The sequence below is a fragment of the Anopheles gambiae genome, chromosome X, assembly GCF_943734735.2.
Source record: "Anopheles gambiae chromosome X, idAnoGambNW_F1_1, whole genome shotgun sequence".
In the NCBI taxonomy this organism is placed as follows: Eukaryota; Metazoa; Arthropoda; class Insecta; order Diptera; family Culicidae; genus Anopheles; species Anopheles gambiae.
The window spans coordinates 13,379,403-13,451,491 of NC_064600.1; the positions used below are offsets into that span (position 1 = coordinate 13,379,403).

Genomic DNA, 72,089 nt, shown 5'->3' on the forward strand with positions numbered 1-72,089 from the left:
TTTTACTCTAGCCATGTGTTGTGTTTTTCCTCTTTTCGCGGACTTGCATTTGCACTCCATTTACGTTTCCGCTGCAATACGGCCCAATTGCACCATTGCATCGGAGCGTGTGTATGTTTGTGTTGTATGTGAGTAAGTTAAAGGGGTTGTGTGCTGGAGTGTATATGTGTTAGTGCACCAATTTCGCCTAAAGCCCGTGCGGAACGCGCCGAGAATGATAATAAATCGGTGTCGCTTATGGTTTTAATTGCGCTTTATTTTCCCGCACCGTATACGTGTGTGTGTGTGTGTGTGTGTGTGTGACTGTTTGTGTGAGTGAGCCTGTATGGTAAAGCGGCTTTTCCGCGTGGATAATAACACTTCCGCAACGGCTTCGGCGAGGGATAGGCTGGGGGGGAGGGAATGGATAGAGTTGAACGTAAATTCCATCTGACGGCCGGTGCGCCATCATCGCGGGTCGCCTTTCCGCCGAGTTTATGATGACGCCGCTTCCAACGGTAGCTGGCACGTATGCAGTGGGCACGCATGCCTGGCAAAAGGTGGGGCGCACACTGGTAGGTTGACGGGCTTGAAAACACTAATTTTAATATGATTAATGAGCAACATGTTGACAATAAATTGGTGTCGAATGCATGCGCTTCCTTTTTGCACTTCCCGTTTTGCGTTCGTGCCGCACCATCCTCCTCCCGGTCTTTTATGTTGTATGACAGCTGAAGCATGCTCTCGGCACGGATGCACTTCCCATACCCGCACCCATACTTAGAGTCTCCTCCGAGTGTGTGAGCGTGTTTGGAAAGTCGCGTGGAAACTAATTACCAATCCGTTCCGGACGGAACCTTATGTCCTGTCTTTATGCAAAACAAGGTGCCGAATGCGCACAGAAGCAGAAGTAGAACGCGTTGGCTCATTGATTTCCGGTTCCGGTTGGGCAGAGGACCTTTTTGGGGCTTTTGGTTTGGGTGGACTAAGCTTTGCCTCCCAAGCGCGCTGAAGGTTGGGTGTGTTGCTCCATATCCTCTCGCGTGGAGCGGAATCGGGTGTTGGAAGGGGAGTGAGCAAAGTAAGCACCGCAGAAGATCGGCTGGCAGAGTAAGTGCAGCGAGGGGATGCAAAACGGGAAATAAATCATCACTTAATACTTAAAACTCTGTTACACCATATGGTGACAAACGCTCTCTCACTCGCTCTTCACCTTCACACTCTTCATTATCCCCTCTTCGGTGCCGATGAAGGTGGTTTGGCACAGGGACGGACGGAAACTATCTCTCTGTCGCGAGAGCGAGAAGGAGAGATTGAGATGTGGAGAGCGAAAAAGACTTCCGAGCTTGGAAACGGTCAGTTTGTTTGTGAAGCTGAGGTAATGTTGAATGGTCGGTCATTTACATGCGAGACTGTTTCCTATCTCCATAGCTTTTTGGGAGCGGGGGTCAAAGGGGTCCGTGCTAAAGGGGTCTCTCGTCCTGCTTCCATCAACATTGAATAGGAAGTAGGGTGGGGCGAAATTACGCCAACATTAAACTTTGTATCAATAGTCAATAGAAACCATCTTTCAAGTGACATTTAAATGCTTAATACCAATGCCTTTTATTAAGTTTAAGATTTATTAAAATTTATTAAGTTGAATTGTACCGTCCAATGAAATCCTGGTAAAAGTTTCATCACGAGGCATATATGTTTAAGTGATAAATTAATGCTATAATAGACGAGAGATTTTCGAGCAGTTTTCGAGTAGTTTTAAAATTGCTCAAAAACATGGAAAAACGTTGAAATCAGTGAAGGCACTTAGACTTTGATTATTTTGCAACCTTTGCAAAAATCGAGCAGTTTTCGAGCAGTTTATAAATTTGTACGTATAATATCGGCTAAAATTTTGGGACATTGTAAGCAGTTTCAATTTTAGTTATTCTGTTTCTCGATTATTTGGTGTAATCGAGTAGTTTTCGTGCAGCTTTCGAGCAGTGCAAAAGCATGTATGCTTGTAGCTACCATTTATAGCTTCTTCCGATAATCGAGAACCATTGTTTGCCATTTTAATGCTACATGAATCAAACTTCATTCATCCAAAATCAAACTTTTCATTTGCCCCTTCATACACTATGCAGCTTGCTGGAATCGTAACGTCACAACTTGTTTTCTTTACCCCGCTCCCGGCCACTATTGTAAGCACGAATTAACCGTTGATCGTTGATTGTGCACCGAGCATATCCCGGGATCCTTTGCATCGGTTGTTGACTCCTTTTTTGCTCCCGATGGAAACTCCCAGCAAGGCTCGAAGGATGGGAAACACAAATGCTAATAGTGATACGTCTACGGGGACGCATTAGCCGGGCTGGCCGCTCTTGGCGACCACCCCTTCGGTCCGGTGCCCGTGCGTGTGTGCTGATTTGTTGTTTATTCTGGTTGGAAGCGAGCGGTCGATATGATCACCGGACATCGCTTCACTTGTTTGCTTTAGCCCGGCGTACCATGGCCCGCGCTCCATCGGTGACAAATCCGGTGAAAAACGACTGCACTTCGAGCGCTTCAACTGGGCAGGGAAATTTCTTCAGAACCGAGAACACGAGCGAAACATGCCAGAAAGGATATGGCGCGTTGTCGATGAGTCGGTGGAAAGCGGAGGTGGTTGACACTGACAGTTCGGGTAGCCATGCTCCCGATTGAACTGTCCTTTGAGGATCAAGGATCAGCTGAAGGGTCATAAATTGTTTCACACACCATCACCAGTGCACGGTACATGCTCGATTGAAGCGGAAAGAAAAAGAGTTCCACTTTTACATCTGAACGTTATTTTGCACACATCGTTCACATCGATGAAAGTGCCTGAAAGATATGCAATGTTCGTAGCAAAACTCGCTCATTAGGGATTTTTTTGTATCGTCTATAAGCCGCACCGGTATCACTGTTAACTTTTGGCTTCTTCTTTTGACGTTCTGTGTATTTCAAACTGTCCTGTAAAACGGGGAAAACATCCCTCCCCATCCTTTTTATCCTTTTAACAAGCGCAACACTCACACACAGCCAAACAATGGAAGGAGCTCTGTTATGTCCAGACCAAATGGTTTATTTTTCCATTCTTTTGAGTGTGGAGATAAGACAAAATAAGTAATAAAAAATACACGAAATCCCTTTTTTTACTGTACATTGTACGTAAAACAAACGAAAGCCTGTTGGCAAACAGTGTCATGCTCGAACAGTATGTTTGTCCTGTGTGTCCCTGCGTTTGCGTCGAGTCGAGTGAAATCAGAAAAAAGACCCCATTTTTCCAAGCCGCCGAATCGGGAAAGAGCACAACCAAATATTTATGAGATGGATTGGGAATGCATCGCGGGTTGTCGTTGCAACTTTTTCTGCTACTGTGTGACGTTCCACTTGAACGAGAAGGAAAAAAAAACTCCACGTTTAAATGTGTTGAAACGGTTTCGATTCCTGGTTTTGTTTGCGATCGGGTTATGTGTGTTTACCCGCATGTTGGCTTGTTGATGCAATCGTAAATCAAGCCGGCTTTGCAATTGACACGGTCACACTAGCAGAACGAGGATCGAAGCAGAACGAGGACCACATCCGGTGTGATGAAGCAATTTTTGGCGTTAGTTGTACACCCAGATTGATGGAATTGATTTCATCATTTTCGTCACAATTTTGCTTTGTCTTGAAATTAAGCGCCTAAAGTTATGCAAATTTAATACTTTTTTCATTTAGGACTAAAAAGCTAACCAAAAATCGGTAATATTGTGCCTAATAAATTAGGAGTAAATAAATGATCAAATGTCCATATCTAAACGCCTAAATGTATGCAACTTACGAGTCAAAATTATCTTAATGCCATTTTATAAAAGCTTATTGATATTATCAGGCGTAATGTAACGTCATCAGCTCTATTCGTAATGGCGCTGAAGGAAACAGCTTAACGTTGAGCTTCCAGTACAACTCAAACACATTCAAAGAGGATTTGAACATCCCGAAGTAGGTTAATTATGCCGTTCTGCCATACGCTCCGATTGCATCGGAATGCGGCAGCTAGTGCTTCCGTATTGCACCAGAAGTCGGTGTGCATAAGACCGGTGTCCACATTCCGGAGTGCAATCTTCTTAAGGTATGTAGCATCTTTACTCACCCCCCGCATGCCCTCGCACATCGCTTCAAACCCATCCCGAGATGCACCGAAGGCGTTTGATCTTGACACTACGGTGCGATGATGTGCCGGCTACGCCTGTGCCCGCTGCTGTGCTCCTGCTAGCGTGCGTTGCCTGCGGTTGATGTCTGTGTTGATTGGTTTTTGCGGTCTGTTGCACCGAGCCGACCGTCGTGCCTTGTTTGGACACTTTGTAAGCTGTGAAGGTTCGCTGTGAAGTCAAAGCCATAACACATTTCGGCCAGCACTGAAGCAGCAACAGTTATCGTAGCCCCGGACCCGGACGGTACTCTATTCGGTCGCTGAGCATCATTAGTTTTGACATTTATGCTTCACTTCACTTCATTTCAAGACACGGCAGCTCACCTTTTCAAACAATAGGAAGCCGGGACGAGTCGGGCAGAGCAGGCAAAAAAAAAAACGACGTCCCGCTTGCCGAACAATGTTCGCTCAAGCACGTACCGGAGCTATCAGAGCAGTGTAAGGTAAATCCGGCTCGAAGGACCAAACAGCGTGCTCAGCGCAGAGCCATGGACGGTGGCGGGAAAGGTGCAACTGTTCCGTTTAACTTAAACAGCCTCAAGTGGCAATCGTTTTTCAAATGTCACTGGTTCACATTTCTGGCCTCCTCACTCTCTCCACCAGCTCCAGTCCTCTTATTCGAACACGTGCACTAGCAAATGTCAAAACATTGACATCGGAGCGTGTGCGGTGCAGAATTCGAAACATCGTGTCGTGTTGTGTTGCTAGCAATACTGGCAATCCGATGCTCGGAATGTTCGCGTGCGCAAACGCGTGTTTTTCACTTTTTCCCAATAGTAGCCACCCACTTCTCTCCCTCCCGCTCATGTCCACTTTTCGATGGAGGGGAAATTCGGTGGCTTTTCGGTTTCGGCGTGAGCGAGTACACTGCAGTTCGGAGCGGTGTGCGCTGCTCTACGGCCAACCCGATGGGCAGCTGTGGCAACAAAGTGCCCCACAGCAACCAAAACATTATCACCGCTCCCTCGTTCCGACGGCTTGCTTCTGCCCGTGGGTGGGAAATCGTTCGAGCATCTCCACCATTGGGCTGCGTTGGAGCGAATCGTCCCGGCGCAATGCTGTTTGCTCTTTCGCGGACCGGACCAGCAGCACCGACGGAAAGAAAAGGCACACCAACAACTGCTTCCGATCTTCTTCTGCCAAACCACCGGCCACAGTCCCACGCAGGTTCGCCGAAAAGGGCGGAAAAAATGTCACGCATCGTCGTCCAAGACAGTGGCTCTCGGGCTTGGAAAGGATGGAACAAAACAACTAACAAAAAAAAGCACAACAACAAATATTTGAGCTCGCAAAAGGAGGAGCCTCGGTTGGGTTCGTGGTCCTGCTCGGAAGGTCTTGAAATGCAGCACGCGCGGTAACGTTTATTAAGTTGGTGTGTGTGTGCAGTGGCGGGTGGTGGGATATACGAAAAAATGGACGATGTCATTGCTTTAGGTTCATCGTTTTTGGTTTGGAGCTAACGTTGGCATAAAGTGCCGAAACGAGCCGGATAAGGTCTGTAACGCCCTCTGGCTAGTTTAAAAGGCTTCGGTAATGTTGGGCGAGCTTTTTTTGCTGTTCAAGCGTTAGCCATACTTATTTCATACTTTGTTGATGCATTATTAAAGAATATGGCTCCTATGTATAGCATCACCGACCGATGCGAATATGTGTGTTGACATATTCCTGGAATTATTGTTCAAGTTATGATTTCTATGCATTTTTGTTTCATGTAGGAATTATACATTCAATGAACGAACTAAAGTATCTTTATAAATGTCTGTTCCAAAAGTGTGATTTTACTATGGGGTTGTTACAATGGACAAACCTATATTTTTTATCTGTTTTAAATTACCTAAAACTTTAATTTTCATGTAACAAACGAAATACAAAAAACAAGTTTGATTTTTCTGTTTCTGCAACAGTTGTGTTTTCACAGATCTGTTACTATTAATTTCGATACTTGTTGCTACGGATGTAGCTATCTATTTATTATGAGTAGCTTGGTAGACGTTTTAAGAACTGGCTTTGTGTTTATATTTATTTGCGCAGTTTAAAAACTCGTCTGTCCTTTCTAGCTTAATATTTGCTACTAACCGCGTTTCGCGATGGCGCCCTGTTCCTCGATCAGCTGTGCTACTTGACCCTGTTTGACCTGCTCCCGAATTGGCCCTAATTACGGAGATCTGGTTGTCGCACAATCTAATCGTGTTATCTCTCTTTGTGAATCTTGTACGCCATCTGCCGGATTTTTTGGGTATTTGATCGAGTTGTCAAGTCAGCTTAATGTTTGTAAACATTACTGTTCCCTGTCCGATCACACGCGGTCGATATCGTGCCAACAATACTCTTTTATGAACTTCTTTGCCTCACAGGATGTATGTTAAGCGTATACAGCAGAGACGTCAAACTGGTGGCCCGCGTGGTCTTTCGGTGTGGCCTGCGGCTGCTGGAGCCAACATTTATTTGTAGAAGCATTTCTGTTTCTACAGTATATGTCTGTCAATTCCGGACTCCTGAAATATGAAGAGATTTTAAAATTTCATTTCAAGAAATAAAAAAAAAAACACAGGTGATGAAGCGTAGAGACTATCATAAACTCAGAGAAAAAAGAGTAAAAGAAAACTAAGAAGAATAATTAAAGGAAATTATAAGAAAGAAGACGGTTACGAAAAGAGTTAAGAGAGGAGTCGAAATCAAAGAGATAGTAAAAGTGGTTAAATAACCACTTAATGGACAGGATAGAAGAGAATCATTGAAAGTATAAAGTCTTAGTAGTTTCGAAGATGTCTTAGTAGTAGTCAGATCATGTTGGAGTGCACTCAGACCAGTCATAATACCATCTCGATGTTTTTATATATCTTCTCTCTATGCACGTATACACAAAATAGATAAGAGTTCCAAAAACTGTCAGAGTTGTAGAAGAAAAACCAAAAATGTTTATTTTGATGAAAACTATTTATTTTGGCCCGGTTACATTCGCAACAGAACCTCAGATGTGTATACTGAATGCAGGGCACATTTAAATGTTTTCATGTAAACACGTCGATAAGAAATTCTGCTCTCTTTTGATGTTCTTTTTTCTATCAAATCAAAGGTTTCTATCAAATTCTTATCTCGCTTTATAGCCTTTCCATCTTTTTGTCTTAATAACATTTATTAATCGTATTTCTATGTTATCATATATATTATATTATCGTATTATCAGTATGTATATTTGTAAATTTATTAAATTGGGGCCGGTCCGGTGGTACAGACTTCAACTCGTACGACTAAACCACATGCTCGTCGTGGGTTTAAGCCCCGAAGGGAACGACTGAATATCCTGCTATGGTAATAAATAAGCCACTGAAAGCCGAGCTCACTAGTGGTACAGATAAGCCTTGACCGGCCACGTTTGTTGTGCCAAAGAAGAAAAAGATAATTTATAATATTATAAATGTTTCCATAAAATTAGCAATCGTGGTCCAATTGCTTTCTCAGTATTTTAGGCTATTTCGCATTCATTGACCGTTTTCAAAAACAGTTACGACGTACGAAATTTAACTTTAGTCGTTCTGGAGTTTTGGAATAGCTTCTATTACACTTCACGACATATAATATATGTGGTCGAGTCTGCCATCTACTAAACTGTCACGGATGATTATTGACCCGAGCCTCACCTTCTGCAAGACTGGATGGATGTCCAGGTCATGGATGTCCAAGGCGTTTAGTGTCTTAGGCAGGGTCATATCGGTTCAAGTTATAGTGCGTGACGTGAGTATAACACGTCAGTTCTCACTTTGTTTTCTAAAGGGAGATGAGCATTCAAGCATTAGTAAAATGGTAAAAAATCAATGAAAATTCTGTAATAACCTTTCCAATGAAAAAAATCAACTCAAACAAAATTGTTGATGTTAGGAAATATCTACCCATCTTTATGTGGAATATTAAAGACACTTAAAAGAACATTTTAAACAATCAAACAAGGTACTTGGTGACTAAAAAAGCAATTCTTTTAAGAAAAAGTCTTAGGAAAATTAACAAAATTACTTTACCAACTGGAATTAAAAACACAAGCTCTCAAACTTTTTTTTTTGCCAATTGTTTTGGGAAAAGTTGAGCACCTTTTTAGGCATGGTTGCAGCTTAGAACATTATACTTCTGCAAAACTTTTAGATATCAGCAGAAATCAGATGTCACCACAATCACGTTATCATGTGAGCACAAGCATCCAGGAGATAGCACCAAGGTGACTAGATACTACACTACAGGTGTGCTTATAGCTGTGAATTTATTTGCCATATCAAGGAAATGGCTACGTAAATGCTGTTCATCAGCTAAATCATATTGATAATCATGATCACACCAATATCATCATAAAATTGAATATTCTGCCATGAATAAACCAACGCACTTAGTCATTCTCAGTTGTTGCCATTATATTTGCGTACTAAATATTGTCACTTATATGAGATCTTCTGAAATATGCCATCGTTTAGTCTCCAGTTTTCTCGTTATCATGGGACAAAAACAAGTTTCATAGTACTGTATTTTATAGTTTGTAACAACCCCCCAAAGTATGATTCGAATATTTTAGAACACATATTTTTTATACTTTTATACTTTATTTTAACAAAATTCAAAAAACAACTTTGTCACTATTTCCAATTTTATTTCATTAAGAAGGAATGGCTTCAGTCATAATGTTTATGTTTCGAATTTAAACACAATATATTAAGGCTCTTGAGTCGATCGTGATTGTTTCATACAGTTTAGCCTGCTTGATGCCTCTTAAATTACTACGCAGCTTACTGATATAGGGGCCCTTCACGATTCTAGTCAACTTTTTGTATGGAGTTTGACAGTTGGAGGCTGAAATCATGTAAACACTCCATACAAAACAACTCATAAAACTAGCCTGCAATTTTCAGGCTAGATTATTCTAGCCTCAAAGCTAGAATTAGAATTAGATTCGAGTACCTGCTCGAAAAGATGGTAAAACAAGGTGGTGTTTACACTTATCCCAAGGTGCATTAAAGAGATCAGATGATGGAAGCTAGAATCAAAGTGTATGTAGTGCAGGTGGTCTCATAGTTTTTTTTATAACCAAATTTGAACATCACTTTTTGACAGGACGGGTGAAAACTTTTGCTCAAACAAGCTTTCTGGAGGCTTGGTGAATGCACAAAACACTCTTTAAACCTTCATTCAGAAACAGAAGCGATGAAAATCAGCCTCCTAAATCCATACACCTTGGGATAAGTCCACCTGTATATTATACCCACTTCGAAAACAGCTATACAATGCAAACAGCTGACAGGCTGAAATTGAGCCTACGAACTTAAAACGGAAAGGGCCCCATATTTGGAATAGTTTTTTTTCCAATCTCAATGTAAGTATTCGTTAGTGCCTTTTCAGCAAACTAATTAATGAACAAGTGAAGTCCATTTAAAAAAAAAGAATCGTAAGAATAGCCGAGAAACATAACAAAAAAATCCTCATTTCTTACCCGTAATCCCATGCTCATCATTCTTCATAATCTCTCCCCGAGGTACTGGCAACTTTTCTTACCCAAAAAAGAGGTGCAGCATTGCGTAATGTTTTTTTCTTCTTCTTAAATTTAATTCATCGTCCCTTGGAAAGAAGCTGCAAAAAAGGGGTTAAAAATGTCATTAATTTAAATATTCGACACAGCAAATGAAGCCGTGGGTCAACCGGATAGTGCCGTTAAGAAAATTGTGGGAATATGCTTCTTTACTTTACCCGCCTCTTTAGTGGCTAACGAATAAAACGTAGGAATTCTGATGGGAATGAACCCAAAACAAAAAAAAACACATCCTTAATGTCTACGGTCATTAAAGTGGATGATTTTTCGCTCCAGCTGGCAGCGGTAATGAAGTAACAACAAGCAATTTTAATGCAAATGAATTACGCACGTAAATTAATCACCTGAATGTGGTAGTTTAAGGCGTACGAGAGAGAATAAAAAAAACACATTTCTTTTTTGATGCATAAACAACCAAACCAAAGAAATAACTTTTACTGAAATATCACAATCGATTGTTTTATCACAATTTCCCCCAGAAAACAGAGCGCAGCATCCTATCCTTTGGGTGGAAAGAATAGTGGCCCCCTGAACGTTAAGCACTCCGCCTGACAAAATATGCAAACCACCCGGGAGCGGGGGTTGCAAAAAGAGTTAAACAAAAGCAAAAATGCAAAAACCAAACTACGCCAAACTTTGGCCGGTGGTTTGGCGCTGGCAGTGCCCGTTTAAAGTGCCGAAAGTTTGCTCAAGTAGCCCGCCCCGCAGTGCTGGGCACATTCCAGCACAAAACCCAATGCTCTTGCCTTAAAGCGCACCCAGATCCGTGAGGAGTGTGCAGTAGAATTTGCCAAACCGTTCGTTCCGCTTGCTGCGCGCTCGGTTCGAGATTGCCCAAGTGCTGCTTTTGTGGTTAGGATTTTTTGTTTGTTTGTTTTTGTGTTGGTATTGTGTGGTATTGCCGCATTGTTCCAATCCCGGCACAGAGGAAGTAACGATTTTCCGCCAGCTTTTCACCGTACACACCGTGGAGGGGGCTGGCTAGCTGGAAGAAAAACTGTAAATTTCTCAAACAAAAAATAAAACCAGCTGCTCGAAAACCTTACCATGGGTTTGAGATTGAATAGTGCAACGGAGGAGAAAAAAAAACATGAAATAGAAAAGGAGCAAAAACCAAAAAAAAAAATCAAAAGCAAACATCCCCACATACTGCTGTAAATGGCTGAGTAAGGGTGGGGTTTGGGAGGCGGAATGAATGAAAAGGCAAAGTCAGCAAACAACGCAACACAATCGAGACAACCGCCGGTGCCGATTGTTTGATTTCAATCGTACAAACTCTCGAAAACTCTCTTCCCCCCAACCCCTCGCTAGTCGCCGCATGCAAACTGTTAAACGGTGGAAATGGGTTGGAAAAGTATGAATCGGTATGGAACCTTCCGCAAACAGCGAAACCCGCTAAACAATCGCAATGGCTGCTGCTGCAAAATGCGGAGGGGGTTTTGTGCAGCGCAAGTGCAGTTTCCAAGGAGTAAAAAGACAGCATCGCCCTCGCGAGTTGAGCGACAAGTACACAGGCGAAGTTTTTGCTGCGATTTAGTTTTCCTATTTTGTGTTTGCGCATGTGTTTGTGTGTATTTTACACTTTACCAACGAGGAATGCGCGAATCTGCGCGCTTGTTGATTCACTGTGAAGCATGCTAATTTCATCCCCATGTCTACCCTGTAACTGTTCAAGTCTGTGCGACCGTAACGCAGAGCGTAACGCAACCGTAACGGGCGCAGCCCGCGTTATCCGGCGATCCGCTTTTGATCTTACGCAAATGTTACGCTGCTGCTGCCGAGTGGAGGGAAAATGGAAAATTAGCCCCTTTCTACACGCACACACACACACACACAGGGTCGTTTATTTATTAAATTATACGTCTTAGTTGCAGCGGCATCATGCACGAGCGGAGCAAATCAACTAGTTAGTGGACGTTTAAACACCGGCGGCTAGTCTATTGAGCGCTAATCGAGCGTGAAGCTTTCATTTTCACCTCACCGTTCCGCTATTTTCCAGACTACAAACAACACACACACATCGGCACAAGTGCCGGTCACTTGCACAATGTAGACGGGTTGACACACAAGGCCCCCCTGCATTCGATTGCAGCCAAGTGCATCGATGCATTCGAAGAGATGCACCCAGGCCGGGCGCGGTTCCCTTGCTCGTGTGCAACGTGCATTGCCCGTCCAGGCATCACACGGTCGTCCTTACCGAAAGGATGTCCGTTTGCGTCGGCTTTTTGCCGATGGCTCGGGTGCACGAGTGGGCTTTTCGCCTTTTCTGCCCAATTTTCTGGCCGACCATGGTGTGGCCCAGACGGTACACCACTTGCCTGGCTGCCAAACATACAGCAAGAAGAAGAAGAAACACACACACACGCCCACACACTGTGATCACTCGCACGTTCATAATTCAATAATATCAAAGCGAAAGGCTTAACTTACTTAGCCATCCGTGGTTCGGTTCGCCCGCTCTCCGAGCTGCGGATGGAGTGTCTCTATACACGGTGGAAGAAAAGGACGGGGCCCTTAACGAGAGCCCACATCCTTCCTCTACTGTGCATGTGGCATACCACTCTTCACACACACACACACACAAGCCCTTCGCCTTGAAATCCACTCCACCGGCGTAATGAGTTTGAAGTTAGCCTTCAGTGGCAACGCCTTTCGTCAACGTTACGAAGGACCGCCACCGTTGGCTGGCGCTGGCAGCCTAGGGCTTGGGCCAGGTTGAGATGTTGGAAATTAAATGGAGTGAAAACATGGTGTACCCCTGGCCCACCCCGTTTCCTGCACTGGTGCGACGCCCGGTCGAACGAAGCGCGGCGGTAACGCTTTGCGTGCGTGCAGGATGCAGGATTTCATGCAGATAAATTTCATTCACCCATTAAGATGAAACGGCTTAGAGGGGAAGGCAAGGGGGAAGGAGCAGGAGGGGGAGGAAAAGGTAAAGGAGTGGAATTAACAATAGATTAACCCAACCGACAACGGACTAGAGTGGTTTTCCTGGGTGGGTGGAAAAAAACGTACCATCGAGTGGGCTAAAAAGTCTGTCTTGTTTGGCGTGTAGCATACATTTGGGCGCTATTTTAGGTTTTTTTGTTTATTGTTTCAATTTCGAACACAGTTACATAATTTGTGCAGTGACTTTTGTTATGTGGCTTTAATGAGATTTGTTTTATTGGCCTTAAAAACTACGCGGAGCCGAGTAGTCAGTCTTTCCTCCGGGGAGTCGGCCCATTATTGCCTTGAACCCACGACGGGCATGTATTTTTGTTATTTATATAGCACGTGAAGCGTCTGAATACGATATAAACACATACTTTGGTTATCTTCTGGTCAAACCAAACCAAAGTAATCCAATATTACAGTCGTAGCCAATAATTTTTGTTCCTAACTCGCCTATTTTTGTCTCCAAGGCACCAATATTTGAAACTATGTCACAATTTTCGACTCTAAGGCATCAATGTTTGACAGTTTGCTTCAATTTTTCGACTTCCATTCCGACTCAAAGACTTCCATTTTCGGCTGATTTATAAAATTTCAACGTTATGTCTGAAACTGTGTGTTTCAAAATTATAGAATTTAAATTAAGCAGTTAATAAAAAAAAATCACCGAAATAATTTACAAAAATAGCAGTTTTGGTTGTTTTAAAGCAATGAAAAAAGTTGGCATGTATAATTTCCAGGTGTGAGCAATGTCTTGATTATTTTTTTAAATTCGATTAGTTTTGCAGAAACAAAAACATACAAATCGCATGTTTTTTGTATTGTTTTTAAAATGTCAAACGAGGCAAAATTTTATAGGCAAAAATTGATGCACACTGTCAAACATTGATGCCTTAGAGTCGAAGTCTGGCGGCGTCGACTGTAAGTTTCAAACGGCATCTTAACTCGCCTAAAAGTATGCAAAATAAGTTGTTTGTTGTATGTGTTTATTCGAGTTGAGCATGAAATGTTCATACCTTCAGGCTTTAAAAGCTAACCTAGAAATTAATCAACATTATTGCATGTTCTTCATCAAAAACAAGTTCATAAGCTTTCTTGAATCAAAATAAACATATTAAACGATCTGCAAATACTATGCAACCTGCATGGCATAAGTAGCTCTCTAACGGCTTAATACACCCCTGTTAACAAGCACCATCAGCTGGGTAGTGATTCGTTTCGTTTCTCTTGTCTCTTTCTCGCTGGCGTACGAAAGCAGGAGTGTCAAGTTGCACTCGAGCTGCAACGAACACACGCCTGGCTGTTGCTTCCCTACTGGGGGGACAACCTCAAACCCTTCCAACACTAGTGATTAGTGTGTGTGTGCTTGAGCGTGTCCTTTAATCTTGCGGCATCCTTTTCCTACTCTACCACCCTCCCATCCCATCGCCGCCAACACCCAAACCAATGTGTGTCGCAAGGATGGAAAATAAACATACCGTTTAGATAATGATTTAATCGATTGAATTTCAAAATAATGATGCTCGTAAAAATAGCGCACCAAAGCATAGGCTGACGAGGCTTCGCTGTACCATTCGTCCCGCGGCAGCTTTGAAGCGTATGCCACGGTGAAGGATACGGGGAAGAGAGAAAAAAAAAATAATGAAAGGAGAAACAGACTAACGACTCCCGGAGACTGTGGTGCTGGTGTAAAATATGCTAATGTGATAATCAATAAATAATCAGCGATCAGTGGAGGGGGAGGAGACATTAAAAAACATAAAACTAAGCAAACCCCACACACACACACACATACGCTGTATAAACCCTTGTTTTCTTTTTCCTTTTGTGATCTTATTTTAGTTATCTCGCCCTGGCTGGATTAAAATGTTTGTCGAGGTTTTCGATCGCGATAGAGCGGTTGCGGGTGCAGCAGCCTCATCAATTCTCATCCCGTGCCTTTTCCTACCCCATTTACTTGCTAATAAAAGGGAAGAGAAAAGAGAAAAGGAAGAAAGCACTACCACCCGATCGGGGGGGGGGGGGGGGAGCATGCCAGTGTCATCATCATTCCCGCCACAAACATTAGCACGGGGCACATTTGACACAAGCCAGACGGGAACAGGGCGCCGGAGAAGGAGTTGTTTATTTTTCTATCAACTTATCTTCCACCGGGGGTGTGCGCGCTAATGGTGCAAGAAAATATACATAAAAAAGGGCAACCATTTACCTCAAATGAACGGAGTACGGAAAAATCGAAGAAAAAAAAGCAGCAGCAACCGGAAACAGAACATCAAACTGTAAGTGTGTGTGTGTGTGGGTGAGAGGGAGAGTTTGGTTGTGGTTAGCAAGAGTACCAGGCAAGGTACCAGCAAGAGTGAAAGAGAGGCAGACAGCAAAAAAAAAATATGGCAACATTAGTTGCCGGTGGCGGTTTTTTTTCAATTTTTATTTTCGCCTTATCTGGAAAACATTAACGCAAAAGAAGCAGCAACCGGAGGGCCATAATTTCCTTTCGCGATTTTTCCCATATCGACACTTCATCATTGCCTCCGCCGTGGCGGGTTGGCTACATCTCGCGGTGCAACCACAACCTGTGGGAAACACGGCGGCTCAGGGAAATGGAGGAGCGCGCAAAAATGGCTACACACTAATTTCCTATTCTACCGAACCGTAATATCGTTTATTTCCTTCGCGCATCAAAAGGTCATCGAGAGGAGGGAAGTAGATGGGCGGGCAAGGAGCAAGCGTTTCCACATTCAGGAGAGGTGTTTGCTTTTATTGTGAGTCTCTTTTCAGTGGAAAAAAATATAGTTTACGTTTACTTCTCCAGCGTGGATTGAAAAGGTTGATACATTTCTATTCCCACACCACCGAGTGCCCCGTGCCCAAGTGGGGATGCAAACCACACATTTAGTTTGGCTCATTTTTCACGGGGAAGATGTTGTGGTATTTATACACTCGCCTCAAAACTAATCACAACTTCTTACTGCAAACGAAAAGACTTGGTACCAGTGCTGCAAAATGTCGTGAGCATCACGAGATTTTCACCAACGAAAACAATTAACATATCCGTGGTAGCTTGATGCTCATTGATCATAGTCAATAAAAGTGCGTCAAGACACGCTGAACACGACATGTGAGTTCTTGAGTCCAACGCAATACTCTGACTGACAAGCTTAGCTTAATGCCGACGCAAGCATAATCATGATTTTTTTCTGGCTGTGAACAGTGCTGCCAAATGCCACTGTTTCAGTCACCAACACTCATGACTGAAACGAAGCTCAAATCAGATCACGTACACAACTGAGGTGATCAGTGACGATACTCAAACAGTTGGAGAATCAATCACATGCTTGGTGACATTTTGATTAGCATCCAACTCTTGATCACTCACTTGGTCACGACATTGTTGTCGGCGATAATCACGACATTCTTGGAATATACTTGGCGCGTGGGCTCTAGCAGCAAAATGAGCATGCTTTCTCCCTCTATCTGTTTTGATTATCTGTCGGGTCAAACAGAGCGAGAAAACATGCTCATTTTGTTTCTTGGATCCACTCGCAAGTACCGTATTGTTGCGACCAAGTGACTGACCAACAATTGGTGGATCAATCACATGCTTGGTGACATTGTGTGCTACCAACTGTTTGAGTCTCACCTCTGATCATCACAGTGACGCTGACATGATTTTGTTTCAGCCGGAATGTGTCTTCGCTATGTCAGTGACACTTTGCAGAACTGATCACAGTAAAAAAGTCATGACATAGTGACTGACCAAGCGATGATCACAAAAATGTCATTAAGGATGTATTGGTCATACCAATCGTTTTGAGTATCACCTCTGATTATCACAATTGAGTACGTGACGCTGATATGGTTTTTGTTTCAGTCAGTTTTTTTATGACATGGACAGTACAGACATTGACCTACAATTTGCAGCACTGCTTTGTACCCTTTACCATCAGGGAAAAATGTGATTTACAGTCATATGTTACCGGTGGAACAGGTTTCACACTTCCCTCCCCCTCGTTTTCTGTCAGTATCCTGTGGACGGTCACAAAGATGGTTCGAATCAAAATGCCTCCTTGCCTTTTTGCATCTCCTTTCCTTCGCGATAACTTCCCTAATCTTGATTTATTGCTCGCTTACTTCGGAACGATCAAGATGCGCAGCACCAAAGCACATCAAATTGCGGCAGTTTTCCTAAGCCCAGGCAGCGTGAACAGCATGGCAAGGAGGGGAGCGTTTTGCACCGCCTCATTCCTTTGCTGGCTTCCAATTATAAAATTATGATAATGCGCTTTCCTGCGTTCTGCGGGCGTTGCGGGTCGGTTAAACCCTTTTTCTTTTGCCTGAACTATCAGCGCGTGATTTGGAGAAGCAGTAAAAGATAGAAGCAAAAAACAGGAAGCAAAGGAAGCTGATGGAAATTTTCTTTTTCCAACTGCTCAGGGGATTATTTTTTAACTGGCGGCGAAGTATTGCGCACGGAGCGCGATGAAGCTATGAGCCGAGTGGCATGTTTTAGGCTGTTTTTAACGGCAAACACCAATTTCGGAGGTCGGGTGAACGACCCCCACGGAAAATGCCTTGCGAGATAGCAAAAGGGGTACTATTAATCGTGGCTTACAAACTAATTTGCATTGCTAATTGTAGCGAGTACCATCCGCGGACGCGTATCACCTTAAAAACACACACACACACATACAGGCTCCCAAACATACATTCTTGTTTTAGGAGAAGCACCTTCTCACAGCCACCCAATGCCATTCAGGCAGACCTTTTATGCGGCTTAAGACGCTTGTTCCGCATCGCACATTGCATACCTTTAGGCGCCCGCTTAGAAACCAATTTCCCTTTTTTTCTTGCTGCACCATCGGGTAAAACTAATAACTTCCGTGTAAGTGTCCGCCTACCGGATTGGAATAAAATATGTATCATTCTTCTTTTTCTCCTCCTCCCCGCTCCCCCTCAAACCGGGATGGCAATATTTGAATGTGTAATAAAATTGCAAGACATACCACTCGGATCCGCATGATCCGTTTTCCGGTCAGAGCCCGGTGTCGGAAACGAGATAAAAAAAAACAAGATGCCAGCCTCTGTCTTCTCTCCCCAGGGCCAGCGGGGTTGGGAAAATAAAATCCCAAAATGTCTAAATCCCAGTGTCCGGTCGGGGGGGAGGGTTGCGCAATGAGGGGCGGGCACAGGAAGCGACAAATTGAGGACGGTTAATATTTAATTTGATTGAGTCCATTTCGGGCTGTCACCGGGACAATAAACATACATAATTCCGTTGCCATTGTCCCATTCCTTCGGGCGGCCGGCTGGCAGATATCGCAAAGACGCTCTCGCATTGCAAGGGACGCAAGGGACACGTGTCTCGCTGCATGTGTATGTCTATACGCTCGATTACATTGGTGTCACTATGGTCAAGAAGGGCTTGTGGCATCGTGTGTGTGTGTGTGTCCATTTCCACTCAATATCTGTCCTTCAAACGCAAAACTCCAAGACGTGCACAACAAGCAACAGCTTCTTTTTTCTTCATCTTGAAGAAATCATTCCAAGAATGCCAGCTTAAACCATTCCAATCCTCCCCGTTCCCGTTCTGACCGTGGCCGGTCACGATGAAAGATTTACCTGAATCACTTCATCCCCCTCCCCCTCACACAGGGGCAAGTTCTTTGGGAAAAGTTCAAATTGTTGGTGAAATTCTCTCTTGTGCAGTCCATAGCAACGGCGGTGAGGGTAGGATAAGAAACCGATGCACCTCACTGGGCATAACACACACACACACACGTACACACAAAAACCTTACCGGAGCACACCTTTCCAAGCAGTGCCACGTGAAAAAGGGGTTTTCGGAAAGTTTTTTAATTAAAATCGTAAATTTCACCTCTACCGAAGTTCGTCGCTTAGCCGGGGCGCCCTCAGAGGTTTCCTTTCTTCTTGGCTAAGTTTCAGCCCGCTCGCAGTGAAGCGGGAGAGCTGTGTTGCGGGTGACGCTCACGTGTTATAAAATGGACCAGATCCCTTACACTATTGCCTATCGTATTAGCCTAGCCATCTTACCCAGCCGTCTCTTAAACACCCTCGATCGAACTGCTCGTTGCCAAGGAGGGCATGATGGAGGGAAGGAATGTACGCACATACACACACACACAAAAAAGCACCCAGTTGTCCCTGATTTGCGATCGATTTGCTGAAGCCTTTTACCGGAAAATAAATCCTACCCCCTACCTCCCGCTGCACACTGTGTGTGTGTGTGTGTGTGCCTGTCCCGAGCGGCAGTAAAATAATGCGCGCCTAAATGTCAGCATCCAGCATTGCAGCACGCAGCGCTAGTGCTGATGCAAATGGGCACTTACTGGCCCCGAACCAGTGTTGTGGCCCGGTTCGCTGGACAAATATTTACTCATCACTCCGCTCCGCAACCTCTCTCTCTCTCTCCGTGCCGCAACCGGCGGTCCGATGCGTTTAAACTGTTTCAATGAAATCAAATTGTATTTTGCAACTGCGGCAACCCAGCCCGGTCACTTTCCCACCGAGGGCGAAGCTTCGCATTGCCAATTCGGAACTCGCAATCTGCCGCAACCAGTGCAACATGGTATCGAACAGCGCACATACATCGCTTTATGCACACATTCACACACACACACGGTGTGTATGTTTCGAAATTGTGCAATCCGTTCGGCAATGAATTTACCGCCTCGCTTCTAAGACCGAAGGGAACGGCAAAGGGTGCGGCAAGCGGACGAGAAAAGGGGTGGCAGTAAATCGTGCAATCGATTATCTTTAATTATCGCAAACGAAATCTTCTCACAGCAGCAGCAGCAACGGTGGTACTCGAAATGGCCCATGTTGCGCCTAGAGTTAGGCAATTGCAACGACATCGTTACAACGGAGTTTAAACGGGCGAGGCTGTAAAATTGCCTTCGATGGTGTGCAATTTATAGGCTTAGAATCCGATCTCTCTCGTCTCTCTCTCTCTCTCTCTATCTCTCTCTCTCTCTCTCCCACTCACACGAGCGATCTTGAGCGATGCGGGAAAGCCGTGCAACGGGGTAGTACAAATTGGGAAAATGATGACCCATCCGCTTTTCCGCAGCAAATCGCTCTCCCCTCTCTCTCTCTCTCTCTCTCTCTCTCTCTCTCTCTCTCTCTCTCTGCGTGTGCATGTGTTTACTTTGCTGGCGGGTGCAAAACCGTGCACGGGCCAGTGCGGATAAGCGATAGCTAGATTTTCCGACACTCCGCACTCCCTACGCTCTGCGCCGTTCGCTCCGCAGCAAGCACGTTCTTTTTCCCTGCACACCTTTTCGCTCGGGTGGATGCGCTGCGACGGAAGAGAGCGTCGGTCCTGCTTTGTGGTGGAAATTTATCACCGTAATTAGTGTAATTTATGTTGTGTGCTTAAGCAGGCAGCGCCCCACACGCTCTCTGCTATCCTAGCTGCTATCCACTGCGCCTTCCGGCCAAACCTAGGAGCACCACGGCCTTGTTGGACCGAAAGCGTTTAGTATCCGTGTGTTTGTGTGTGTGTGTGTTTCTGCTCGTGAGACGATTTTGGATGACCTCTGGACACCCTCTCCAACCCCCCCCCTCCCCCCTCTTCATCAATCCAACGCACGGGTTCAGAGGAATTTCTCCAGCTTTCCACCGTTTTGGAAAGGGAAAGGGTTTCCTTGGTGGCAAACGCACAGCGTACGGCGATAGCGCACAGGGTGACATTCCTTTCGGTGCTCAAACATTCCTCCATTTCGTGCCTGCAAACACACACGCGCACTCGTTTCGCTTTCATGTGGAGTGAAGCTGCAGGATTTTGCAGTGGCGTGATTTAATTACGTCCTCTTCACCTTTCCCAACCAAAGCAGCGGAGGGGTAGAGCAAAGCGAGTGAAAATAAAACTACACGGAGCCACACACCGAGCGTCACATCAAACGAGCGAGAAAGTATACGTGTGTGTGTTTGTGTACGGGTGGAAAAATGAGCAATTGCTTAATGCACGTCATGCGATCGTGAGTGTCACGTAGCGCGCTGAACGCAGCAGCAACAGCAGATAGGGAAAGGCAAAGTAAAACCGACATTCGACGACAGAGGAATTTGGCAACTAGAGGAGGACTGGGAGTCGGGGGAGTGTGGCCAACAAAAAAAAAAAAAAAAAAAAAAAAAAAAAAAAAAAAAAAACAAAAAAAACAAGGAATGCTGGGAAAGAATAACCCAGATAAAAGGTTTACCGAAAGCCTCTGGCAAAATCCGTGTTTGTTTTTTTTTATATTTGTTTGCGTTACGTGATGCTCCTTTCTTCATTTCCGTTACATTTATAATGTTGTTTAGAGCCTAAATGTAGGCAAACCCCGTGCCATATGGGAACTAACGATGTTTTTAACATGGCCTTAATAAATGTGTTCTTTTTATTTCTTTATTTTTTAGCAGCTGCACCACTTTGAATCTCATAATATAGTTGGATTTGGATTTTATTATTTTCTAATAAGGTGTTTATTTTTTTTTTTTTTTCATCAGACTCATCCAACTACACGTATCAGCAGTGTTGTTCGTTGGTGTACATTTCTACCCGTTATTTATTATTTTGGGTTTTTATCGGATCTTTACCTTCTTCGCTTTTACTCTGGAAAATATTGGGTATTTTCGAATGATTGAAATCTTTAATGCTTTTTTATCACTTATATTTCAAATATTTCTCCAAAGTTTATATATAAAAGACTACAATATACTATATTATCAAATGCAGTAAATGCATGATCTCTTTTCCTAAATATTTAACTAATGTTATGCCATTTATAACGATACTATCATTCAATACCTTTTTTCCTTTGAAGATGTCCTGAAATTAGATCTTAGTTTGTAAACGATTTATTCAATGGTTTCAAAAGGATGATCTGATTCTTCATAAAGATTTTAACATCTTCAATCATCAAGAGAAAATACTTTTTCCTCCAATGGAGAACTAATTTTCAACAATAAGTTGAAATGAGATAAATCATAACGCTTTAGCCGATACATTTGGCATCCTCCAAATTACATCTAATAGAAGGTAGACAACTAGGCTCTGATAAAAAGTGGACATGAACTAGTTTATACTTAACATGGCCCCTAAAAAAGGAATTGACAACTGTTTAAAGATCAGTTGGTGCGAGTTCGGGTCGAGTATTGAACCTACTTTGACCCGACCCGACCAGAACTCACTTTCTCGCATCTGCTGATCATTCGGATCGACCCGAACTCGCTACAACCACGTGTCGGACTGATCCTACCTTGGCCCGACCCGATCGGAACTCGCCAACGGGCTGGAGTGGTTTATGGTGTCTTGTACCTACCGGAATCGTTGCACTAACTGAACCTACTTGTACCTTTCGGGTCGGCAGGTACGACTGCGGGTCGCTTACGGATGGCTGCGGTACGGGAGGTTTGAAATGACCCGACCAACACTAGTGTAGGGAATGAGATAGGACAGCGAAATAATAATAATAATAATAATAATAAAAAGTAAAAAAATAATAATAAAAGAAAAAAGGCTAATAATAATATTCAAAACGTAAAATTGAATTACACTTGCAAGAAAATATTAATTAATCAAGCAATTTGCTTGAAAGGGCGAAAGAGCGTCAAGCGCAAGACAGGCCAGGCGAAACAGGAACGAATAGGAAGTTGCAAGAGGACGGACGTCAGTCTTGTGGTTGAGCGATTGTAGCAAATTTGTAGGGAGCATCAAAATCGAACAAATAAAGTAAAAAAAAGAACAAATTGGAATAAAGGTGAAGTAAATTAGATAGTGAAATAATGAATGCAATGTCCATCGATCACGACAACTAGTACAAGTTCTTAAGCGCGTTCTGTTAGGAGTGCTAGCACTGATGTTTTTGTATGTTCTACTTTTAATATGTATTCTACAGCAATCACTTAAACTTGACAACTGTCACATGGATACAACCCGAATGATGAATACTGTTCCACTGACAAATGTCATCTTTCTGGCTTAACATATAAAAGGTGCCATTAATGGTTTCCTGAACATGCTTACTTGAATCATTTCAAGAATATTGTGCCAAATCCGATAAAAAAATGTTACTCTCTAAATGCGACGAAAGGCCGAGCATTACATTTTTATATCCAAAACGTCAAAAGCGACTTCAATAAAAAAAAGCGTGTTAGAAGGTCTTAGGCCTTATAATAAAATCGAGTGTACCTAATTTGTGTCCTATAAATTGCATAGCTTTTAGTCGTTTTAGAATCAAATACACATATCTTTAGGTTCAAAATAAGAATCTTAATAATGAGAGAGCATATCAGAGATTGTCAATTCAACTGACTCCAAAAGCCCTAACTGTCGTTGTACTGACAGATTGCCTTCCCACATTTACACCGTTCGAACGTTGTTTGATAGTCTCTTGCGGAATTTGTGTGATGAGTTTTCGACGACACACGAATCACGCATAATTGCATTATGCACATGCAAATTTAATTGAGTGCTAAAACTAAAAAACGAAAATCCCCGGCAGAGCATTTCGCAACGCTACGCAACCAGGCAGGTTGAAAAAAAACCGCAACGCTTAACTTGCTACCATCAGCAAATGTCTACCAATCGTTGCACCTTTTGCTTCCTCCACCAAACTCAATTCCAAGCTGCAATGCAAGGCAAAATAAAATAAAAGTAACCACTTACAACAAAAAAAGCACGACAAACCGGCATGACAGGTGAGAGGAGTGAACCGGCGTAATAAAGAGTGGCAAAAATCACCGACCAGTAGCGTAAAGTCATTAGCGCTGACCGGGGTTGGGGCCAGTGTTCGGGCGGTCAGCGCAAGGTTGGGAAATTCAATCCTCCAAGCCCGCTGGTTGCGGCGGCGAACCTGCAGGACATGACATCTCAGGTGCACACGGCACCGCCAGGAAGCTCCGGAACGGATCATTTAAATTTTAAATATACTTTTCCCTAGCCGAAGCGTGGCCATTGCCCGGTAGCGAAAATAAATTAAAGCACCCGCGCGCACGCACCATCCACCGAGCCCCGGCAGAGTCGGATACGTAAAATGACCGGTGGCCACAGCGCCCGGTGAAGATATATGGCCGGCTGGTCCTCCTCTGCCCCTGCTCGCCCCATTCGTCCGGTTGGCAGGCACACCGGGGGGATGTTGTGTAATCGAAATTGACAACAAATTTACGGTAAAAATTGAATCAAATAGGGTTCCGGTCGGGTACCCGCACACGGATGCGGGTACAAGTGACCGGCTGGGATGATATATGCCCGTTTTACCGGACAGCGAGCAACACCGAGACCGAAGGGAGATAAACAAACAGCAAGCGGGCGGCGAGTGAGAGATGAAACGTACTGGCCGGGGGTACAGAGGGAATAAAAAGGGGAAAACGAGTCACACATACGTTAACGGAGGTGAGCAAGAAAAAAATGGGAAAACGGTGCGACGAGCGAACCGTACCGAAGCAACCGTACCGCGATAATGTTCTAACGGATGGGTCCTGGTGCGAGGTTGGCCGTTTGCCGATAAGGATGAGGCTGGTGGCGTTGGTGTGAGGAATTCCGTCCAGGCCGGGGCCTCCCGAGCCGAAGCAACGCGGGGAACGCCCGCAGGGTTAGCTCGTGAAAAGGATTAACGTTGTAATTAAAAATCTCCAGATTAGCAATCTCGGCACATACAACAGCCCGTGGTTCGTCCACGCCGCCCTGTGCGGCTTTCTGTTTGTGTTTGTGGATGTTGTTGTTGGTTCGTTTGCAGTTTGTTTGCTTTTGGGGACGTTTGATTCTTCTTCTTCTTCTTCTTAAATTTAAATGGCTTCAAATGATCAGAGTTATTTGAGAAAAAAAGGAAAACACTTGCATTGAATGTATTGGCAAAGCTGCACGGAAGCTCAGTTTTCATCTGTCATGTTGGCAATTGTTTGTTTGTCTGATTTTTTTTTTGATAACGTTAGTTTACCACGTACCACGCGAAATTGCTGGTATTGCTTGTATAGGTAGGTACTAAAATTCAAGATATTCAATGACATGTGACGTTTTTCATTTTTGTAAACCAACTATTCCTGAGCTTAGGAAAGCAAAAAATTTTAAACAATTTTGCTGTACTATTTTTTGAGTAAATCTGTAACTGTCAAATTATACGCTAATAAAACGCTTACAGATGGCTCCTGGCAATTAGATATTTGACAGATGGGGATAGTATTACAGGTAACGCATTGTCAATACTTCTCGATTAGCGCAATTGCAATCTCATTGTTTTATCTTACTAGAATTAAAGAGCACAATTTTTCATGTTATGTTGTACACGATTTTTGCCAAACTACGTTTTAAATTTAATAAAGTTAATACTTCATTCAACTATCGAAAAGTAGCAAGAGCACAATACGCGAAATTAAAATACAAATCACATGTGTACACTTTACACACACCTGCCCCGAGTGAGGATCGAACTCACGACCTTAAGATTATGAGACTTACGCGCTACCTACTGCGCTATCGAGGCGATGTTTAATGTAGCAGCTATGTTGCATCGACTCCCAAGATAATACGTCACGCATCATTTCCACTGCGCTAATTAACTTTAAAACGCACGAGGTGGTCTGTTTATTAATTCGTTTGTATAAATAGAATGCGTTACATGATGGTGATCAAGATCTCCTACTCGTCGACCAATATTTCAAATGCATATAGCTAAAGTCTAAAGTATATGTAGGCAAAACTTACTACTCACTGTTCTGATTTACTATAATAATAGCTTCTAAAGACGTTAAATTAAACGATTCAAATAAGTTCCATTAATACTATTAGTAACATCCCGTATTGTCTAGTGGTTAGGATATCCGGCTCTCACCCGGAAGGCCCGGGTTCGAGTCCCGGTACGGGAAGCATACGTTTTTTAAGAAGAAATTAAGAAGAATTCAAGAATTAATTTCAGTTTCTCTAGACCTTAGCTATGTAAGATAGCTTACTTACAGTACAACTTTTTTTATATCCCATACCAAATAGTAATCATCTACTATATTAATACCTGTAATTTACTCATGACTTTGAGTATAACTTCAGGGTCATGTCTACAAACTTGCTGACTTCATTCCTAATTCTTTATTATTTTCTAATTCTACTGGCTTTCATTATACAGGATCTCTATACTTTTCATTCAATTTCAATTATTAATTTCAATATGTCTGTCTCTGGGGTTGAACATATAATTGCTTAAAACCTACTTGGCCCTATTGGTACTAAACTAATAGTAACTTAACTAAACTAAGGAGAAATAGAAATGGATGTAACAGAATGGAAATCCATAGTGAAAGGAAAATAAGCAGCATATACTGGTTACTAGCAAGGGACTGGATTGTCAGTCCTGAGTCCTACTGGATGATGTTACATTTCTGTATCGTTTCAATTTCAAACATAGTTGATCAATATTTGCGGTTAAGCAAGTTAGAGGTTTTTCTTCACGTTTTACCGTGTTGAATTGAATTTGTTTGTTACGCAGTAGTCTAGACCATTTGTGGGGAAACAGCCGACCACCGTGAAACGGGGGTTGAAGTTGTTAAAGGTAACTTCAGACCTTTTAACCATGAGAGCAGGCAGACTGCCATGTTCCGGATGTTCCGGATGGGTCACTCAGAGTTTTGGATAAAAGTTGATATCTAGTAATATCAGACTACATTTTAAAAAATTAGGCCTGAAGGGAGCTATGTTAGGAAACTTCTCGATAGCAATGTAAGGAAACTGCTCGATAGCAATGTAAGGAAACTGCTCGTTAGCAGCATTACAATATAATCTCCCAACTCGTTGGCGTAAACAAGGCGCATAAGAAACTAGTCTTTATGTGCCTCGATGTGACAAAAGTGAATAAACGCTCTCTTGTATTCTGAACCTCAACCTAGTAAAACGTCTTTCTAAAGCTCATCCGAAGCCCCCGTGCCAGTGCTAGGGATGGATGGATTTAGGGAATCGTATAATTTCCCTAAAGACCTCCCTATTATCAGACGTTCAGTTAATGGTCATATATGGCCGAAATTCTTGTTTGACTTTGGCAGTTGTTCTTGTATGACGCAAAAGCGCTAAAAACGATGTTGGTATCGGTCTGCCTTAGCCACTAATAGTCTTGGCTAACTGTGACTTATTGGTGTGCCAATGGCAGGATAATCAGTTGTACGTTTCAAAATCTTCCAATCGACCTAAATTGATGTGTTGAATTAATTCGCCTTTAAATAATGTGTTAAATAGACTGGTATCTGGCAATTTGACGTTTGTGTGTTGAGCTTGGATTGGTTTTTATAGAGCATAACATTTAACATTTTCAACTAGCTTATTAAGCCTTCGTATTCATGAACTAAAACTGAGCGTACTTTAAATGTACTGGTTAGTGGACTGTCACTGTCGAATATTCGGAATGTGTTTCTGGAAAGTGATATTCAATAGTGTAAGTTCTTACTGCTGAAGATGTTATAGAAAGTATTGGATATTCTACCTGTGAAAGTGTATTTTTTTGCATCTAGTAGATGCTGAATCTTTTCTTTAAAAGCACCTCATTGGACAAGTTTTTAATATCCTTCCAGAACACTTTCCATTGTATAAGCCAGGGATTAACAAGCAAATGGCCCTTATCGGCAGGCACTGAAAGACACGACCCGACGAGATACCGATTGAAGCACTTAACCATTGTTGTGCATCTGATTTGATTACCTTCCTTAGCAAATCCGCCGCAGTCTCGCCCGGAAGACCGGTATCAAGTCCCACTTATCCCCTGCCTCTTTGGCTCAACAAAGTCCAAAAGCAACTCTGGCACTAATTTCCGGCCCAAGCGGTGCTGTTGGAAGGGGTGTCGCCCCCAAAACAAGTCAATTAAAGATGTTCGGTTGGCGGTTATCTTCATTATTACGATTTTCCTGCCCGCCTTGCCTCCCGCGCAGCAAACAGGCCCGTTCGTGCGACCTCGACGATTTTACAGCAAAACAAGCGAATGGGGAAGCGTGGAGACTTTTTCCGCCGAAAGAAGAATGTTTACCTTTATTTTGGTTAATTTGCTAAAAAAGCTACCCCTTCTATCTCTCAGTGAGGGGGTTCATGCTTCCAGTTCCAGAAGACAATGCCGTGGGCCTCGGTCGGATTTTAAAATCACCCTTCCCTCCCAGCACGACGACAGCAACGAAGGCGGGTGTCTTAAAAAACGGAGAAACTTTTCGCACCCTTGTCCCATCGCTGCCACACTTGCTCTCTACCCCAGCAAGCAGCGGGAATGGGGTGGAACAATCTTCAATTTGACTCACAGTGAACACAACAACAACAAAAAACAAAGCCACCGAACCTAATTATGGCCGGCTGCATCGCTTTCGAGCGGGTGCGCTCTCGTGCTGCAAGTAGACAACAAGCAGCGAGCATGGTTGGTGCCGTGACCAGGATTCCAAATGGAGATGAGCGACGGTGGGTTGAATTTTTCCCCGCAGCGTGCCGCGCCAAGACGCAATCACACAATATTATCTTAATCTATTTAATTTTTATTTTATTTCTTCCCCTCCACCAGCTTCCCGCTCGCCATTCTTCCCTTTTTTCTGGTTAATTTCTTCTCCCTTTTTCCTCTCATTTATGGTGTCTGATGAGTGGCTTGTAAGTTGCTGTTCCGCATGGGCAGAACCAGGAAGAAAGTTGTTCGTTCGCGATCGTTCGCTCATCGCTGGCAGGCGTTCGTAGCAGGAAGATTAAATTGAGTAGGACGCAACAGAAAAAGACTGCGCCGCCCACCACAGTGCCTCCATTGAGCTGTGGGCGCACTGTGGGCAGATTGGGTAAAGGAAGTGGACCAAAAATTTTCACCAACGATGTTTAATCTTTTTTAAACGTCACCATAATATTTGGACTATAGAATGATCATTTTAATTTATTACAAAAATTTTTTTGAAAAGAATCATTCCACCCATAGTGCAATGTCACCCACCGGACTGCGAAAGGATTAGCTACCAGCGTGGAACAGTGAACGGAAAAACGCTAAAACCCGCCCGCTTCCAAGAAAAGATAACACCCATTCCGTGATTTCGGGCCAAACATTCCCCAATGAAAGAATGTTGTTGTTTCCTTACCCCGCAATCGCCTTTCCTCCAGCAGAATGGGCATTGCAATAAAAAAAAAGTCGAAACCGGGATAGCAGCACGCTCGGCAATCCCCGCCGAGGACAAAACGATAACGGGGGGAGGCGGGGGCCGGGCCGAAAATTTTCCTGGCGCTCGTTTTGAATTCAAATTATCTAGTTGTAATTTTAATTATATTTTATAGCTGCGAAGGGAGTCGTTCGCACTTGTGTCGCTTCGTTTCGCTCGGCGCTGCGTCGCGAAGGCTGCGCTTAGGGGGCATGAGGTTTGTGTGTGTTTTTTGTTTTGTTGTAATTGTGTTTTCCATCTCCTCCCCATGCTCGCTTCATTGCTTTTGGGAGGAAGAAAAAAAGGGGTAACGTTCGCGAGACGAAAGAGGCGGTAAAAATGCTAAAGAAGCTAAACGGGCCACAAAAACACGGTAGCGAGCAATCACCGCCCGCGCGCGCGTGTGTGTGGGAGAGACACAATCTCCATTTCAAAAACATTGGCATGCAGGGTGAAAGTACCATTTAAACCCTTGCCCATTCCACCCTTCGCCAACGGGAGTGCGAAAGGGGATTTGTTTTGCGAAGATGAAGTTTTAAAGCGATGAATTTGTTTTATTTCTGTTCTTGTGCTCTGGAGAGAGAGAGAGAGTGTGTGTGTGTCACAGAAGGAACAAACGAGGCACCGAGAGCTCATCAAATAACCCTTATCACTGACGCAATGACATTTCCATTTGTGGAGCACATTAGTAAAGGGGTAGGTTGTCACAGCTGGCATTAGCGAACCGGGCCAACCGAACGCTAAACGCGAGGGGTTACCTCTTAGGAGTTGATTTCAAAACTAGACGTTACGCACAGTTTTCGAGAGCTACCGAGATTTGCTTGCCAATCCCTCGGGGACAGCTCATGGAGGTGAAAGTTTTGTGACACTTTCTGAAGCTCCGGTAACGTTGAACAAGAAGAATGTGGAGAGTTTAGGAAATTGATAAAAAAATCCAAACATCCCATTGCGAGATGTTTCAAACACGATGCTCAATATTAGGTCGTGTCGTGCTTAATGCGAGATTCCCAGTTCCATTGATATTGGCTTTACCTCAACAACAGTCTCCCTTACCTGGACAACAGTCAGGGAGACCTGTCAAAACGGAAGAAAGTGGAGTCAGCTTTCAAATGTCCGAAAAACTGCTTTTGCTTTACGCCCAAACTGTTCAAACAGTTTCTGATCCTTTAACGAATATCCGCACTCTAAGAATGTTAAAACCAAATGACTCGCACTTTAAGGCAACAATGGAGTTGAAATCCTACCAACCTAAAGACTCGCATCACAGCCCGTTTGGAGGAGGATTTAAAATTCACAGAACTCAAAACCTCAGAACCATATAATTGTACACGTCCACTATCTGTACGGCTTTTGCTTCAAACCGATTCCTACATCGACTCAGTTTGAGAGTTCAAACCAGCAGAAAAAAAAACACAACCGGCAATGCTACAGATAGCGAAAGCGCCTATTAAATCATTAGTGAATCCTGTCGCTACAGAATGAGACTGCTGTAAGAGTGAGCGAGCGAATGACATCCGTACGAGTAGAAAAAATGAACAATGCAACGGAGCCGAACGACTGGACGAACTAGCGAGAGTAACAGGCTGCGTCCCGCAAGCGACCGATAGAGCGCGCTGTCAACTGTGTGTGCCAGGTGTTGTCATCTTGCCCCGCACTACCACTACTACTACTCGCCTATTAACCGGGCCCGTCAACGACTAAGTAGAGATTTTTTGTCTCTTCTTTATATTTCTTCAAACACAAACACATACACAACTATGGATGCCAGCAAAGTGACAGGTAGTCTGCGCGCTGTCATTTCTACTTCCGTCGGCCGGGACACATACACAACACACTTTCACTTCGATTTGCTGCACTCGTCGGGTCTTTTTTTTTTTTTGTTCTGGTTGTTGCTTCGGCCCGGAATTGGACGCTGGCTGACCTAAAACCTGTTGGCGTTTGGCCCTGGGTCTTGCCTGCGGGAAAGCACCGCCAGCTCGGTTCTGCTTCGCCGCGACTCATTTCCTTTTGCCGGCACGGTTTGCGAACGATTTCCGGTTGCTCCGTAATTTTTGTTTTTCCTCTGAAAAGAGGAGAGCAAGAACAAAACAAAAAGACAACAAGATCGTACACGCCGGTTCCTGCCGGAAATGATGGTACTTTATCGTCTTGTTCTTGGTACCATCATCGGTCGCTGAAATGATGGAGCTGATGGGTCTTGTTTTTTTTTATTGCTACTCGTCCCTCTACTAGCCTGCCAAAACAAGCCCGTGTGACGGTATCGGAGAAAATGGAGCAAATAGAGTTCTGCCTACACAGTCCACGACTAATTTCAACGAGCTTCAGGAAACAAAAACGGAGCAGAGAGAGATAGAGAAAGAGAAATAAAAACAAGAAACCGGATGCTAAACGGACCGTCCCCGGGACGGGCACTCACAAACGTCCCGTGGCATCCCAAATGGAACAGTCGCCAGCGCCAGACGCTACGTACCTCGGCTACCTGTCTCACGCAAGGAAGGGACATTCAATTACCTCCTCTTATGTAATATTGATACCGCAAAATATGACAATTGACACTCCACTGTCCATGCTGTTAGTCCCTATCATTCCTGAATCCGACAACACGCCCCAAACAGACCGGGAATAGAGAGGTTTATTTTGATTGCGCTTGTTTTGTTTTTCTCAACTTTCGGAACACTTTTTTTTTGTTGTTGGTCCTATTCTGGCAGTCCGGTAAGTGACCGTACTTTTGTTTTTGCTGCCATCCCTAACCCTAACCGGTGCGGAAGGGGCCATTTCTAGCTCCCAGTAGCCCTACCTTATCTGCCAGCCGTGCGGACACGCTGTCACTGTGTATAAATATTAAAAAAGTCTCATTTCCGGTGCACTTGAAATTGAAAACGCATTTGCTCCGACGAGGAAGCTGGTGGAGAAAATGGTGTTTAGATCAGGGATCGGCAAGCTTCTAAAGATGTCCTTAACGCTTAAAAACGAGCATTGGTTGCATACTTTTAGGCGGTTACATTCAAACGGTTACTTCTGAACGCAATCCACCTTACATTCGCGCCGAGTTTCTATGCAACCCCGCGTACAAAGTGTTGCTCATCCCTGAGTATTAGGCCACTAGATGTGCGACCTGCCTACCGACTTCCGGCAGCTGAGCCACGACCGGAAGGCAGCAAATAAAGCAAAAACATAGGCCTGATGAAACAGCAAACGATTGCATCGGTGGAATCGACAGAAAGTGGCCTCGTAGTAACCAGTGCCACCAGCCGTTCTCTAGCGACGAGTTTTGCGTTTTGAGACGATTTTTGTATTTTGTTTTCCATTCTACTTTTGTCCATGTTTTTTTTGTCTCTTCTTCTTTCCCTGTCGATTTCTCGTTTGCTATTTCTATCGCGATTTTTGGCAGGTTTGAAACAGGCCTTGTGTGTACCACCAAAATCAAACAGTACAACATTCGTCGTCATAATAGTACCCGATAGGGCGCGACCAAAACGAGCAGATAACGCACACATTGTGACACAAGCCGTGGGTGGGCATGCAAACATGGTCCAATTTACAGCGTGTGTTTGCAAGGGACGCAAAAATGGCAAAAATCTGGTATTGTTTTCTTTTTTGTGCGTGTGTGTGTGTTGCTTTCTACGGCCTTTATTATGGTAGCATTTGTGGTCGCGCATGAAATTTGGCGGAATGTATAGTTTGCTCTATAGTCCCGTCTGAGGCCATGGCCTGAGGGTAAGGAATTTGAGTCTAGAGCTGGAATTGTTTGTTGTTTTTTTTTGGCACATTACATCTGTGCGGTGGAATTTGTTTTTCGATTCAAGCCGCTGATCCTCGAACGTTTGATTTGGGTAGTTAAAGGAATCGTTTCGTTGTTAGATTTCATGTTACGAAAAGTAATAAAATTGGTTTTCAAATATCTGTATTCCATACAGTTTAAAGAGTATTTCCTACATGATCTTTTAAAGATGTCAACAGTTTGAAACTGAACTTCAACTTACGTAATTATTTCCTTCCTATTCTATAGATATAATGAAAAACGTCGGCGTATAAACCATAAATTATGTTCCGATCGGCTTCCGATGTCCCGATCAGGTTCGAAGGACCAAATGTACAATAACTAGTAACTTCATAATCAGCGTAGTTTTGAATTTCTTTCATTTTAACGATTGATAGTTGTCATTGTATATTCAAACATTTTGAATTAAACTGTTGATGTTTGTTGGGATCGACTCAAAAATTTCCTGCGCTTAAAACAAACTCTTGGTAGCCTCTGTACCAATGGCCAGCCTGCAGTCATTCCCTGCCATTCGTACCCCTTCTTGTGCCACGCAGGAAAATGATAAATGATGAGCTCGATGCGATTGTTTGGCCCGAGCGCTTTCTTCGCGCTGTAATTTCAAAACTCTCCCCATAGGCCGGGGAAGGTCGCGACCGACGGTTTCAAAATTCCCAGCACGTACTCCCACACCCACTCCCACAAAGGCCGGCGGAATTTGGCTCCGATTGATCCTGCCAACTAGCCAACTGAGGCGTACGATTCGCAGGCACCACTCGAGAGTGGAAGCAAAAAACAAAACAAGTAAAAAAATCGAAACACCTCGAGGACCATGGTTTACGTTGCGCGAAGTGGAAAGGGCTCACTGCGGCTTGCCCGTGCTGCAATAAAACACAGCGAGCCCAGCACAAAAACGCGGTCCAAAATTACAATTGCTTCTTGACGGTGGTGGGTTGTCTGTGTGTGTGTGTGTGTGTGTGTGTGTGCTGTTTTGCGTGGAAATAGAAACACAAGAGAGCGAAAACCGCACACCCGTTTTCCTAGCACACATCCCCCGGCAAGACTGTGTCGGCTCGATGCATAATAGATGAAGATTCGCTCGTACCATCTTTCCCCCAAGCGTCTCCGCTCTGTACGTGTTTCGATAGATTTCACACCCCTTTGATGAGTGCGATCTTCCGCTTCGGCTTTCGGGGCAAAACCCCTTTTTCTCGCAACGGCACACACACACAAACAACACACCCTTACGCCTGCTGGAATGTTTGAGATTTAACCCTTATCGCCGTGCCGTACAAAATAGAAAAGCGAACAAAATGGGTTTCCTCTGCTGCCTCCTTTTCCGCGGTGCAAACACGTCGTTCGATTTGCGGGAAGAGACCATCCACGGGAATGGTTTTAAAATTTGATGATTTTTGAAGATTTGATTTCGACCAATAATCGTAAAGTGAAGCGTCGCGCTATGTCCGTGCCCTTTGCGCGGGTATCGGATGGATGAGGTACCGAAATCCAAACACGTCGATAGCACGCCGTACCCTCTGATCGTACCTTGTGCACGATTTGGTAAATTGTAGCGCAGCTGTAAACATGTGTTTTTTCGTCACGTTTTGCGTGCTGCACGTGGCAATGTCTTGTCTTTTTCTCGTCCACTTTTTAGCCATTTTAGAAACCAACAAACCAACAAGGAGGGGACGATAGGCCAACCGTGCAATACAATATTCCACGTTGTATCGATTTATTAACTTTTGATTGGGAGCTAAATGATTGATTTTCTGTTCGTGCTCTTCCTTTTGGGGGTTTCCAGCGTGAGAGTGTATAAAGTGTGCAAAGTTGGTCCGGTTGTCTGTGCCGATTTTAAAGTGTAGAAAAGTATAAAATCGATCTGCACACAGTGGAGCATCCTAGATACGATCCGACTAGGAACCAACAATTAACAGAAAGGAGGAGAAGTAGATAGAACGAGAGAGAGAGAGATAGTAAACTTTTCCTGTAAAGCCCCCATGAGGAGGGCCACTGTTACCTGCAAGGAGACAGTAAGTGAGCCATTAGTATTCCAACCGAGCGATCTTCACCGTTACCTGTGCCTCTACCTTTCTAAACCGGTCCAAACAGGCGCAACCCAACCAGACAGGGCCAGAGTTCATTATTTTCCTTTACTTTGCATAAAGCTGGCAGCAGCCGAAACACCTACACCGGGCGCGGCTTGTAACACCGATACGGGTTTGGCAATCACTTCACGGTCGGCGTCTTTTCTCGCAGCAGCAGTAGCATATTGTTGCGCGTATCGATGCCTTCCAGGTACATTAACATTATCTTCATAATTCAACCGTTTTGCTTCTCTCCCACCTCGCAGCTAGTCTGACGCCAAGTCTCTTATGCGCCCGTAGGCTGTGGATTCTCGAACTGGAAAAAATGGTTCTCGAACGCTAGCTGGTGAAATCTACTGCATATTATTAGCGAAGTTGTGCTTGTGCTTGGCGGAATAGTTGATGGAGCGCCGTCAAGCCACGTTTAAAACGAGGTTAACCGTTTCGTTTGCTAAAGATCAGGCTACGTTGCATAACCGCAGAAGAGTAATGCATACTTTGTACGCTACTTTTGTTACCTGTATTGCCTACATTTAGGCGGCATTTGTGACAAATAGTTCGTTGCGTAGCTTTATTAAACTTTAATCTTTGGTTTGCTCATAATTGGGTTTAACTTGTATAAAATAAAGGATGCAATCGTAATATTGCAAACAAAAACAGATATACAGATTTTTTAAACATTTATAAGTAAAACTTTTTGTACATTAATTACATACCTGTGCATGTATCTGGGCGGTCCCGTGGTACAGTCATCAACTCGAACGACTCAAGAATATGCCCGTCATGGGTTCAAGTCTAGGATCGACCGTCCCCCCGTAGCAAGGATTTGACTATCCATCCGACAGCGTGGTAATGAATAAAGTCTCTAAAGCCTGTATTGTATAAGCCGGCATTTCCACGACGTTACGCCAAATAGAAGAAGAAGATCTAATGAATATTGTTTTGGAATTCATAGCTTGAGCTGTCTGTATATAATCTACAAACACGCTCTTTCAGCCATTTTTTTAAACGCTTTTTATAAGTTTGCTTTTGTTTAAGCATAATTTTGGGCAACATCTGCGCAACCATTGGCATGATTGATGCAAATCGATGTGCCTGTATTTCACTGCAAGTTTTTATACAATGTTGGTCTGATTACACCAGTGCAAATTAGCCTATAGCGCCTAAATAGATCCAATTTATATGCGGTCTTGTGCATTCTAATGCCTGATGTCTGGGTTTAGAAGAATTTCTCATAAATGTAGCTTAAAATGGATTATATTAAGGCGATTTAGCGAAGTGAACTAAAAGTCAGAAACAATTTTATATACATTATTAATCAAATCAAAATTTGATTAATTAACAAAAAGTTATCAAGGAAATCCATTGCTGAGAGAATCTCAAAATTTCCATCAGAGAGACGCCTAAATGCTGACAATTTTCTCAACAACATTTTGGTTTTTTAGCGTTTTGTATGCTTAAAACCGGGGCAAAACGAGAGATTATAATGTGGATTTACCCCTCGAAGGCGATTCAAGCATCGCGTTTCCCACGCGAAATGGAAAACCTTAAGTTTTGATTTTATTAATTTTCACACTTCCAAACAGAGGACCAAAACGGGTGATAGAAGCATTGTCGCACTTTTGCCACTGCGCTACAGCTTCCGCTTGCGAACGCAGTTTATTGTTACCATCTTCGTTCGATTGCTCTAATGGGTTTTCTGCCTCCATTTAGCACGGGAAAGGAGAGGCGGCATGTGTGAAGCCCCGTAGCACTGTGCACATACGACATACACACACACGCCACACATTAACGATCCTAGCGGGACGTCGTGCCGGTGCGTGTCTCGCTTGCAAAGAAATAATAGAATCCTTAAGCGATGAGGATGGCAACTGTCGCTCGAAGTGAACAAATGAATGCGATATTCAAACGCACACGGCCGTGACGTTCATAGATACGTTGACGAAACTTGCCGCATCACTCCACCCCCTTTAGCTCGCTGCTAAAGATGACACAATAACCATGGTTCGAAACCAAACCACAAATATACTGCGCGAGCGATAAACTCTTCCCCACTTACCCACTCGTACAGAAGAAACCCTAACTTAGACACACACACACACATCACCCTGTTTGGCAAAGTTTTTGCGCATATTAAATATCGCCACATGCCACGGTTTCCCCCTTTCACGCTCTCCCGGGTAGCCACAAAACTTCCGATTTCGATTTCGGCAGCCCGGGCCAATGTCACCGAGCCAAAAGTCAAGGAGCAGTGTGAGGTCGGGGAAGGGTGAAGCGCCTGTAAAGGGGAAGCATGGGATGAGAGGGGAGGAAAAAACAAGATAACAATAAAGATGTTAATTTCAGATATAATTTCTATACAAAATTTCCACTTATGAATAACCAAAGGGGGAAACCCCTGAGTCCCGCTGCTGCTGCTGTTGCTGCTGGGGCGACCATCTTCAGCCACCTTCAGCTACCCTTACCCATCCTCAAACCAGACACGGCCACCAACATCTTCATCACACGGTTCACGGTTTCGGCCTTGTCATGTCTCATTTTTGTCCCGGGCGCAAAGTGTCGCGAGCTTCCAAGAAACTCGAGCGTGTCTGATGCCTCCTCCGACTCCCGTAACCGGTCTTTCCGGCCTGACAGCGAGCAACATTTTCCACTAAATGAACTCCGACTCCGGCGGCTGACGACGGGGAAGAAGTTTTCCGGGAGCGAAAACTTCTACACTTGTGTCATACATCTTCAATGTGTGTGTGTGTGTGTACTTGGAGTAGACATTGAATAGCTCCTGATTCCTTTCCACCGCCGCACCCGCTGTCACGTTAATTGATCTGTCAGTTTGAGGAAAATTTAGCAGAGCAAAACCATCCAGCCTGAAGTTTTCCTTCCGACCACCACCACCACAAGGTACCGTGCGTACCCTCTACTCTCTACCCTCAACATCTTCCACTGCTAGTGTATCACTTCTTAGCTGCCACTAATTCTCGCTCCAGGATATATTTGCACCAATGTCTCCGGATGTGTCTTTGTGTGGTTCTTCCCGCGGGAAGGCGTCGGAGAATGTGTGCTGCTCCCAAAAATGTATCCCAAACAATGTGCTACCCGGGAGGGGGGTGTTGCGTTTGGCCCACCGGCCACTATGCAGTGGCAGTGGTACACGATCATCATCAATCATCGGTCCCGGTCGGTCGGTTGAAGATGGCCGGGTTAGCAAGATTGGCGTGCGCGTTTACCAGGACGAGGTTTGATTCAATTGTTGTGTGAGCGCTTGGCCCAGGTGGAGGAGGGGTCCTGAATGGAATTGTTAGATTTCCCGGGGCCCGGAAGTTGAACCCGATTAGGCGAGAAAAGCGTTACCGGTAGTGTTATCATCGTTTCACTATCCGGGCGCGATTGGCTGTGGACACATGATTAATGGGGTTGCCGAGCTAAGTTCGGTTCGCTAGGTGCTAAACGATGCACATGGTCACGCGATCAAGCGATGGGTGTATTATTTCCGACCACGTATAGTGGCTAGAGGCAGGAGTTTCGATATGATCCACGCAAACGATAGTGTGGTCGTGGTCAAATAATCTATGTGGTTGTATTGAAAGTATACTTGGCGAGCAGATATTACGCAGTAACAAACAGGTATACCAATTTTACCCACGCAATGAGCACAATTCTGAGAAATATAGTACACTCAAAGCGTTACCTCTAGCTGTAATTCAGATGAAGCTTCCGATGAATCCCGAGGGAACAGCATCATGCTACAACCATCATTTGAATGCTAGCATGTCCAACAGTCATTGCTAAATATATCGCTGATCAACTAGCATCGAATGATATCGTCATGATGCAAATATCCTGAAGATTTTGTGGATACTTTCAGACACTTGTCATTTATTGATTTATTATTGAAAGTGGACTCATTAAATGCTTCCCATCATATTCGAAGTATGAAGCTAAATTTAATACCTCGTGGTCATGCTATAACACAACACAATGCTAGTTCAACCATGACAAAATCTCTGAGAGTCCACTAAGTATGACAATATCATGCTATGAGATGTACCTTCACAACGCCAAAATGTAGTGACAGCACAGTCGAACAATCAGAATTCACATTAAAGAGAAATGTAGAAGTCGCCGGGGCGGTATAGGATCTCAGATTGCCTAAGATATTTGATAAGTCCAAAAGCATTTCAACACTCTGAATCTCTGAAAGAAGATATGATATGATGTAATGGTGGTTGTTAAAATACAGGACCTACAACAATTGAGATCAATGCACTTAAAATACTAAAAAGGTTCTCCAGGATACCGAAAATATCTGGATGATGCCAACTCTAGCACCAAGATATATGACCACACGTTACAAATAGAATTCAAAGTCGATCTAGGCTAGAACTACAGCTTGGAACTAAGTGTTTCTATAATTCACGATCTTAAATATTTGAAGTCTATGTTTAGGCCTTAAGGAACCGTACTGTGTGGATGATGATGTGGATGACATCATGATCGACACGGTATAATCGAGTAGTAGATGAATCATTTAATCATACTAGTAAAGGCCCGGTAAAATCTACCGGATGTCCTCAAATTTAGAATTATTCTCAAACTCTACACGTTCAGTGGCAACAACCATAACTTAAACACCTATTTGTTCTTATGCGTTACACCACAAATGTATTAACCTTGTAACTTCCTGGACAGTTCTTACTGTACTTTGCAGAAACGTTAAATGAGGCGCTCGAGTCGATGAAGCTACTTTTGAGCAAAGTCACACAATTTTGTAATTTCTGAGCTGATACGTTCCATGCCTCTGTTGACACAAATGTATAATTTTTTGATTATTATTTTTTAGTTTTCGGCGTGATTTTATGGAAAGCATAGCTAAGTAGTAACCTCAACAACGTGTTCATTGAATAACATATTGATGTGCATTGGATTAAAAAAAGGGTGCCGCTAATACATATACAACATGTTTAGATCCAATCCCAATTGCGTACTTGAAAACATACAATTTTTGAAATTCTTACTTCTGCTTCAATCCATTTTGTGTTTTTTGTGCCCATAAATGTAAGATTGAACTATGAAACTATGATATCGCACATGGTTCGAATTCCATTTCTACTCATTTTTTCGACTTATTTTTCATACGTTAAGTAATAAGCAATAAATGCTTAGAACATTTTAATGTAAATTTTCCCGGTCTTAAATTTCAAAAAGGTCATTTCCAAATACGCCGTCAAAATTTTATTTTTAATTTTATTATCCTGAAACTGGTTTTGAAGTATTGAATGGATGTGTATGAGTATGTATGAGGATGTGTATGAAGTATTGGTATTTGTGTATGAGACAATTGTTATTGTTGCGCCAAAAATCAGATTTCAACAGTGAACATATCCCCTCATATAACCATTCCATATGTGTAGTTCTAATATTCCAATCTATACTGTTATAGAAAAGAATGGTTCAACACTGTTATAGCCTTTACAGATCAATTAACTAAATTCACGTTTACTTGCAAACTACTTTATTTACTCTTGCCGCCCCACATTTTTCAGATTTTGCTTCTAATTTGACGTGTCCTTAATTATAACGTATAATCAACACCATAGTACGGTGATAGCATCACATGGTAGACATCGCAATCACTCTTGATAGATACAGTCAGAATCTTTTCAGCCCTCTTGGGCACGTTACAGTAAGCATAGATTCATTGTGGATCATTCTGCAGTTGATGCTGATCCGGCTGATTGCAGTGCGCACGGTTGTCGCACCTAACGCGCAGTATGTTGCAGTCATGTTACACAATGAACCATCTCTCCCTTTAGTGCTTTGTTCCGGAAGGACATCCTAAAATAAGTAGTTCTTCCCGCCCGCGAGCAAATCGTTACAAATTCAATTTTAACTTTCAAGCCATCAACATCCGCCGCTTTCCTGCTCGGAATTTCAGCAAGGCTTTTTAGCATATGGCCGCTTAGGGTCTCTCGGCTATATCTGCCTCTTGTTGTCATGCGTTGTCCTTGTGCCGACTCACCCAATATTGCGAAGTAGTAGATTTGAGGGTATAGTAGATTTGGGGCGGTCCCGTGGTACGTGGTCGTCAGCTCGAACGACTCAATAACATGCCCGTCATGGGTTCAAGCCCATGGACCGTCCCCCCGTTGCAAGGATTGACTATCCGGGTACGTGATAATGAATTAAGTCTCGAAAGCCTATACAGGCCGGCATGTCCGCATAGGACGTTACGCCAAATAGAAGAAGATTTGAGGGAGTGTACATGTTCGACGTCCTGGATATAGCAACCCATTTTACAGGATAAATATTATGTAGTAGTCGAGGTGCTTAAGCACCAATAATGAGTATAGTTGGCTTTATTAATGAATAAATGAATTGTAATATCAAACATTTCACTTTTTGAATATTTTGATTTATAATGGGAAGGGGTATGAGATGGGACACATTATCCAGGTGGCTGATTTGCATATTTAATTATTTAATGAATTGTTTATTATATCCAATACCATGTGTTTTCAAATCGGTTTGTGTAAACAAAAAATCTAAGTAACTATTGCCCTCATTTCCCGCAGGCTGGCAGTGTGGCATGAAGCAATTCCTTTCGCAGCAACGCGCGTTGCTAAGAGAGCTATGCTCTCACCGCTTTCTCTCTCTCGCTGAATGGTTACTCTCACGTCATTGTGGCGATTTTCGATTTTATACATATATAGTGAGATATGTGATCCAAATAGTAAAACAATGTGGAAAATACGGCCGAAGCCATACTAATGTAGAGCATTTGAAGTGAACCACAAAGATTATACTGAGATGTAAATACAACCATGACATGCTGGTCAATGCACAATGGGCAGTTTAGGACAAATTTCGGGATAAAATTATTTTTGCAGAAATTATTAGTTTGTATCGTTTGTAGTAAAGTATTATGACAGTAAATAAAATTTTATCTATAGTTCGCATCCATACCGCCAGGTGGCGCAACATAAAATAGTGTTTTAAGAGGTCTTTGCTTAGTTTTATTAATTTTGTGTGTTTTTTATCCTGTATTTGTTGTTTCTAATAGTATAAACCATTTTTAAATATACTGTAATATTCCATAATATGAATATGAATATGAACAATTTTAATAATTTTGAATAAGACAATATTTTCTGCTTTGTATAGGACAATTGTAGCTGATTCTCAGAACTTTTACTAACAGTTAGTACAAATATTAAAAATTTACATACACAATTTAGGGGGATGCTATTAAAAGCTCCTGACGTCTAGTTCACATTTCTAAAGAACTGAATAAAGGCATTTGAATAATTAGACAGAGCAGGTACATTGAAATAAAGTAGTTCCCAAATTAGTAATGAAAAGCAGCACATATTGTTTGTCTTTGAAGGTTAAAATTTTAAATCTGTTGTTTTAAAAAAAAATAGAAATTACACATTTTCCTGAGCATTGATATCACACAATATTCATCCAATACTTTTCCAAGTCCTGTACTGCCTTCAGAAGGGGTAATAAAACTAAAAATCTGATGTTCTTGGTTTTACAACTTTTTGAAAAAATCAGAATTCAACGATAACTACAAATAAAGTATTTACTAAAATTAAACTCTGCCTTTGTTTTAGAGCGTGTAGCTACTGATGTTGAACTGGTTAACGAATCAGATGAATACCGCTCATTTTATTAAATGTCCTTCTGGATGCATTTTCTTTCTTGCAAAATATTTTTTGTAGCATACTCCCCTCTATCCTTATATTTAGTTTGTCATGATTTTTGGGTGTATCTTCTCCCTAAACGCCAATAGATGCTGGTGCATTCATAACGTTTTCCTGTTATACATCTAATTTTAGAATTATTTTCCTTACATCCGTCTATAATATGGAATATGAATATGATTTAATAATAAAGTTAGGTTAGAATAGAAATTTACATATTAGATAAGTCCATGAGCTGAAACTAAGATACACAGCTTCGTAATGGAAATTAAAGCTGATTAAAAGCACGTAGAATATATTTTTGTAGAATACACGTAATACGCTACACTAGGCACCTATGGAGCTGCCTAGTTACGCATGTGTCTGTTTTTAGAAACAGTTGATGTGAAAAAACTTCAATAAAATTCGCGTTCGCAAACTTTCGCAGAATATTTCTTCACAGATTGATAGTATATATATCACACTATTATGTGACATATATGAGACAACGCCACTCTACACCACTTTCATAATGGCATCAAGTCAAAGATTAAAATGATGAAAGTTTTTAGGAAGTTTCTTCAGTTATTCTCGTATATTTTTGCATTAAATTAACTAAACTCAAAATCTTTTATGTACTTATAAAGCTGACTGAATATCCTTTTTAAAATGTCTAAATTTATCAAAATCGGTTCATAATTCAAAAAGTTACAAAGGTTCAAAGTTAGTTTAGTTTTACAACAAAGGTACCCTTAGTTTTAAAACCTATTATTTGGAATTGCGCTATTACAAAGTTAATTTTTTGAATTTCATCCCGGCAAATGTCCATTGTGGCAATGGTGTGGACATGCAATATCTAAAGGCATCGCTATAGTACACTTTGAACCATTATACAAATGGAAGAGCTGTATTGATCAACACCAATAACATGTAATACTAATAGCATCATTAAAAATCAACCATATGGCAAAAGTAAAGCACTGAGTCTGCTGCAGCTTCTAGCGCACACGTGATCTTCACACCACAACGAATATCCACACTGCTCACTAGTTTGATTGAAACCGCCACACTGCAACATAGCGCATTACCCGGTACCAAAAAAAACGCAAAAGACTTTATCTCACGGTCTATCACACCTCGTACCGGTACTTCCGTTTGCTTTTCCATCCCCAACCGGCAAGGTAAATATTTATCCTCACCACCGCCATTACCGACACCACCAAGTGAGTGTGTTTTCATATCGCACCACTGCTGTGGAACAGCAACACACCAGCAGCAACAAAGCTCAAACACACATCACCAGAAGCGGGGGCTACATCATTCAACACCGTAATAACAAAAAAAACAACCGATAAACACCGCAACAATGACAATCGTACAATCAGTTGGGCCCACGCCCGGGTAGAGTAGGGCTTTCCCTGTTTCCGGGATTAAAGAGCAGATAATGAAGCCCCCGGAAAAGCGTGTGTGTGTGTCCTCAACGCGCGCTCCGGCGGCTTAGCGGTGGGCATCATTAAATTAATTATGGTTTTTGGAGCCGATTTATTCGCCCGCAGCGTGCCTTCGGCCGATGGCCGAACCGTGTTTATCGGTCAATCGTTTATCGCTTAAATTCCACGGTGACGGTGGCGCGTGCTAGAACATAAAAAAGGAGCAACCGCGCGCGGCTGCTGGTGTCGAGCTTCGATGATCGACAGCGGGACGCGTGGGAAGTTGAATCGGAATTCGGAGAATGGGACGATACAACGAGCTGTCCAAATGGACAGTCTTTCGCTTAATGAGCGGTACGGCCGGTACCAGCAGTCGGTCAAGTGACGAGGGTTTTGTGTTCGGTTTTGTGTCCCGTGCTGCGGTGAAACCCCTTTCACCAGAGCGCTGGCGTTGCCTGAAAGTGCTCCAAAACCAGGACCGAAGGCCCGACTCGCCCCTGGAACTATTCTGCAGCCCACTATCTTTTGCATCTTTGCCCGGGACAGGGTAAACAAAAGTTTAATTAAGAAACAAGATCCTTCCAGCGTGATAGGCTCCTCTCCGGTGGGCCAGAAGAAACGCAAACTTCTCCAGTGACCATCGTCCAGAAGTTTTTCTCGACGTTTTCCAGGGCGAAGTTTTGCGAAATACGGGCCGACGACGCTCGTACCGAAGGTCTCGGTCCTAAGCAAACAGGCTATCTCGTTGCACACGTTTGCGCTACCTTATCTGGACTGTCTGACCACCGCCACCGGAGCCCGGCTTGCACCCCTTCCCGCGCTCGGTTCGGTTTTTCTACGCTTTTCTCGCTTTGCCAAACTAACACTTCTTAAATCTCCTCGAGAGCGTAGTGCGTGCGCCGCCCGGAGAACCTGGCGGAAGAATTTGAAGGAGCTAATTTTCTTACAGACATTTCTTCGATTGTTTCCTCCTGTCCCGCATTCAAACAGGGGGGGGGATATGATTGTTTTGCAAAAGCAATAGGGTGGGTCGCCGGGGTGTGGAGAAAGGCGGAAAGGAGTTTGGTTCATGAAGAAGCACATGTCGCATTTGAAAGCCCGTACATCAGTTACACTGCTTGTGGGGTGGGTTAGGAAAATGCTCTGAGACGATAAAAGTCCTCCAGAACAAATGGTCAACTTGTTAGCACTCTCCAGCAAACAACAAACAAACAGGAAGAAAAAACGAAGTGCTCCTTTGCCAAGAAGACTACACCATCCCACGTTCCCATCCTTTGGCAAGATGCTTGGCCTCGTGGCCTCCAGTGGAACGGACGCGGCCGGACTGCAGCCACCACTGTATGTGTACATAAGGACGCAAGGACGAACCACCGAGCAAGACCGCCTGCCCTCCATTGGGGCGTGGTACGGCCCTGTTATGGAATTTAATAGTTCTCCCGCTCTGTCGCTACGGTCCTTTCTAATTTCCATCTCGTCTCTTACTCGTTCGTCTGTTTGCTTGCTCGCACTCACGCTCTTCCCCTTGCTCGCTCTCGCTCTCTCTCTATCTTTCTATCTCTCTCTCTCTCTTTTCTCACCGTTTTGTGCGACTTCTAGGCGGAGCTTTTCCAACCAAGCAAGCTCGCACACGAACCACGCACGCCAGCTTTTCCCGCTGCAGTTGCACTGCATTGATACCGGGTCCATTCGTTTCAGTCCCTCACCCATCCCTGGAATCGCAAAAAGATACATCCAATGGTGAAAAATCGACTCCCCCCTACACACACTCTGTCCGTTTTTGTGGCCCTGCGAAACCGAATTCGCAACACTCGGAAGCGCTCGGTGCAGCTTAGCAAAACGGAAACCCCTTCCGGCTTCCGGAAATCCAGTGAATTTGGTATGAATAAAAAATACGGCCAACGTATATTTGTCTCAGCCGGACCACACAGACACACATTACTCCGCATTTGGATGGAAAAAAAACTGCAGCACAACAACACTCGCAGCGAGTGAAGATAAACGATTTAATGCCATTTATTCGGTTGGATACGGGCTCCGAATCGTTTGTGAGTGGGAAGTTTTGATTCTTTCGCCAAGTGTTGAACCCTTCAATGCATGCGCTCAAACTGTTGCAAGTGGTTGAAATTGCTCTTATTTCAACAGCGAAATTTTATTGGCGATTAAATGCATCTAGACCTATGCAATCAGTACTACAAATTAGCCGTATTATGTAGCTTAGAACATTAACAATTCTTGCATATGTTTGCTCTTACAGATAATAAGGCGTTTACTTTTAAAATGTGAAATTTGGCATGAAATACGCCTAAAACTATGCAATGAGCACCAAATTTGCACTGTAACAAGCAGCAATAATGTTTCCAATAACTTTTACAAATTTATGCTTAAAATTCATCAGCATTCACTGTTTAAAAATTAATAGCCTTTTATCCGGTGTTCCATATATCCATATGGTTGAGAAATGACAGTTCAATATAAAGATGGCAATGCGTGCTGAGGAGGATATTTGAAAACCCCGTGACCAGAGCACATCGGACAAACGAAAAACTCTAAACTCATGGCAATTTTCTAATATTTCCATTGACATGAAGTCCCCAAAAAAACTGATTAGATTTTGCCAACATAGCATACAAATTAAAGACTAAACTTCAGATATTTGTGAACAAGGTTGCACACGATTTATTGGTTAATTCCCATAATTTGTTGGGCTCGTCTCATGTTTTATTCATCGTATCCCATAGATTCGCTCTATTTAATGGTATAATCCGATAGGGCATTAATACAATAGAACCAAAAACATCCTGGAAACGCCTGGAAAATCGTAGGAGCACACCAAAAAATGTGGGAAGCAACCAAAACATTAAGGCAACCCCCCAATACATCGTGGAAATGCTGTAAAACAAATGCTTGGACCCATCCGTGTTATTCGAGTAACCGTGTGCAAGATTGAGTCTCGATGAGCCCGGATAAACGGTGTTCTACTGTATTGTGGTTTTGTTATAAAAATCGCCAAAATATATGCAAGTAGTTTAACTCTACTTCAATGTCCAGCTCAAAAATAAATAGTCACCTGCATCAGTTTCCAATACCTGATAAAGCATATAAGTGTTTAAAATTAACTGCGCCTAAAAGTATGCAATTTACAGAACAATTTCGTTTTAAAAAGCGTCTTAACAAAGTAGCTGTTTATGTTTTATGAAATAGATTTAAAATATTTATTTTTGTATCATATAAACCGCGCTAAGGGTTTAATGCCTTTTTGGCCTTTTCCAACGAAACCGTCAGCTCGTCGTGCACGTGACTGTAATCGACCCCTTCAAACCGAGAGCTGGCGCAACAATCAAACGAGTGCCCGCAGTGGATAAGCAGCGAGCATGGTCGCAGAGCGTGTTACCGGTTGAAAGCAGTCGTCCGAGCTGGCCCCACAAAGTTAACACGTACAGACATTTGTACACTGGAGGGAGGCGAGACGTCCCCCGGAGGGTGGGGGCAACAAAATGGATAGCGAACAAGAAAATAAAAGTAAAACACATCATCCAACATCATCTAACAAGCTTCGCGCTGAACCATTTCCCGGACAGTAACGACGTTTATGCAAATTTTTATTGCGATTCTAATTTCCTGAATCGTTTCCAAGGCCCTTCGGCGCTTTCCTGTGTTTCCCGCGCGAGACTTTCCACGTAGGTGGAAGTCAGCATCAGCCGCCTCCATCCGCGCCGAACGACTCCTTTAATGCCAATCGAAGTGGCTCGTTGAAGTGGCTTTTCTTCACTGCGGTTTATCTTTATGGAGCTGCTTTTTTTTTCTCCCTTCTGTTTCTTCTGTGGTTCACGCCAACAAGCTGCCGCGCGTGTCGCGCGTGAGGTGTCTTTCTCTTTCGGTTTCTCGCACTCACGTCTGTTGCCATCTTGCGGTGTGGAATTGCTTAACACAAGCTTCACGTTTGCGCTACATTATATGCTGTTTATTTTAAGATCCGACATGCCTTCCTTGAAGGATTACTGCTAAACAGGAAGAAAAGGCCAAAGCTGGAATTTCAAGCTGGTGAGAAAATGGAACGGCTAAGCAAAAAATTGACAAGACACGGTTGAAAGTTGTCGACAGCAACAGAGGCAGTATTAAAGGAAAAGATAAAATACTGAACGTTTAAAAAAATTAAAAAAATATTGTTTCAACAAATAAACCCTACAAGAACGATGCTTATGTAAGGAATCGCAAAAAGGCACACATTTTCATGTGCACACATCCTCAAACGTGCATACCCTGAGGAAAAATCGTGCCCGAAACTGGGTCATCCTGTCTCGCGCCTTCGCTTGCTGCCACACCACAACTTAAAAACAAAAACCCACATCCCTGTACACATTTACACATCTCTGCCAGACATGGAGTGTTGCGACAGATAGAGAAGGAGAAAGAGAAAGAGAGACAGAAAGAAAGGGATAAAAAGAGGAAACGATAAAACATCTTTTATCCTCCCGGTGCGGCACCACCTGCACGGGGCAAAAATGGCAAGCGGAACGGAAAACGGCAACAAACCCGACTACTGCCCGGCCACACACGCCCGCACGCAATCATCCCGGTGCCAATGATCACATATTCACACGCATTACACGTATACTTTTAGTTAAGGTTGTCAGCGAAATAGACTGTAAAAATGATTGATGTACTTAGTTTCTTAGCTCCCGGCCGACGCGCTCGATTTCACCTTCGAGCGAGCGAGGGTGCGGGACAGTAAGTGAGACTGTGCGAAGTGGGTGGCAGGGAAAATCGAACGAAAGCGGAAAGATGCAGACGATTCTTTTGTTATTTCAAACGATTGGCCAACATTCCTTTTTGTTTGTTTGTTGGGTTGCAGGGGAGATGGCGAGTTGAAAAGAAAACTGCGGGCCGCTGACAGTGGCCAACGGCACAGTGGGCAACGGCCATACAAACGCCGGGATGAAAATCGATTCCTCATGGTATTGCAGGTTTTCTTCATTCAATACAATTCTCTTACTATTTATACGGCGATCCTATACTGAAGTCGTAAGGACAGCGAAAGAAAATTAATAATTGTCGCTCACAATATTGCATCATTGCCTAGAGGTCAACAGCATCATTAACAATAGTAAATAATTAAAACAAAGGCGGAGTAAGTTTCTTACTAAACACTATTTTTGTATGACGCGCTAGAAATGCGCTAAAAATTAGTTTTTTACGGTTGGTTTTGAAAAGAGCTGATTCCTATCTTACGACCTTTTTAAACTGTTTTTCCTCTGTTCAGTTTTATTATTTATGCCTGTTTGTTTCAAATACTCGTTTATGACAAGTAGTTGGATACTGGTGCTGTATGGCTCCTACAACAACACATGTCAAAATCGCTCGCGCTTTCAAGAAAAAGTTAAATAATTTTCGGGATAGAGGATGGTTGCAGCTAATTACAGCGACAAAACGTAGGAAAAACATTTATCTTTTCTATGATATACGACTCGCGAGTGAAATCGAGTCGAGTCATACAAAATATCACTCTCCAAAATGAAAATATAACAAAAAATCGGTAGTGTTGTTTGGTTTTCGATCATTTATGAGCTTTAGAAACATTTTTTAACATAATATTCAGACATAAAATAAAAGAATGACAAAAAAACCTTTCCAACGAAACATTGTTGGTCATAATTCACTAAAATATTAAACCATCATATTTTAATTCGGTTTAATTCGGTCGAAAAATTGCTGAAATTTGGACCAAAAATCATAAAGTTTGTACTTTGATGGCCTATATCTCAGTAAGTTTAAGATAAAAACATGAAACATTTTGGTTTTAACTAAGTTGAAGTATCTATTTTAAGAAAATGTGTATGGTGCTAGCCTGCGATAAAGTTGGTTTTTCGATTTTCATACAGGCGTTTGCCCAATGTGCAGCGGTGGCATGGGAAAACACCACGCAAGCACGCGTTAACTGTGAACGCACGTTAGGGAAAGGGCCAATATGGGATGCGTGGGGAAAGTGGGCAATAATCGTAAAGCGTATATCTTCATTGCCACAAAACGCGAGAACAAAAGCTTTAACTTGCACTTCTCCCCACCCTGCTACATAAATCTTCTAATGAACTTAACCCCACCTCGCTATATTTATATCCTTTTTGGGTTGCGATCTGAGCAACGGGTGTTTTATGTTTTCATTTGGAGGGAAGTGGGGCGTAAGGGACGGCACGAAAGGTAGGCATGGTCCATCAGTCACACAAAGCACGCCGCCCCAGCGAAACAAGGCTTGTGGTATGGAAGTAAACAAGCTGTTAGTGGTGAAAACACACACAAAACAACATTGCAACAATTGTCTACTTTTAGGCGTTTTAAAAACTTTAACTTAATAGTTTAAACAACAAATCAGTTTACATACCTTTAGGCGTTTTTTTTTCAAAATGTTCATTTTATTTTGCCTTTGGTTAGTTCATATAGTGTCCTTTCGTCTCGTGTTTTATTCCTTTTCATACTTATTTACACACTTATTACTATCCATTATCGTATCTTATTTGGTTTCATCATTAGTGTTGTTCTTTTATTTTGAGGTTGTTAGTTTTCTGTACATATTATATTCGTTCTCTTTGAATTTGACCTTCTTTCATTGCTTAAATTACATTTTGTTTGTGGATTTTTTTTTTATTTCTTTTATTTATTTATTTATTTATTTATTTCTTTAATGATTACAGCCCAGCCTTATTTTCGATTTATGTGGAAGTGTATCTCTAAAAGATTCCTTTTGTTTGTTTTAGGATTTTTTCCCCTGACTTTCTTCTTACCTTCTAAAGCTTCCTGTACACAAAAAACAGAAAATCGAAAACAACTACTTTAGCTTCCATTAATGGGTTTCACTGCTGCCCAGACAAGTAAAGTTGAGCAAAGTTTGCGAACCATTAACACGCGTGATAAATTACGGCTCTGTTTGTGTGTGTGTGTGTGTGCTTATGGCAAAAATAGTGCACCAGGTGCTGAACAATAGAACAGCAAAAACAGTCGTTATCTTTACCCCTACCCCCCGTACCACGTTGCTACTTCGGCCCCATCATTCAAAAGTCAATCGGAAATGATGAAATAAATCATCGCTTGATAAAGTTTTTATTGAATTCCTCTTTCCATGGTTGGTCTTTGGCACACACAAACCTACACATACCAAACATAAATCTATCATGTCTCGGGGAAAGTGATCGAGCAGAAATAAGCGCACTTCCTCACGCAGTTTTCCACCTACGGCGTGCTGCTTGCGGCTCTTAACCCTTTTCGGCTCCATTTGCAGCTTGTCCGGTTTTGTGCTGTGTTTGTAGTGCAGGGGAGGATAAGGGGGACTTGCTTAGGTTTAGGGAAACTCAGCTGAAACTAAGTTATCCAAACGACCCACCCCGGTGGGGGAATCGATTTCGGTGCAAATAGGACGCAAACAACAGCAAACAGCAAACGGAAGCCCAAGGAATGGAGGAAAAATAAATGAAAAGAAAAGGCCAACGCCAAAGATTTCGGTACCGCTCCATCCCAAACACACACACAAACACACCATATGTGTTCAAGGCTGCCGGGGGGCGTCTAATCTCTCTTCCCCCTCCTGTCACTCCGCCTCTCACCCCAACACGATTGGGGGAAAGTTTTGTTTTCCGGACAAACAAATAAATTTAATATCGATATGATTCCATTTTCTTGCCCTTTTCCTCCCCGTACCCGTTGCGCCAGCCCGTGACCGTGCCGAACAATGGGGGCCGAACAATAGGGTTTGAGTTTTCGCCGGTTTTGTAAAGCGATCCTTACCTCCTGCCCCTGCCGCCGGCCCGGCCGCAAGCGTAAAGGGTGATTTGCCAAAAAAACGAGCGCAGTGAAAGAAAGTCTTCCACCAACATCCACCGTCGTCATCATCAACATCATCATCATCATCGGCAGCAGCAGTAGCATCTCATCCCTTATCCATAGCGGGGCGCTGGTGCGATGGGGGAGTGGAAAATCAGACCGGAAAAGAACAAAAAGAAGTGATGATGTTTGCCGAAGCTGGTGAAGAAAACCAGCTTACAAGCCATAAATCGAAAGATTGTATCATATCTTGATTAGGTTCCATGGATTCACTCTCCTCCAGGCGCGCTCTCTCTCTCTCTCTCTATCTCTCTCTATCTCTCCCTTCCCAGGGACGGAACAAAACCTCGGACCATAAGCATCGAAAGCGAGGAAAGCGAACGGGGCCATGAGGGTGAAAAGGATCCGAGGCCACCACACGATGGCAGCGACTGAGCCGGGGAGGGAGAGAATAAATTGGCTCTTCAAACTGTTTGCAGAGAAATTATTTCATTCCTTCTTCTCTTCGTTTTTTTCTTTCGTGCCCTTCCGTGCTGCGTAGGACGCCCGCGTGGCAGGATGGTGCGGGATGTTAAGGGAAAGAACAGCATAGAAAGCGCAGCGATTTCATGATTGCGGTAATCATGACCAGCACTAAATGCTGCCCTTTCCCCCAAACCGTCGTCTACGACGCGTCGTTCGGGTTCAGCACTTTTGTCCTGCCGGTGGGCTGGTTCGGAACGGTGGGTGGAGAGGGCTCCGGGCAGTGGTGGTTGAAACGGCATCATCAGATGGAGATGGAAAACGCTGTAGCTGGTTGGTTAACAACAGTCGGCTGTGTTATGTTTTCATGTTCCATTAGGAGACAAACGATTCTATTATTTTGTTTTGCTTTTTTTATGATAACTATTTCATTATTTTGTTGGAAAATTCTTTGCAGATATGTGAGAAATTTGAAAAATTGTGTAACAAAATTAAATTAACAATACCATCCTTATCAAACAAAATAAGCAACCTAAATAGTTTGGTGAGTTAAAACGACAATTTTGCACGTGTAATTGCATACCTTCCGGCGCTTTTCTAATGAATAAACCGTACGTAGTCTCTCGAGATTCCATTTTAAAAATCTTTAACGTTGTTTGTAGAACGATTTCTCCCCCAAAACTCAAACAGCATCGCCAGGGTGTTTGCAACCCCCTTCAAAACAAAGCCGTCAAGCCGCGGTCGAAGGAAATTGAGCGATTAATCGGTGGAAAATTCATAAACCACCGCCCCTCTCTCATCTCGTCCAAAAAGGGATGCTGAAGAAATAAAGAAAGAAAACCCGACTGCAGCCCCAAAATCATTACCTTGTCCTTTTTCCCTTGTTTTCGGTTTTCGGTTTTCGTTTTGATTTTTGTTTTTCCTTTATTCACTCTCCCTGTTCAAACATTTTAATTTCTTTTCCCGATTCGCCCGCCGTTCCGCGACGCGTGAACCGTTTTCGCTTGACTGCTTTGCTTGACGGGATGGCATCACAATTACTTTGACACGTCATTGCCACAGCATCGATGACTTGCTCGCGATTACGGTGCGTCTTGCTGAAACTGCTGGTTGCAAAAAACAACAGCAGAAAGGTTTAAATAATAATAAAAAAACGTGTCAAAAAAAACATGAAAAATTCATTCTAAGACAGTGATTCAAAATGATAAGGGAAAAAAGGTGGTGGTAAAGGAAGGCGAGAAGAAAAAGGGTTTTCTTAGAAAGTAGCAAACAAATGTACGCCACAATAAAAAAAAGAATGAGACAAGCACAAAAATGCCACCGTTTCTGCTATCATAACCATTAACAATTGATTCGCAGCAGAAAGCGTGATGCGCCAAGAGGGAAAAAGATTGCCATTGTGTCTTCATCTTTTAATAATAAAAACCCATTAAAGCAGTCAGCTTATTTCTGCCATCGTACTCCTCCATCGTCCACCGCCTTTTCCATGCCTGCCTCTGCGGGCAAGGTGTTGGCATTTTATGTTTACTTATTTTCCTCTCCTTGCGTGGCTGATAACGCCGAAAGGTGGAAAAAGAATGTCCCAAACCGAAGGAACCGGGGTTTCGCCTTTCTTTCTTTCCTTCTTTTCGCGTGCGTTTCCGCCTGCGGATATTCTTTCTCTCATTGCCAACACACCGCTCGTCCGAGTTTTCCTCCATGCTTGCCGTGGTGAAAGTCGACAAACAGCGCGATAAGCAAAAGAAAACCGAGCGCACCCGTGGAAGAAATAAATGTGTCCCCAGCGCAACATCAAGCGGAATTAACAATGTTAATGCTGCTAAGGCTGTGCAACGGCCGCCATGGGGAAAGGTTCGCATTTTTCTCTGCCCGCTCCCAGATGGAGATGGATGAAAACGAGCGCGAATCGATGGCCTGGGTGTGTGTGTGTGTTGCGGTAACTGGCCTCGTTTGGTTACGATTACGGCCCGTTCCTGCTCGCCAAAATCGATGGGGTTGGTTGTTTTGGGATGCTTTTGCCGATGCAGCGCCACCAAAAAGGTGTACAAATTGGTGGCACACGGTGAGGCAGCGCTCTGGCTGATACATTAACGGTCGGTTTCGCCCTCTTGCGTACCGCAATAAGGAGGAGGGCGCAAAAAGGTAAAACGAACGCAAGGAAAAATCCCAGCACAATGCGGTCGACTTTACCGGGAGCCTTCGGGCGACAGCTTAACAGCACCCTCGAGCACCTACAGCACCTCCTGCGGTTCCAACGGTGCTGTCACCCCGGTTGCTGTCACCATCACGCTACGTTCCCTCCCATTTGACACCTCGTCCACAGCAGCGCAAGAAATGGCAAGAAAGTAGGAGAAAAAAGGAAGACATCCATCTAACCAACAGCTTCAATCTTAACAACACCCCCGAGTGGGGATAGCAACTCGACTTTGCGATAGTCGCACGAACCAAAAAGAAAGCAGCGCAAATAAACTCCAGCGATGGTGAAGCGGTGGAGCACGAACAAAAATCCATCACATCAACGCCAACAGTGCAACGAGCTTCGGTGGCACCGTTCCTGCAGTGACGATGTATAAAAATGGCCTGTATCACACACACAAAAAAAAGATCTACGGACGATGAAGGCTACTCAGCGCGTGCTGTGCAGTACGATGCTGCATCGCTCGGCGCTGCAAGTGGATCGTTTTGTCGCTTCTTTCAAGGAACCAATGTTCCAATCGTTTACGACACCACGAGCATTGCAGGGGATTGTTCTACTTTTTGTGCTTCAATCCATTGTGTCTGCAAAGTGCTTGCAAAGGAATGAAAATCGAATCAGCCAATGACCAGGTCAATTAAGTGGAGCAGCTAACTCAGAACCATATCAGACTTCGAGGAAGCATTGGAAGTGGGTTTCAATGATTCCTGCTTGCTGTACAAAGGACATTGACTGGTTCTAGCGCCAGCTACAATTTAATGGTGGCAGAGGTGGTCTTTCGAGCATTGAAATAGGGTTGCAACATTAGTATGGTCATTTGGTCTTTGCCTCGTTTATCTGCAGTCCGAGGTTCTCTGCGAGGGCCCAGGATCTGGATTGCCTCGTAGAAGATGGTAACAATTGTAGTTATAGTGATGATTGCTGATTTTGTTACAAAAGGAAATAGATTGTTGTTGTTTTTTAATACCTCACTGTGGCTCTTAAATGGTGCAAATAAAAGATACATTGTCAATTTTACCTACCATTTTATTCATTTAATTTATGATTTCACGCATTTCTGCTCGGACGAGTTTCACAAGTCCCTTTTTCCAATATGACCTCACCAAACGATGTCATATTGGTAGCAAATCTTCAGTATCAGCCAATTCTTATAAAAGATCTTTTCGACGGATGATGTTTGCTCCATTTTTGCTGAAATTCATTCCCATTCCTCGTTCAACGACTCGTTTCAAGGAGAATAAATCCGCAAAAAGTTCACCACGTTGTTGATTGTGTAAGGCAACTGCTCGTCTTGAATTTTCACAAATATCCTAATATCTCCAATTACATCATTGGTATCTTCCACCTATCACAGGTACTATCCGGTCACGGATTTTTCCGCGAGCAACTGTGTGGTATTGCGGAGAGTGTCCTCGATTTGCTGCTCTTCGGACGGAGGTCGTTCCAGGGACGCTGGGAGATCACATGCTCCAGAGCCCGTAGGAATGTAATGTATGTGAGGCCGCCAAGCGGATCATGTCAGCACTGCAACTCGACTGGCATCAAACCCGGAGAGCGCTGGCAGAACAAGATGCCTTGCGGGAGGCCTCGTTCTGAGCGGCAATAAGGGCAGCATTAGCAGATAGTTGACGGCAAATAAAGTGGTGCTCAGTGCACGGAGCACGGAAAAGAGAGGCATGAACAGTAGTGTGGGCGTAATACCGCGCGCGATCAACGACATCTTCCCACTGATAGCGGACGGGACGGCGACACGCGCATCACCTACTCGTACATCAAGGTTTAATATGTATAATATGTTTAATATGTTTATTGATTAATCCATCGGGATCTTGATGATCCTACATGAATGTACTTAAATTAGTGCTTATAGACTATGTAAGGTACATAAATCGATAGTGGAGAACAGGTGCACAAGAACAGAAAATGTATTTTGAAAATAAAATTATTACGTAAGTTGTGTCCTGAGTCTATCTCTAAAAACATTCTGTGGTATGAAATCAAATAAATCAAAGTTACTTATGAAAGTTCGACACATAGCTGACATAGGATCAGACTGGCCAAAACGAGTTCTATAACGAGGGACGGATATGAATTGACGTGTACGTAGATTCCTAGATGGCGCGTTAAATTCTATCGTAGCTAATAGAGTAGGAGCATCAATATGGTGGTTAAGTAGTCCTGATATAAAAAGGCATTTAGCTATCTCACGGCGCTTTTTCAACGACTGAATCCCTAAAAGCAGACACCGGGAATGGTATGACGGTAACACATCGCCCTGTCGCCATGGTAAGAGTCTTACAGCATATCTAGTCGCTTTTCTTTGGATGGCCTCGATTCGATTACTCCATTGTTCGGTACAGGGGTCGCTAACAATACTGCCATATTCTAACACTGATCGGACGTAGGCACAGTAGATGGTTTTTATGGTCATGGGATTACGGAAACCTTGCGTTGATCGAATAATCCAACCCAGTAGTTGGTTCCCTCTGGATACTATTTTCTCTAGGTGATCGTTAAATGTTAAACGTGTGTCGAGAATGATCCCAAGGTCGCGGAATGTATCGGTGCGTTCAACGGATATGTTATGGATCTGGTAGTTGAATCGTGTGCAAGACCGAGAACGGTAAAAAGACAAAACACGACATTTTTCGACACATAGCACCATTGCATTATCACGGCACCATATGCTAAATAGGTTGATAGCGTGTTGAAGATTGATGCAGTCATTGGTATCGTTGATAGGAGCGAACAGCTTAACGTCATCGGCAAACAGAAGAAAACGGTGTTCCGCTAGCAATTGCCCTACATCGTTTATATAAAGAATGAAGAGCAGCGGGTCCAAATTGCTGCCTTGAGGCACTCCTGAGGTGCCAAGCACCTCTCTAGATGTATGATCGTTTACCTTGATCTTGTATGAGCGTTCTGTGAGGTAGGAATGCAACCACTTAACTATTTGTTCCGAAAACCCCAACTTCTGCAATTTGGCGATTAAAATGTCGTGTGAGATGAGGTCGAAAGCAGCTTTGAGATCGGTGTAAATAGCATCCACTTGACCTCCGGAGTCGAGATTACGTTTGCAGAAACTAACGAATTCAGTGAGGTTCGTTAATGTTGAACGTTTGGGTACGAGCCTGTGTTGGTTATCCATAATGTAATTCGATTTAGCGGAGAGCATAGGGCCGTAAAGCAGAAGATCAAAAACTTTTGATACCGCACAAAGTGATGTGATACCGCGATAGTTTGAAGCACATGAGCGATCCCCTTTTTTAAATATTGGTACCATCCACGAGGTCTTCAAGGTGTACCAGGACCTGGTGTATGCGAAAGGTTTACAGGGTTTTACAATGTGTGCTGCATATTTTGTCGAGCACGAAGTTTACTTTGACTCCTAGTGCGTACTTGGACTGGTCCAAGGTTGATTTTATCCCGTCCAAGTTTAATTTTGACAGCCCTATCGAGGTGCAGGTTATCCTATGTTTTCTACATTATTATACACATTTTGACACAATTGACCCTAGGTGATAGCAGTGATGTTGGTCATAGTCATTCTAACTAACCTTATCAGTTTGGCCGGGATTCCATATGAGCTCATAGCGTCGTACAGTTTTACCCTGGCTAAGCTATCATATGCGGCTTTGAAGTCATTGCATAGATGGTACGTATCGTGTCTGTATTCTGCGATCTTCTCCAAGATCTCCCGCATCGTGAAGATCTGATCAGTGATTGTGATTTTCCGAGTGATTTTCCGAAATCCGTTTTGATAGTTTTCGGCTATCTCTTCAACGTGAGGGACAAGAAGGACTCAACACTGTGATACCCCTGTAGCTGTTTCAGTCAAACCTGTCTCTCTTCTTGTATATGGGGTAGATGATAACGAGATTCCAATCACAAGGAATCGATTCGCTATCCCACACCTCAGTAACAATTTGATGAATTTCGTTTTCTAGTCGTTCACCTCCATTCTTGACCAGTTCAGCTGCAATTTTGTCAGTTATTTACCAGCCGACGAATAGCTTTTTGGGTTACGCCGATGCTAGGTGGCAGTAGCATGACACTTTCTGCTAGTGAAGTTCTAGCTGTTCGTGAAACTGGTCGTTGAGTAATTCATAAAAGTACTGAGCCCACATCGAGAGGACCTCTGGCTGGTTACTAACCAGATATCCATCTTTGTTGCGACAACAGGCTACCGTTGCTATATCGTTGTTTCGATTACCTATTATTGCTTGGTAAAACTTTCGTGTCGGTCCTTAAGCCTCTTTCTCCGAGCGCCTCTCACTAGGTATTTCTGCTTTAAAATCTCCATCTACGAATATCCAAAGTGAGAGCATGTAGAGCATTAGATACTTTAGACATCGCCCAAAATACGTAAGACGATGTTTATAATATAATAACATTCCTAATTTCTCGAACTTTCCAGACGTTCAATGACATCCGTTTTTTTATGTTGGCTTGAAAATAGAGTAAAATGGTGATCTGAAAATTTGGAATCTGGTAACATATGTTAACAATTTAAAACCCGCTCCATTTCCAATGATTGCTACACTGTATATAAGTCTATGGAATATGCCGTATAGATTAATTGAATCCAGCAATCGCCAAATAAAAAAAGAGTTAATTACCCATAAAATTAATTTAACGGAACATGAGATAAGATCATTTTCCACTTTCAACGAATAAAATCGTACCAGCCGAACAGAAGGAACTTCTGCGCATTCCTTTAATTGACTCACAGACAATCCAAAGATGTAAAACGCCAACCACCGCAGACCACACGAAAAAAAAGGTAAAATGCATATCTTCCGGAATGAAAAAAATCTTTAAAAATCGAACGAAGGATATGAAAATGCAATCGAAGCACGACACGTGCTTGGTTGGAACCGAGGCAACGGTGTGAAAAAAAGAGAGCCGAACATTCCGCACAAAGCAACAACTGAAGGTGGAGATGGAGCGCTATTTTTTCCTTGACTGCTCCCTACGCTATATGAAATTTGCTGCCCTGTTAAACCACTGCGGGTTTTTTCTCTCCATTCTCTTTTCTGCTCTCAGAACATTTATAACCTTGCTTATTAATTTCGCTCTCTAGGTTTTCTATTGGCTTCTTCACGGTTTCCTTTTATTTTACAATTCCCTTATTGCTTTGTTTCGCCGGTGCAGGACTCCGGAGTTTTACGACCGGCCTTCACGAGTGAACAATTAATTTTCACGATTTTTATTTCCACCGAGGTTTTGTTCTTTATTGCCAGTCCTTAAAATCTACCGCCCGACACCACCCCCGTGCGCTCCTAGCTTCACTTTATTACTTGCCGTGCGGGGGGTGCGCTTACTGGCGATTTTTTCGTGCTCGTGTGGATAATTTGCCTTATCGAATTATGCCTATTAATTAGACGGTAAGGGAGCTCCGCTGCCGGCCACAATCGTGCCCGCAACGCTGGCCGGTTTTAGGTTCGAACACGTTCCACCAAATGGTACGTTTATGGTCGCGGAAAAAGGTGTATAAAAAAAGAATTATGACACCGGACAACCCTGCGTCCCTCAGGACGGCGCTGTTAAAAGTTATTTTGTTCATTAAGTGTGAGTGTGTAGTTTTAGTTTTGACTTGCAATGTCATAACATTAAGTTACAGCAGCTACATACGCGTTTTACGGTACGGTTTGATAAGCCACAATAAAATAGCTACATTTATAGTCGCTTGATAAGGAGTTTGTGATAAAAATAGATGAATAATAGAAAGTATACTGTGCTAGAGGTTGAAAACTGCATTGTAAACGCGATCCTTTAGTAAAGATTGTGCCGCTTGCGCAGAGTTTGTTGTGCCTCGAGCGCCTAAAGGTATGCTGTGCAGTTTTTTGGGGGCCTTTTAAACATAATCATCTTGTTGTAGTATAATTTGCATATATCTAGGCGCTATACATTTACTCCATCAGTAATTGAAATCAGTTGACCAAAATAATGCCTTATTTATTATGAGGAATGGTAATGTTGAATAGTTTTCAACTCATTTTGATATAAAAACTGGGGGCAATAACACATATTTGCATTTATCTCAACATGTTTTTGAGCTATTTTATAACATTCACTTTTATTATTATTATTATTTTTATTATTATTATTATTATTATTATTATTATTATTATTATTATTATTATTATTATTATTGTTATTATTATTATTATTATTATTATTATTATTATTATTATTATTATTATTATTATTATTATTATTATTATTATTATTATTATTATTATTATTTTTATTATTATTATTATTATTATTATTATTATTATTATTGTTATTATTATTATTATTATTATTATTATTATTATTATTATTATTATTATTATTATTATTATTATTATTATTAATATTATTATTATTATTATTATTATTATTATTATTATTAATTCCGAAAGTTATTCAGCTGGCGTAAGCTTACATAGCATACATATTTCTATAATTAATGCTATCGAACAATGCTAACAAAAATGCATCGAAAGACATAACTTGTTTAACTGTCAATTAACCAAATAAATAAATAATTAATATAAACTGTGGATGCGTCATACTAAGCTATGTAAAAAGGTTCATATTTTATATTTAATTCTTCAGCAACACTTAAATATTTCTGCTCCATACTGAAGTACCTTCAAAATAGCAAACAAACGGAAAACATTACTAACTGTAGCACAAATACGACAGCACATTTGATTAATTAGCGGCAAACAAACACGAAACACGCGCATCGAGTGGCCACAAACCGCCTAGACTAGGCACATCATTAAAGCGCACCTCGTTGGCGGGCGAGCCGTCCAAATTCACACGTCCGTAGGAACGCTCGGGCACACAAACACACACCGCAACACGCGCAAAAATACAAAACACCTAGCCCGCCCGGTGCTGGTTCGTGTTTGGGTGGGCGCACGCATCCACTCCACACCCCCTCTGAACCGCACACAACAAACCCCGAACCATAAAAACATCCATTAAACAAGCTCCCTCTCCCGCCACGCAAACCTTCCGCCGCCTCCTGGCTGTGCGGCTGCAAAGGTAGAGGGACGGTGGGGTTTGGAAAAATCATGGAAAATCGCTCGCCACAAAGTGGCGCTAGCGAAACGGCAATCATCATAATCGGTGTACGGGTGTACGGCCGAAGCGTTGGGAAAAACGGTCTCGGAAAAGCGGTGGCAGGGCGGCACGAGGACGGTCAAAATCGGGCCAATTTATATTCAAATCCCATTGCCGCTTTTGTGCAGGCGGTGGCGGGACTTTTTACTGCCGGAGATTAAAACAATTGGTAAACTTTCGGCTTCGGAAAACTTGGTGCTCTCCTTCCAGCAGTGGCAAGAAAGTGCCACACGCGCTAAACCCTACGGGCACGGTGGGGTTTGTTGCGGAGATGCAAATTCACCCTTCGGTTTTTTGTTTTTTTTTTCGGAGAAAGACATGCTCGCTCGCCGACTTGAACCGCCAACAGCAGTGAGCGGCCGGACAACGCAGGTCGGCCGGCAAAGGCGCGGCAGACACACGAAGCGGATCAAGTACGGCAATCAAATGGTGTAATAAAACCATTCTCGCAAAATTAGCATTTTCGTACCAGTAGCGAAAGCGTACGAGTGGAAAGATTGGGCCAGCAGTGTGGGTTGACAGCACCAGGGAACGAAGGAAGTGTCGAAATCCAAACGGAGCGAACAGAAAGACCGTCCGTCTCACTACCACGATGCATGGCACGATGCTACCCACCTACTCTCTTGTTGCCGAACTTAATCAAATATTGACTGAAAATATTAAAACGATACACCCAAGACATCCCTATCGGCGGAGTGGAGCAAAAAATCGCTGGCTGCGGACGAGTGTGGGGTGGACGTGAATCCTTTGCCATCGGACCACTCGCTGCCCAAATGCTCAGCCAAGAGGCAACCCCCGCAAAGTGATATTCTATCGCGGCGAACACATACAAGCTACAACAAAAAGCCCACACACACACACACATAACTTTGATACTTCCCTTACCCGTTCGAGCAGTTTTCTAGCGGCAGTTTTCTTGCTGACATCGCTCGGCACCTCTCACGACAGTAGTGCCATGCCGCAGTTATCCGTGGCAGGAGCTGGGTAGAGGGGGGGGGGGGGGGGGGGGTGGTGGAAGTTTGTATTTTTGTGTTGTTGTCCGCTCGCCACTGAAGGATATTGTTTTCAAATCACATAATTCATAACTTTTATATTTTTACGACGTTCGTCTCGAAACTTCAGCGCCACTCGTAACGGCGGAACGGAAGTAAAAACTTAACCGTCAACCGATTGCGTCGGGACAAAAAATGGGAGTTGAGCGCGATGTCCATGAGCTATGGAACTTTAGCTGCTGTATAGAGAGCGGAAAACAAAACTACATGCTCACCCTTATTCTCGCAAACGGATAACTTGGCGTGACAAATGTGCACACAAACGTACGCACATACATACCGCATATTAAGTGCCGCATATCCATTGTGAGAGCAATTTTTCACCTTCACGGATGTGAGCAGTTCGTGGCGGACAGAAGAAAACACACACACACACACCGGGCCTAGTGGCAAGTTGCGTCGTGGCCACTAATTCATTGCCAAACGACATGCGAAACGGTACGCTTCACGCACTAGCGCTAAATTAGCGCAAACGGTTTCGTGCTAATTAACCCTTGGGTGCGCGTTCAGTAGAACTAAGCGCCTAAATGTATGTAAACTGAATGAGCTGAATATTAAATTAGTTCGTTTGAAGGAACAATTCCTTTTAGGGAAAATAGAAACAAAAATAAGCGCTAATAATGCATTCGAAATGCTGGTTTTTCTCGAAACACTGTTAAAAACATCGCACATCCATTGGTCGCAGAGGTCAACCGGCCCACCGCGTCTGAAGTATCTGAGAAACTCTTTGAAAGTCCCCATCATGTTGGAGCATCCGGCGAAGCCCGGTTCCTTTTTTTTCTTTTTTCTTTTAGACGTGGAGACGTGATTCCTCCGTTCTTCTTTGCATAAGGTGTCCGGCTCAATTCAGATGGCTGAATAAAGCTGCTGGAAACGATAGTGAAGCCTTGAATCACTAAAGTGGCCAATGATAGGCCGCGTATGGGGTCCAGCAGAATTCCCCACCTTGTCATACGGCTGCGAAAATAATCAAATAGTTGACTGACAATGATAACGCCTTCACCGCGCACCGATGTGCTCCGAACTGCAATTTAATCCTCCTTACTCGCCGAACTGCAATTTAATAAATGAAAATTGAAAACAGATGCTAAAATAATCATTTTGCACACTTCAAGGCACACAAATTGGGCGAATGCAACGTAACATTCTACGTTCAATATTTCTTTTAGTGGTGGTATTGCACGAAAATGCGTACCATACGACAATTTAAATGTAATTAAATTTTTTATGTTAGTGTGAAATGTTATCTGGTCATTCACGAAGGGGTTAAAAGTTAAATGGGACCATTCCGTTATCTAATGACCGAAAAATCCATTATTTTGTGAAAGCTATCAACATTTTTCCAAAATCCAAATAATATTTCATAACGGAACTCATATTTTTGTTAACTTTCTAATCGACGCAATTATTATTTTTTTAACATAACTGTCATGAAATGATACTGTTTTATTAAAATTTATTGCCTTTTGTTCCATATGTACGTATTTTTAAGTATTTTTTACCATAGTGCCATTATAGGTACACAAAACAGGCATGTTCCTATAGTGTTATAGTTATAAAATCAATCAAAACAGCTAATTTTACACATGTCGTACTGTTTCCACTAAAATAAGCAACAGAAAGGAGTTTTCTGTAAGTAATTTACCAAACAAAGGCCAAAATTAGCTTATATGGCTGAATGAAAAATCTACTTCAAATAATACACTGTTTTTGATATATCTTTGTTTACCGCCACTTTAGGAACACAATACGACGACTATATGAAGCATACCAGCAATATAGGTACAACACAAACATAGTCACAAACATATGTTCCTATAATATATTTGTTCGTAAATTTAATGTGTTTTATGCTAAATGATTGTGATTGCGAAGATAAAGCACATTCCAATTGGTATGTGTTAAGATAATCATAAAGTAACCTTCCTGATACTTTAAATCCATTAAAACACATCTGTACCACCACAAATTGCACCACTAATGGTACATTTACCCTATGTTTTTTTTTTTTTAATTATAATTTGTTGTCAATAATCAAAAAATATGTTTAGCCAACACTTGATGCAAAATTTTCAATTATTATTTGCATACAGTTAAGCGCTTAACGAAGCCGTCATAAAGAAATGTTCACCCATGGTAAAAATGTAACTCAATGTAATGTGCTAGAGAGTATATGTACACACTTTAAGCGACAAGTTCGTTGTGCTAGATCGTCAATCGGGTCTTTCACGATTCTAGCCAGCTTTTTTATATGAAGTTTGGACAGTTGGTAGCTGAAATCATGTCAACTCTTCGAACAAAACCACACAAACAACTAGCCTGCAATTTTCATCCTAAATTATTTTAGCTTCAAAACTAGAGTTAGATTCGAGTACCTGCTCGAAAAATGTCTAAACAAGGTCGTGGCTTTCATTCATTCCAAGGTACTTTAACCAAAACTACATGCAAAACAGACAAACATTGTAAATAAAATCAACGGATGGTTTAAAGGAAAGCGAGACTACCCGGTATAAGGTATTTGCAAGCCACGAATGGCTTGCAAACAAGAGTGTTAGATTTTAAGATTTAATAACTAATCCACCAATTAAAAGAGGCGAAAGAGACCAATCGGCTCGAAGTCTCTCTAAAAATAACACAAAAATAAATTTAAAAAAAACATTCAAAGGTGCATTAAAGAGATCAGTTAGGTGGAATCTAAAATCAATGTGTATGTAGACTAGGTGGTCTCATCCCATATAGATTGACAACTAATTTCTGAATAAAAAAATGCTCAATTTGACAAAACGGGTAAAATTAATTTGGATCGTTTTTCATAGCAGCACCATACGTAGCAGACATAAGTCTCCTTATCGAAGATTTTATATAAAAAAGAATGTTATTGGGTTTTCCAAGTCAGTTTCGAATGTAAACATTATTATTCACCGCATCCAATATGTTTTTCAACAGTTGTCAAATGATTTATGATTTATTTCCTACACATAACAAAGAACTGTCAAACTCAATCCAGCTTGAGTTAAAAATGTTAAAAATCAAGTTGTAGAAATTAAAAATTCTTCGAAACTGACTTGGAATACCCTGTAAGTTCCTCAGATTTGGTTTAGCTCACAATTAGCAGTATTTCACGTGTTTGAAGAACCTTTAGTGAATAGAATGAAGATTTTACGAGTGTTTTATGTATTTTTCAAGCTACCAGTAAGCCTCTCGAGCAAAAGTTTTCACACGTTCTGTCAAAAAGTGACGTTCAAATTTGGTTATAAAAAACAGGCCACCTGGTTTGCATACCCTTTGGAAATGTGTATGCAGGGATTGAAAGATGTCTCCCACAATGTCGCCCAACAGAAGTGATAAAAATCAACCCTCTAAATATATACGCCTAGGGATAAACCCACCTGTATATACAACCCACTTTGATAGCTGCTCGAAATGCTCGAATGCTCGAAAACAGCTGACAGGCTGAAATTTCGATCCTAAAAGGGAAAAAGGCCAAATATTGTAAAGCATGGTATTGAATGGTTTACTTTATAATTTTAAAAATACAAAACAAACGGCCGGTTCACCAGCATCGAAGGGTTGAAAGGAAGCAGGGGGAAATCGGGTAACGGCGTCCCAAATAACATTTCGCGCTAACTCGCACAGGGCCCGGCGTTTCACCATACTCCACCGGCATTACTTGTTTGTGCACGCCGAGCAAAGTAAACGATTGTCCGATCTCCTCCGACCCCAGTACCTTCCCCCCCCCCCCCCACCCTCCCTTCCCATACCATTCCCTCCCCGCCTGGTCGCATTAAGGGTAAGAAAAATGACCAAATATCAATCATTTCCTTTTGTTCGGACGCGAATGGATGGAACTAACTTAATTTCGTTCTTTCCGCGCACTGCCACCACCGGCCCGGAAACAGTGCTAACTACCTTCCCAAACTCCCCCCCCCCCCCCCCCCAAGGGTCTCATTCTAGTGGTTACCCTTCGTTTCGGCACACCCCTGCCCCTCTTCTTCCCTCCCCACAGTGAAGATCCTTTCGATAACGATAACGCGGGGCGAGCACGCGGTCGCCGTACCGTGTTCCGATCCGCTGCCCGGTCTGTTGCTTCCACCCTGCTTGCGGATGAAATGATTATACCTAACCAAAACCCGAAAACGCTTTTCGTCCCTCCCCCCCACGCACCGTCCCACGTGCACGCACACACACACACACCCGGGGGTGAATAAAAACAGCAACAGCTAGCAAGCACAAGCGCGCGGAAACCTCCCCCAGCGTGGCGGTCCTTATCTTTATCTCATTTGAAGATGATTTATGATGCGGTATTTAAAGGGCACCGTGTTCGGCGGGTGCTGTGCAGCAGTCGTCCGCCAGCCGAAAACGGCTTCTTCTAGCGTCCACCGACCCACCCGCGCCATTTAGCCACCGTCATCCAAGAGCATCTTTCGTGAAGAGCGGCTTCAACTGTCGGTCCGTCTCGGATCATTCCTGGGTTTGTTTGGTTTTGATGGCAACATTCGCTTCCATTCCCTTCTTTTGATGGTGTGTTGGGACTTTCTTTTTTTTTCTTCTTTTATATGGTGCCAGATAAGGAAACTACCGGGCGAACTCGAACGCATCTTGATGCGGCTGGACGACATGCGAGGACGAAATTGAATTAAATATTCTATTCCCCTTCCAGCGGGGCACACTCGGGCGGGGCAAACCCCGCAGCAAGGGAGAAAGGTTCCATTTTTCTTCTGCTCTAGTTAAACTGACCCGCCGCTCTACCATCACCCTGGGCTGGTGAGAAACTGACCAGCAAGGGAGCGACCGTGTGGGAGAGAACAGTTAAACAGCAAAAGCGAAAAAATCGCTCGGCAAGACAAAGGTTTGGGTGCAGGCACAAAAAATCCTTGTGTGTGTGTGTGGGTGGGGGGAGGGTGGGTGGAAAAACAAAAAAACTTGCTAACCATATTCATATATTTGTTGGCTCCGCGTACCCGCCCACCCACGCACCGTTTACCATCCGACTCACTTATGTGCCCGAGATAAGGATCGAGTTCTTTTTTTTCTCCCCCCTGAAGCTGAAATTGTTTCTCGGCACGAAACGCTCCTTACCGCAAAATAGCAAACAAACACACACACACACGCACGTGTAGGAACTCCGGTTGTCTCCGGAAAGACCTCAGCAACAAGAATGGCATGTAGACGAAGCAGCAACAAAAAAATGGAAATAAATATAATGTCCTCCCACTTCGACCGCTGTTCCCATATGCGGAGTAAGTTTTCTGTTTGAGTTGTTATCAGCATGTAATTTATATTTATACATTTTTCAGGATTGCCCGCTTCCCCGCCGCTTGGTGAAAACCCATCCGCACAGTCAACAAACAATCTGTGGAAAGACAGAAGGGCAGAAGAGCGAGGGGTACAGGGACTCAAGCTCAGCGTACAGAGGCAAAAAGAAACAACCGGCTCGAGCTGGCACAACTCAAACGGATGGCCATTTATCTCCGGCGATGTGTTTCATTGGCAAGCACAAACGGGGGAACAAACGCGTGACAACATCATCCTCCGCGCCAACCGACACACGTGGTCGACGCCATTTGCGTCCTCGCAGAGCGATAGAGAGAGAGAGAGCGAAAGAGAGTGTGGCGCGGTGCAGAGATTTATTTATTTTTCATTAGGAAACTTTTGCGGGCACTTAATCGGCTTTGATCAAGGATATCGTTTAAATGTCAAAATCGTCGCCGTCGACGCTCTGCTTGCCTCACTGTCTAGTAAAGGGATTAGGTGGAGGCGGGAACGCGGGTGCAAAAGTCTTCGGTTTGGCCAGTCCGGTCCATCAACGCTGATGGCAGCCGGGGGCCGGGCCGCCGCCAGAGTGTTTGCTTTACGCGAATAATTAAATTAAAACAATTCGACAAACTATCGTCCGCACTCGAGGAACCGGACGGCTCAAGAGATCACAGCACCACTCAAGGCAAGGTTGCTGTGTGATGTGTCAAGAAAGTTTACTTCCACCTTCGCTTCTTCATCCTTTCCCTTTTGCTATGGCCCTTGTTGTGTTGTGGCCAAGATGTGTGGGCAAGGCAAAAAGATTAACTTTCCACTTATCTCTTGCGGGCCATTCTCCCCCCCCCCACAGCAGGCTAACAAGTGACAAAACTTTTGCCAACAAAACTTATACCCCACCTGTGCGTGCGTGTGTGCTGCTAAACCGGAAGCAGCAATTGGTTGTGGGGTGCGGGAGTCACGAAGCCACAAACTATCTTACACGAGTGTTCACTTTAAAAGATCCCTTTTTCTTTTGCAGCCAGCGGAAGCAAAGGGTGGAACAGCGAGCGGAAAGGATCAGCCATCCGTCAAGGCTTACGACAGTGGAAGACGCTACCCTGCCCCTAATGTGCGCCTCGTGTGATGTGTGGGTGTGCACGACATCTAAGAAAAGGGTTGCCCTGTACTAATCGGTAAAGGTGATTATTTTAATAAAGTCAGTAAAGAAGCTTTAAAAGAGCATCCGTGCTACTTACAACGAGGCTCCAGGCGGTACAGGTCTGCGCTTAAAAACAGTGCAATGCCCTAAGAAGCAAGTTAAGTACCTCGGATTGCATACTTTTAGGCGCAATATAAGTTAGCTACACTCTAATTTAAATCGTACAGTAAAGTGTAATCATATAAAATATAAATAAAAACAAGAAAACAGCACTCATGATATGATTGCATACTTTAGGGCGTAAAAGTGTAAAACTGAGTGAAGTTAGCACACTTTAAGGCGTTTTAGTGCCAAACTGAGTGAAATGGCCCGAAAACTAATTGACGATCGCAGAAATGCTAATTGGAACCCGTAATTCCATCATAAAAATCCTATAAAAACCATCTGAAATTGAAGATAGAATAAGGCGTTTTTACCAATGTTATTCCTGTTTGTTCTCTAATAGGATTAACATATAAAGTTACACACAAACAGTAAAAGAGCTATTTTGAATGATATAATTATTTTTCATTCTTTATTTTGACGTGAATGACATAAATTTAAGCGCATAACCGAAATAGATTCATTTAAATTTTATACCATCGCCTAATTGTTTGCTTCATGCATCGCTTTGGAAGTCTATTTAACGATCGATGAATCTATTTAAGTTAATAAAATAAGGTAATAAGCATCTAACTCAGATGACAAGCCCGAATTATTAAGATTTTAGATACAACTTTTGAGTAAGTTTTTTCCCCCTATGCCTCTCCCTTTTTACTGCCGAAGAGGCAAGCAAGTTAATTTGACTTGATAATGCTGGCGTTTGTTGCGGTTCGCTCCTTCAAGAAGCCTATCTCAAAGCTGAGAGCTGCCAAAAAGTGTCTGGAAAAACACAGAAACTTGTTTTTTCTATTCTGTTTGCCCACAAAAGAACCCATGTCAAAGTTTTAACCGACACACACACACACACACACACACCCGGAGAAAATGTGTGACAATATCTTGACAACACAGCAGCACACAGCATGGTAGAGAGGCTTAGAGGCTGAAAGATCGACTTACTATCAGAGTGCTGGGCAGAACGACGCGTTAGATAGTTTAAATACTTCGACGGAAATGAACTTCCGCCGTTTTCTTCACGCTGGGGAAGCTACTTAGTGTCGGATTATGCGGTGGGGAAAGTTTGCGCACACGAAAAACATGCGTTCGGTAGAACCAGTTTCAACCACTCGCCAAGTAAACCCGTTGTAAACGGGAGGGGTGGTGGTGCTTAGATTCGTCCACCTTGCCACCTTTATGCTGGTGCGCTCCTAAGCCGGGGAGCCATCCGGTACGGGGTGGGAGCTACCTAATTGAAAATTAAGATATCCAGCCATTTGTCTCCCGCTTTCACTTTCTTGTGCCCGGCCGCTTCATCATAAATAAATATCCCTTAAGGTGCAGCTTATGAAATTTGCATCGCACCGAGAAACATTACTAGAAAGAAGCAACAAAAAAACCCACTCACACACACACACACTATACCATACACACATCCTCACCGGCGCCTGGCGAGAGATAATAATCTCCTGAACCTGAAATACACCCCCGTCTGCTGCTGCTGCACATGTGAGCATGGTTTGTGGCATGGTGACAACCGGACCGGATGTGGTCGTCCGAGGTCCCCGAGCGAATGTGGGCGAACGAGACCACACAGGCAACACCCCCCCCCCCCCTCCCCCTGTTAGAGCCGTTTAATTTAGATATAATATCCTTCGGCTATTAAACGGTCGTTAAGTTAAATGACCAAAAAATATGCAGCCAAAACCCTTTGCACGGCCCGGCCAGCCGGCCGGCCTGGACAGTCAGAACGCTGGTGGGCATGCATAACCCCCGGGTTTTGGTCGGGCGAGATTTCAGTTCAGGAAAATATTCATAAATTCATTTGGATAATTTAATGCGGCAGCACGAGGAAAAAGCCCCGCCAGCCAAAATCGCCGGGAAGGACACAGTTCCCGGGGAACGACTTGTTTTCGAGCCTCTCCGCTTCGGTCGCTCTCTTTTCCATTCCGCTCCGCTCGGCTCTTGTAACACGTTTAGCATAAAAACAAAGGCAAAAAAAAACGTCACCAACTCTCCAACGGTTAGGCGACCGTTGTCCGTTTTTATCTCACCTCGGCAGCACAAGCGGCAGAATTTATGCACCCACACCAATCAACCGTACACGCTCAGCTGCACGCTGCGGCACAAACATCTAAACCAATAAGTGAGGTCCAGGCAATAACGCCTTAATGCAAGGGAAGGGCAACAAAAAAGCGCATAACAGCGAGACATCTAAACGGAGCGTAATTTAATATGTAACTCTTTCGCCTCACTGCTGGGCGATGATTTTATAAGAACGTCAAAAAAGGAAAAACAGACACATGTACACACACATACACACACATAATGGTCGAGGAAGGATGGAAGAGAAGAAATAATACGGCTATGATTTATTATGAGAAATCCTAATCGGACAGCCCTCGGAAAGGATATGCTCTTTTTCGTTCATATGCCGTGCGTGTGTATGTTTGTGTCGTGTCGTGTAAGATTTAATTTGCCCGAAAAACCGCACCAAACACACACACACACACTCTTACACACACACACCGACCGATCCTTCCGCCGCTACGAGGCGAAGGGGTTCACTTGTACGTTGCGCCTGCAAGACGGCAATTAATCATCTTTTGCCCCTTTTTTGCTGCACGGTGCACACACGAGCGTAGCAATGTTTTTGTTATCCCGTCGCTCGTTTCACCATTCCTTCCTTTTTTCTACCCACCAAATGGTTTGGTATTCCGGTAGGTAAATAGATGATTTGTTTTAGCTTTGCGCTTTCCGCTGCCCTGCCCTTTCGGCTTAATTGCCGAGTGAATTGTTTAATCGGCAGCGTGCCCGTGCGCGCAGGGGTTTCGCCGTTCGATTTGCATATCGTAACCTCCCCATCCCCGTTGGCGTCTTCCGCTCGTGGTAAGAAAGCGCAGACACTTTGTAAACATGCCACCCTCCACCCGGCCGGTTTGCGGTGGGAGTGCAATCGATTCTAACAGACTGGCGAATTGACAAAAATGTTCGCCCGCAGCACAACACACGCCGCAACGAGCGCTCGCACCGGGCCTGACAAATTGTTCGACAAATCCTCAACAGCCCCGCGCCCGCCAAACCCCCCCCCCCCCCTCCACCTTCAGTCTGCCACATTTACCCGGAGATGACGCCATGTAACACTCGGTTGCCGTCTGTCAGGCGCTAA

At 43.2% G+C, this 72,089-nt stretch overlaps 2 non-coding genes across 2 annotated transcripts; one reads left to right on the forward strand and one right to left on the reverse strand.

The window, feature by feature from the left end:
• Nucleotides 1–25,077: 25,077 nt before the first annotated feature.
• On the reverse strand, nt 25,078–25,150 carry Trnam-cau (transfer RNA methionine (anticodon CAU)). The gene has a single exon. It is a non-coding gene; the product is annotated as a tRNA-Met (tRNA).
• Nucleotides 25,151–25,460: 310 nt separating this feature from the next.
• Nucleotides 25,461–25,532, forward strand: Trnae-cuc (transfer RNA glutamic acid (anticodon CUC)). Its single transcript has one exon. It is a non-coding gene; the product is annotated as a tRNA-Glu (tRNA).
• The last annotated feature ends 46,557 nt before the right edge of the window (nt 25,533–72,089 follow it).